This window comes from Aquila chrysaetos, chromosome 20 (genome assembly GCF_900496995.4).
Source record: "Aquila chrysaetos chrysaetos chromosome 20, bAquChr1.4, whole genome shotgun sequence".
In the NCBI taxonomy this organism is placed as follows: domain Eukaryota; kingdom Metazoa; phylum Chordata; class Aves; order Accipitriformes; family Accipitridae; genus Aquila; species Aquila chrysaetos.
In genome coordinates, this window is record NC_044023.1 from 36,900 (window position 1) to 101,773 (window position 64,874).

At 48.8% G+C, this 64,874-nt stretch overlaps 3 protein-coding genes across 5 annotated transcripts; all 3 read left to right on the forward strand.

The window, feature by feature from the left end:
- The first annotated feature begins 27,305 nt into the window (after positions 1-27,305).
- On the forward strand, positions 27,306-44,266 carry LOC115353902 (antigen-presenting glycoprotein CD1d-like). Of its 2 annotated transcripts, XM_030044007.2 has the most exons (6): positions 27,306-27,463; positions 27,785-28,042; positions 28,199-28,480; positions 28,587-28,871; positions 28,978-29,077; positions 29,246-29,846. In XM_030044007.2, exons 1-6 carry the CDS (start codon positions 27,376-27,378, stop codon positions 29,304-29,306), a joined length of 1,074 nt encoding a protein of 357 aa, XP_029899867.1. In that variant the 5' UTR covers positions 27,306-27,375; the 3' UTR covers positions 29,307-29,846. The 2 variants fall into 2 exon arrangements, with proteins under 2 accessions (XP_029899867.1, XP_040974749.1); XM_041118815.1 differs by lacking the exons at positions 28,978-29,077; positions 29,246-29,846 and adding an exon at positions 44,133-44,266 and having other exon boundaries at positions 27,308-27,463; positions 28,587-28,875.
- On the forward strand, positions 34,003-37,339 carry LOC115353711 (T-cell surface glycoprotein CD1b-3-like). 2 transcript variants are annotated; one of them, XM_030043497.2, is made up of 7 exons: positions 34,007-34,123; positions 34,744-34,814; positions 35,277-35,565; positions 36,131-36,412; positions 36,519-36,803; positions 36,926-37,022; positions 37,156-37,339. In XM_030043497.2, the coding sequence occupies exons 1-7, from the start codon at positions 34,051-34,053 to the stop codon at positions 37,199-37,201; spliced, it is 1,143 nt and encodes a 380-aa protein (XP_029899357.1). In that variant the 5' UTR covers positions 34,007-34,050; the 3' UTR covers positions 37,202-37,339. The 2 variants fall into 2 exon arrangements, with proteins under 2 accessions (XP_029899359.1, XP_029899357.1); XM_030043499.2 differs by lacking the exon at positions 34,744-34,814 and having other exon boundaries at positions 34,003-34,123; positions 35,305-35,565.
- Positions 38,966-44,575, forward strand: LOC115353712 (antigen-presenting glycoprotein CD1d-like). The gene is given in 7 exon segments (XM_030043501.2): positions 38,966-39,351; positions 39,353-39,435; positions 40,597-40,854; positions 43,456-43,737; positions 43,844-44,128; positions 44,274-44,370; positions 44,481-44,575. Coding segments are annotated over 7 exon segments (1,281 nt in total). The 5' UTR covers positions 38,966-39,082; the 3' UTR covers positions 44,488-44,575.
- Positions 44,576-64,874: the final 20,299 nt, after the last annotated feature.

Sequence of the window (64,874 nt, forward strand, 5' to 3'; positions counted from 1 at the left end):
GACCCTCGGGTCTCCATCTGGGAAAGGCGAGCTCAACAAGGTTGCTGCCAACTCAATGCTCTCCTCTTCACTGTTGCCACTGGTATGCCTAAGCCATTGTCATTCTTACCTCATTAGCATTATTAGCTGCAGCAATTAAAAATAAAGCATGAAAATGTCAACAACAATCATTACTTGGAGGCATCCAACGGCTGTAAACTTATCGGAGCTCCTCATTTATTTTCGAAAATCGTATTAGACCTGCATTTTTCAAAGGCTGCACATTATTTTTAATAACATTGAAATGTTCGTTTAATGTGCATTTCCTCACTAGCAATTTGGCTCCCTGCTATAAGCTGTTATTGCCTTACTAAAGGAAAATTCAAAGTATTTTTGAAAATGTTATTAAATATACAGATATTTTGTGGAAAACCCTGGAATGCAAGCAATAAAGCAGCATCCTCCTGGGCCTTTTTGTCTGTAAGCAATTAAAAAAAGAAAACCTGGGTTACTGAAGTGGGAATTTTGCGCTCGTCTAGCAGGTTCTGTTGAGGGAAAAGGGATTGGCTTGTTAATAGAGGGACAGCTTTGGCTGGGAAGGAACCCCAGCCTAGAGAAAATCACTAATTCAGTCTGTGTCCCACAGTGAAATCCTAATCCAGAAGGCTCCCTTGCAGACCCAGATAGGGAGAAGAAACAGCATTTACTTACCATAACACAATGGCAAAGCAACCAGGGCATAAACACAGCCTGTCTGACCGGTCCCCGAGTACCATGAGGTACAGTCTTTGCACTATCTTACACTAGCAGGAATCCGACTTGCACACACACTATCTTCTTTTCTCTTGGCATTGTTTCCAGGTAAACTGCAAAGCAAAAAGAAATTGCAACTGGGTTAAGCAGATTTTTGCTGCATATTCCCTTGAGCCCAGCTTTTGTCTGGCACAGAAGTAAAGCTCTAGATAACCCTTTAAAATGATTTCACTACCCCTTGTAAAAACATGAATTCAAGATTCTGGTTGAATTACTGAAAACGTTCAGGAAGACAATACGCCAGACAGGGGATATCTACTGGTGAGCAATACAGCACAGCAATTATGTGCCAATAAACTCAGTGCCAAACAACAATCTACTCTGGGACCCTAGGCCTGACCTGGGAAGTACAAAGGTGATGACAAAGATTTTCTTTTAAAAGACAATATTAAATTAGTTAGATGTGAGAGATGTGAAATTTTGACAAACAGATGGGATAGGTAGAAAAGCCTTTTATTTTTAGCTCTGTTACAGGCTGCCTTCCACCTTTGGGCAGGTTATTTAACCTCTCCATACTTCTTTTTCCCGTATTTAAAATGGGAAATTATGACAGGGACAAACTCACAGGCGTGATGCTTCATAACTTTGAGCTTCCGGGATGAAAGGCACTATTGAAGTCCAGAATATGCTCAGGTATCACTTTATTTCTGTGCCAAACGCTTTTCACAATCTGCTTAACGAGACACTATAGAGAAATAATACCTCAGCTTCCATCCCTGCTTAGAAATCTCTAAAACAAAGAGAAATGGGTAGCAAACGTTTAGCTATTAATTCTGCTTCTTTATGTCCCTTCCCATTTTCTGGTGAATATGGCTGTAAATCCTGAGACTACGCTGACGCTTACTTCCGTATCTGTTTGCCATATAAGAACACGTTTGTGGTTCCCAGAAAATCCCGACAGCAATTTGCAGTTCAGGGACTTCCTTAGCCAGAAGTGGTCTCATTGTATTTAGTTTCCCACAACGGGCTTTTCTTCCTGAAAGCGTCCACCCGTGTTTGGACCAAGAAAGTTTTTAATCAGACACAGCCTCCAGTTGTTCTCCAACTGTTGAACAGGTCATTCATGAATGAAAATTCACTGAATACGCTACAAAAGCTGAAGCCACAGCTTGGTTTTGCTCAGCTGCGCTCTCCGATTTACAGCCTGTGGCTAAATTAGAAGCTTTTTCCTTTACTTGTTTCATTTAGTGTGGTGACTGCTACGCGAACTAAGTAAACCAAAGGGAGGGAAATGGGATGCCTTCGGCTGTCAGGATGCTGACGGAAGCACAGAGGGAAAGAAGCCTTTGAAATCCCATGGTACTGCCTCATGCTTGTCATCCTAAAGAGAACTGCCTTGAAGAGCCACAGTGCCACGAGGAACATTCAGGAAATTCCCCGAGATGCCTGTACAGCATCAACCTTCTGCACATATCAATAGCCGGTGCCTGGGTCATTATTTCCAGTCGTGTCCTGTCTTGGAGGGGACCTGCCGCGGAGCGGATTGCTGGTGTTGAGCATCTCATTCTCACCGGTGCGGAGCACAGGCACTCCGCATCCCACAAGGCGCGCTCGCCGCTTCGAAAAGACAGGCTGAAAAATGTCTGAGCTGCAGAGTGCAGGGGGGGAAGCCTATGGCCAGGAAGACATGACAAGTGGAACTGGCTGCGTTTGAGATGCAAATGGACCTGAGCAGTCCAAGGTGTCATAGGGCTTGGCAGACGTTACGCAGCCTGGTCTGTGATCATTTGGCACTGCGCTGTGGAGAGAGAAACAAACTTAAAGCTCAGAGGAGGTGCAGTTTGTTTAAATAATAGCAACTAATTAGTCTGAAGACAAAATCAGTGATGGCATTTTATAATTACAATTAATTTAAAGGTTAATTTCCTTTGGTGTTAAAATCTTATTTAAAACATTTACCAGGAAAGGAAATTAGGATGTTACTATCTAGATGCATGGAATGCTTCTGGGAGTCTATGCCTGTTATCAGTAGAAAATTAGGTTAGACTCAAAGTGGGAATTTCAATTCATTTTAGTGTATAATAGTTGGTGGTCAGGGCCTTGAGTCAGAAGGGTTGCTTAGGGTAGACTGTACGATTTGCATTTTCTTTGTTTGTGGGATTAATTGCAAATGTTTCCAACAAAAGGGCTGGGTTTATACATGAACAAGCTTGACATGAAAAGAAAATTGGTTATGGATTGCTGCCTTCGTAACTAATGAAGTTTGATGTTCAAGGAATCCCTCAGAGACAGGGTTGTGGTATGAGGCAAATATATAAATATAATCACACGGGGGAAAATAGTGGTGTTAATGGCTCCATCTACGATAATTTCTCTTCTCCCTCACTGTCTTCCCTGCCACTCCCCTTGCATCCATCACCGCCTCCTGTGGGGATTGTCAACCTCAAGTTTAAAAAATGTCTAAATAACATAATGTAAACCTTGAAGGAAGTAACATTTCCATTCCAGCAGCTCATCACAATGGGATACTGCTTAATAAAATCAATGCATTGTAACAGCCAGGGAGATATACTTACCTTGCATCATTTTTTTTAACCATTCACCACACGTTTTATCTTTTCAAGAAAGACTTGTTGCCGAAGCGTTGGAAAAGATCTGCGCATGTGAAAAGGGAATGAACAGTTAACAACTCTTTTATGAAGAAAGATACAGTTCATACCAAAACATTTTGAAAATATTACTTGTCTTGTCATGAATTAATTGTTTCAGGGGAGGAACACAAAGAAGCCCAGATCATTAAACAATGTCCCACACAGTTGCGTCAAATGGGTAGCGGAAATGAGGTAGTAACTAGTGACAGTTCTGACAACAAAAGCTGCAGATTATTTGAAAAGATGCTCAGGTTGTTGCCGCAGCTGAGCAGGACATGGTCTTCCTGGCCAGGGAAATGTTTTGACATTGAAAAATAAACAAAACTTATATTCAGAATCAGGAAAAATTAGCAAAATCCGAGACCCTCTACAAGCTGAAAATTGCACGGAAAACGGTTTCAGGCAGACCGCCGTGTTTTGTTTCGACGCCGGCGAAAGACTCCGTTTTGACGCCGGCCGTTTATTGCTACTTTGCACCGACAGCGGAGGGCAGGCTTTGGGGGCAGGACCTCCCGCGCTGCGCCCGGGGACCGTCTCCTCCTTCGCCCCGACCCGAAGGGAGGAGGGCAGCTCAGGGGTCCACCAGAATTGCAGCCGACCCCCTTCCCAACCCCGGTTTCCCAGCCTCCGAGGGCAGCTGGCTGCCTCCTCAGGGGGTTCAACCAAAACACCGGGTCTAACGCCGCAGGTCCTGGCCAGCCAACGTCTCGGAGAGGAGCGGTGATGAGCTGCCGTGGGTGGACGAGGCTCATTAACCATTTCCAGTGGCCCTGAAAAGGACACCTGCCCACAGCATTAGTGTCTTCCCCGCTGAGACAGCCACCGTGAGCTCCTCTCAGTTTCCTACATGCCTGGGACATGGCTTTGTACTAAATTATTTTTATCAGCATGCCTTCTGTTAAAGTTTTCCTTATTACTTTTCCTTTCAAATATGTAGATAGGTCTTCATTAGCATTGGATTGTTAACTTTCATAGATTCGGGTCTTAATTCTCCACTTTGTTGCACCTACTAATGACTCTTATTCTAATTTATTAGTGTGGTGGTCACACTTGGAGGGTACTGCCCCAGGCATTTTCCTTTTCCTCCTTTTTTTCTCTCTTTATTGCTTGCCCCTAGCAGTGATCTGGCTAAGAATAATTTTTCCTAATGATTCATTTGATAACTTCTATGATAATTCAGTCTACCCCACATTTTCTTTAATTCTTAGAATGATTTGCCAGTCAAAAACTATTGCAGGGCTATATTTTTTTGCTCAGCACTCAAGCATGAAAATTTGAAAGCAAATGGCTATTATCCAGCAGTGTCCAGGTCTGTCCAGTTTAGAAAAATAATATATTCTTCAGACTATTAATGTTCTCGTAGCTGAGTGGAGGTCTTTTACAGAGTCTTTAGTGAGCACTGGACAAACCCCACTGCGAGTTTGGACAAGCCTTGCAGGGGTCAAGCGGCAGCCTCCCTGACTGCAACCCTATTTCCAGGTCTATAAGATTGACAGGTGACTTGCTGCATTTACCAGATATTAAAGGCAGCGCTGACCATTTCAGTCCAGTATTTCTCATTGCTGCAGCTACGCCCCAGCCCTTTCCTCCTGGCCTCTGCCTCTCGTTCTTGCCTGCCCTGTCCCTGATCCCTGTTCCTGCCTTCAGCTCCAGAAGCCTCCCAGCCCTTGCTTGGTTACTCCTGGCTGCTTTCTGCTCAGCCATGACCTTGGTTCCCAGCTCCTCAACATGATTCCTGCTCTTGGCCAGCCCTGCCTTGCTGACGCATTGCTCCAGAGCATGGTCTTCCTCACGTCCTCCCTGAGACTCTGCTCCTGACCAGACCCCTTCTTCACCTGGGAGTCTGAGACACATTTTGGCTTCTCTGGACCCTCAACACCATTCATCTTGGTCTTTTCTGCTGGGTACAGCCATGAGCTGGGCTCACCTTGAATGCAATATCTGCATCCTTGCTTGGCCCTAATTATAGGGAGTAACAGGCTGAGATCCCTGTCAGTACCCCCATGAGGGTAATGACACCGGGTGGTGCCTACCAGGTTTCACAAACCCACGTACCTCCTACATCTTGTCTCAGAAGGGCTGATCAAAGAATTAGCCAGGGGATCAGCTGCAACAGAGACAGAAAAAGATGCTGGAGGCCTTTATGCAACAAGAAACATGATAAGAGGGGAAGAAGCTGGAGGAAAAGCCCCTCTGAAGCAAAAAATGATGGAATAATTTTTACTATTATAAAAGTAAACAGCATGGAAATAGTGGCAGTGGGGCAGCATCTGAGCTGAGAAATTCCACTGAAATTTGTGTAGGGGCTTCCCTTTGCTCCTCCTGTGGCCATCGTAGGGCTCAGAAGTGCCATGAGGTTACGGTTTAAAAATCTGAGGTTTTAGTTTCACCTTGCAAATGGGTGAGCTAAGAGCACTCACGGGCCATTACTGGCCGTTTGGCAGAACTGCAGTTCATTGCACTGCAAGAACCGGACAGAGTGTCCAAGTCCTTACATCACTTCTGAACCCTCCTGTACCTGCAGGAAGGGCACAGCCTCACGTATTGGCAGGTGCCCTCCTTCCCCCTGCTTTCCCCGTGCTTGGCTCTATCCTGTTTTGTGAGTCTAAATCACTGTGCACTCAGCACAAAGACCAATAATGTTTGATTATCATTGTAAACAAACTTTATTGAGATGGTATTCAAGCAAACCTCCTTCTGTGCGCTAAATTGTGGAACAGCCACCGGGCCATGCTCACAGCATAAAAAGGCAGCAGCACAAAAGTGGAAGCGTCTTCACCAAACAGCGAGGCGGGTAGCGGGATACTGGCACAGCTGCAGGACCAAGGGTGTCCCCTTGTGTTCTTTTATATTTTTTCCCATATGTCATTTCCAAAGTTATTAAAATCAAGCCTAATTTCACTCCCCTCCTTTTTTTCTCAGTTTGGCCATTTTTTAGCTACCAGCATTTGTGCACAGCTCGCTCTTGCCTCATGTCTGCACCAACAGTGCCTTCAGTGATGTTATTAGCTGTAGTTGGTTTGCCATCTCTCCTCCCTCCCAGCTATGCGTGCAGTGCAGTGCCTCCCTATGCCAGTGAAGCTTAATCACGGCACTTCTGAGGCCTGAGTCCAGGGGGGCAAGTCTTTGGCCTCCAGAGCCAATTTTACCAATTACCTAAATTTAAGAGCTCACATGTCAGATGTAGCACATGTACATCACGTTCCCTCTCTGCTATACCATGCAGGAAATATATTCAGTCATGACATGCACGTGCAAGAAGCATCCATGTGCCCATGCACATACGCTTCCCTGGTCATTAGCACTTTTAAATTGCTACCGTCTTTATCATGGGTAATTGTAAATTTTTAATATTATTTTAGTGCTTTAGATTAATGAATATATTTAAGAAGTACCACGATGCCAAGCACTGTACGAACATGAATGCCACCCTTGTTTCTTGGAGCTTGCAATCTATGTATTAGACAACAGGCAACTGGTCGGTACAGCCAGAACGTGAGTGCAAAGAAATTATGAGCAAATATTATTCACTGTGGTAGACAGGAATATAAGGGCATTGGCGAGCTAATTATTGCCAACAGAGCAAAGAAGAATTTTAGGGAAAATAATGAGAGAACTGTTTGTGAAGACATTCTCACAAGGAGAGAAAATGTTTGGAAATTTTACAGGTATGGAGGTCAAGCTGGCAGCATGGGAGCAGAATTTAGCTTTTGGAACTGGAAGGAGGAGAGATTGATGTGGAGTCTCTACAAAAGGCTTTGAAAGTAAAAAGATTTAGCTTCTACTCGATGTAATATAGAAGATTAATCAGCAGCAGGATGCAGAGAAGAGTAACCTAGCCAAAAAGATAAGTCCTACAGCTTTGCCTCCTTAACTCCACATTCGGTGAGTTCAAAAAAAAAGGCACAATTCTGGTGTTTGACACTGAGAGCCCTGGGTAAATGTTATAGGTGTGTCAACAGATAGGAAAGTCTCCGTCTTCGATATGCAAAAATAATCTTTGGAAATTAAATGGTGCACAGCCCAAACCAAAGTTGACATCTAACTTACATCCTCAAGTGACAGGCAGACTTGAGGAAAAGATCTGAGGGAAAGCACAGATCCCAAGGGCTGTTGTGCCTGCGAAGAGGCTGCCAAGGGAAGGGCAAGAGCAGCAAGAGCTTTCAGGGCTGGGTCCTTCCCTTAGGTAGAAGGAGCTGGACGTTCGCCTTTTAGAAAAGAGGCTGTGCCGAGGCCGAGCACCATGAGATGTTGCGTCTCTGGGAAAGCCCAGATCACCAGTGCTGTTGTGGCTGTAGATAGGGCACCAAGGGAAGGTGAAGAGCAGCAACAGCTTTCAGGGCTGGGCCTTTCCTTGTGGGAGAAGGAGCCAGACGTTTGCCATTTTGGAAAGAGGCTGTGCCGAGAAGGAGCACCATGAGATGTTCCATCTGAGGGAAAGCACAGATCCCCAGGGCTGTTGTGCCTGCGAAGAGGCTGCCAAGGGAAGGGGAAGAGCAGCAAGAGCTTTCAGGGCTGGCACCTTCCTTGTGGGAGAAGGAGCCAGACGTTTGCCATTTAGGAAAGAGGCTGTGCCGAGAAGGAGCACCATGAGATGTTCCGTCTGAGGGAAAGCACAGATCCCCAGGGCTGTTGTGCCTGCGAAGAGGCTGCCAAGGGAAGGGGAAGAGCAGCAAGAGCTTTCAGGGCTGGCACCTTCCTTGTGGGAGAAGCAGCCAGATGTTTGCCATTTTGGAAAATCCTCAAGCGAGAATGAGCACCATGAGATGTTCCATCTCTGGGAAAGCACAGATCCCCAGTGCTCTTGTGCCTGTGAATAGGCTGCCAGGGGAAGGTGAAGAACAGCAATTGTTTTCAGTCCTGGCAGGACTTACAGGAGGTCTAGGTGGACCTTTTTTATTTGGAAATAGACTGTGTAGAGAAGGAATGTAACAATATTTTTAGGTCAGAACGCTATCTTTAGAGGAACTGCCGGGTTTAGGAACAAAACCAAAGACAGAACACCAGTGAAGGACACAATCCACCAACAGAAAATCAGAGCAAGCGTCTCCCGAGATATTCTCCCTGAGAACTGTAATTACCAGCAGCATTTGCATCCCAGTTTCTCTTAACCAGCACTGATTTTTATACTGCTGGAAACAAAGGTTACATTTACCTTTACAAAGCAGTAATAGTGTCCTGCCTGACTGCTGAAACCTTTGTGTACCAGGATGACATACAAGGAATAGAGCAGTGGTTCTCCAGCTGCTTGAGGCATGTATGCTCCAAGGTCCAAATATTCTGGATACTGCACAAGCTAAAGAGAGACCAAGAAGACTCAAAAATTATCCTGAGAATCTTTAGGAAACAGCCTGAGAAAACTTGTCACCAAACACATGCTAGAGGCTGTGTACATATGGAAACATATCTTCTGATTTCATCAAAAATAGCTTTTACCATTTCATCATTTAAGTGGCAGAAAACTGTTCTTGGCCAAACCAGCTCTTTACGAGCACAGTAGGTGCTTATCTTCACATTGGAGCTTTCCTCTTACCAGAAGGGAAAGAGCGAGGCCCAGCTATTGCATTGATTTTTCTTAGACGACTGCACACGATGGCTAACATCTTCCAAAAAAGGACCCTCCTTTAGGAAATGTCTCCTTCCAAGCAGATAAAGTTGCAGTGCACTTGTATACATATCTTGCTAATTTTCTGCCAGAGAAAGCATCAAAACTCTTCGAGCACATTGCCAGGACATTGGAGGAACTATGTATCATAAGCCTCTTTGACGTAGCAGCCAGCCATTCACACCTTGAAAACAAGCACAGACCCAATAGTTGTAATGTATCTTCTCTCCACTCCATGCCTCACATCCAAAAAAAGCATAACTCAAAACAAGTTTTCACAGCTCACACATGCCTATGCTACTTGAGCAATGTTTACCTGCATAATACCAGTCGGCTTTTCATGAATCCATGCACTGCTCGTCAGGCTTGCTAGCATGGAGAAGATAGCGGGGCAAGTGTCTGACTGTGGGTCACTGCCAGTGCCAGAAGGAAGGCTTGCCAGCAGTTCCCGACACAGCAGGGCAATGAACCTCTCGCTGGAGCACAGCTCCACAATGCAGCAGAGGGTAGCACCCCTCCAGATGCCAAAGGGGCTACTCCAAACTCATGCTCTGAAAAGCCTCTTTCAGCTTTCTGCTGCCTCAGCACTAGAAACTGCATCGGATTCCCATAAAAGTTTATTGATCAACGCTGAAAAACCGAAGAAGCAAACAGCCCTTCTCCAGGACAAAGACAAACCCTCTGTCTTCATGGACTGAGGTCTCCTGGACAGAGACACAACCATCCAAAATGCTTGGAAATGAAACCTTTCATTGCAAGTTTTATATGGTCCCCAGAAAGACAGGACATACAGGGTAACCAGGGAAATTCCACTACTATCACAAAGACAGAGCAACACTGACATACGTCACTTTACATTGTCAAGACAAATGGTGTTGATGATAGCTAGAAGTGGAAAGAATTAATCAGCCTCTTCTTCCAATCCCAATGTCCAAATGTCAGGCAGGGAATACTATGGCCATGGTGAATGCCCATGGACACGTTAAGAACCACGTGCTTTATAAAATTGTGTGAGACTTAGATACACTATTCTGAGGTGGTAATCTCCAAGGAGAAAAATTAATAGTCAGAGAAGGAAAACACCAATGAGGAAAAACTGAGCGAGACAGGATGGTTTACCAAAAGTGAAGAAGGTGCTGTACATGTGCAAGGGCTTTCTCTTCCAGCCAACTGAAAAGACAGAAACTTGCTCCTTCAGTATGACTCTGCTGGTCACATGCCACAGAGCATACTCAGGAACAGGCAGTTCAGCTGCGAGGTGCTTTGCTCATCTCCTTCTTCCTCAGCTGTCATCTCTCTGCCATCCGCATTTCGAAGACAGGGCATGTTCCTTGCAAGGATCCACAGACAAATGAGAAGCTAGCATTCATTTTTTCTAGTACCCCACTGAAACTAGCAAATCCTCATTAACATTTAGTTTTTCAGTGGTAATAAGCAGATATTTGTGCTTTATACATTCAGACACATCAGACACAAGTATTGTATGCAAATGTTTGCACTGCAGACCCTTAAGTCCATACGCTCTGACTGAAGGTAGCTTCAGTCAAGGGTGGCTCACTTTGGAGAGCAGCAGTTTACAGTCCTTACAATACAAGAACTAGGCAAGGCACTGTTCAGAGAGCCAGCAGGGGCTGCTACTGCTCCAAGGACTGAGGTCTCCTGGACAGAGACGCATCCATCCAAAAAGCCTTGGAAATGAAACTGTTGCTTTCTTGAGGAAGCTGCCGTTCTGCCTCCCATCCCAAATGACCGTCCAGAGCTCCTCCTTGCTTCGGTGCACCACTGCATAGGGGTTATGTCTTTTCCCTTCTGGCCATAGGGGTAGTTCAGGTGACAACTTCATAGCTAGGAAGGTTGACCACCTCCAGGGTAGACAATGCCAGGAATAAAATTCTTATCAAAAGTTTTCCAAATATTCAGGCAGAAGGAAAAATTACCCATCTTAGAAACAAATGCATTATTTTCCAAGTTCCGGATGATTTGGGTGTATTAGTTGTAAGGGGAAGGGAAAAAAAAAAAAGGTGTCTCATGACTGCATTTCTAAATTAAGTCAAAACATAACTTTTGCTCCCAGACATGCAATACTGTAACCCAGTATCTACTGTGAAGGTGTCATTAGCAATAATCTTACTTGCTGCATTTATAGCCATTTTTGACACCCAGCTGCTCAGTTTTGACAATGTCTTCCAGACCTCCAGTGACAGATGAGGCTGCCTGCATAAGGAAGAAAGGAGAGCACTAAGCTCCTGGAAACTCAAAATCCCAAGAAATAGCTACCTTTGTGGTACTAGCGCTGTCCCAATAAACAAGAAGACTGCTGCCACGCCATGCAAATCTTTGGAGGAAGCTGGACCCTTTGTGGCAGAGGTGTTCCCTCACTAAGGTCTTTAAGGAAATCATATGCTAAAGGACATCCTAGTCTTGTGGCTCAGCAGGTGCAGAAAGCTCCCACCCTTCTAGATTAGGAGTGTGCTTTCATACAGGAAGGCTCAAGTTAAAAAATTTAAGTAACACCCAACAGTTCTTTCTCACCTGGGAAAATCCTCTACTGAAATCAGAAACACTGCTTTGGACTGTGTTGGGTTTTAATGGGAATTTTATTGTTTCAATCAGATTTCAAGGTTTGAAGGTAAGCCTTGTGTTGATAATAGTTCTTGGTGGCTTTTGATGGCCAGCCGCAGGTGGTGGTGGTAAGCTGATTTGGAACAGCAAATGCTTCTGTCCATAAGCCCCACACTGAAACAGCCAGCAAGGAGTTAGGAAACATTTCTCCTGATGATGCCACAAGTCTTGTTTACTTTTCGTCCTCCTTTTCACCTTTGCGTATTTTTTTTCATCTTCTGATCATCGGAAACATCTTGCTTCTGTCTTTCACTGTTTCTTTTTGGTTGTGCTGTCACTCCCCTCTGCACAGGGGTGTTCTCTTTGTTTTTCATTTACCTGGCATGAGCCCACAAACTCAGAGTGAACTGGTACATGTCTGACAAGTGAGTATTTCCCAGGCTGCTGCTGACCTGATGATCCACCGAGCCACAGACCAGACGCTCTGTAGCTGCTCCAGCCAAGGCCACTTTCCCCTCCAGAGAGGTGATGGCGAAGCCTTTGGCTTCTCTGAGAATCCTTCAGAGACCTGTGGCTGTTATTTGGTCTCGATTTCCCAAAGTCCTTAGCCCAGTGCCAGAACTCTCTCTCTCCACCATCTCCTGTCACATGGGAGCAATAGTAACTGGTGGAGGAGCTGTGATTTTCCCACCTCCGTGGCTCTGCTGGAAAGGCTCCTCCTCTGCTCTGGCTTCTCTGTCTTTTGCAAGGAGGATCTTCTCCTGAGCTTCAGCCAGCACCAGGGCTCTTTTTTCTCCCTGTGGGAAGAGCAGTACAGGCTTCCACTGCCATGCACCAGCTGATAGCGACTGTGCTTCTGCCCTTCCCCACTGTGAGTGCACCTCCGCTTGGGAGACTGACAGGCTGGTTGGCTTCCGTCCAGCTTCTCCCTATCCTCAGTGTCAGAGGACACTCTCTTCCTGCTGCAGTGCTCACAAGGAGTTCTTGGAGAGTGTTGCTTTCTTCTCTTGTCTCCTGGGCATGTTTTCTTCAGGTTCTTGATTTCTCAGGCCCACCATGCTTCCAGATAATGGGCTCTTCCATGCTTTTTCCAGCTTCGTCATCAAAATGCTCTCTCTACCTTGGGGTTCAGTGCCTTATCCAGGGGTCAAATCAGGGTGGCTGGAGAAACAAGTGATCTTACTTTAGGGTTGTTCTGGCAGCCTCCTCTTGGCTTCAAGTCCATCCTGTCATTTCCTAGGAGGTATGGACAACGCCCATGGACAGGTGCTTTATAAAATTGTGTGAGACTTAGATACACAGGTGTTAATTTTTGGTGATGAAAGTTCATGTTTAAAGGCAGAATGAAAATATCAATTAGGAAAAACTGAGTGACAGGTGTGTTCTATGGCATTTATTGAAGTGTTTCTGTTTTGTATGGAATAAGGGATGCATTATACCACACACACAAAAAAAAGATGCATTAAGAACAAGGGTGATTCAATAGCCTCACCTAAGCTAGATGATTCATTAGGCTGCACACCTTGGTGGATGGGAGATCTGCATTCTTGTTACTGAAGCAATGATTAAACTATTTTCTTTGATAACTAATTTAATTTAAACCTCTGTGAGTAGTCCCGAGCTATTTTAATAAATGGGGAATGCCACATAAATCTTAGCAGAGCTAATTCTTATTGACAGTAAGTACTTCACCAGTAGAAGACTGTTTCTGAAGCAAGCAGACAATTGCAGTTATCTGTTATCAAATGTAACATCTTTTACTGTCAGAAGTAATGGCAGCAGTCACCTAACCAATTTCAAGTGAGAAATTTCAAGAGGCCCAGTCTTAGCTGTTGTCCAGTATTTAGAGTGCAAAAAGTAAGCCACCCCGCAAATAGAAAATCACCTTAAGATCTACATTTAGCTGTAATATTTATTCTTCAATGTTTTCAAGAATGTTCACATTCAGAAGGGTTTTTTTTAGTTCTTCAGAAAGTCTTGTACTTCTAATAACTATATGTGACATACAACTCTACAATATGCTGCCTTTTTTTGTTTGTTCTTTTAAAACTTATCGTTTATGAAGAATTAAAAAAAAAATCCATCAGGAAGTAGTTTGCATCCATGATGTAGCTTTTCAGTTTAAAGGCCAAACTTGCATCTTCATGGCCCAGTTCCATCAGTTCTCTATAGAGTGTCTGACAGAAGCACACACACACAAAAAAATTGCTTTTGTTGATATGAGTTTCAAACAGTACTCACAAGTAGAGATATACTGTTCTATATTCTAGTTATGTCACAGTTAAGGAAAATATTAGAATTTAAGACTTCAATCAGCTTTTGCTGAGCCATAAAAATTATTTAACCATACAAATAATAAAATGTCAAGTCTAGCGTATCTTTTTAATGCCTGAATATATCACAGTATAAACAATACTACAACCATCTAGTGAGAATTCTAATATGTATTTCACTGTTTAAATAGCTGACAATGATAGAAAAGGACACTTCAAAATCATTAGCAGCCAGGGAAGGACACTGTTTTACCTGAACTGCCATGTCTGCTTTTAACACTATAGTATTTATAGGTGGGCTGTTAAGAAGTCATACAAATGTAAACATTTTTTCTTCCCAATATATACAGATCCTAACATTAAAAATTTTCACAATGGTTTCTGTAATTTTTATGATGCATTAGTTAGGGAAATACAATTTGGTAGTTTGTGAATACAAGCTCTGTAGCAATGTATTATGCCAACTTCTAAAGTTAACGCCGAAAAGGCTTATGGTTTACTTATTTCCAATTCAACCTCAATATATTCTGAGTGCCATTTTTGTTTCCATTCAGTATTTAAGTCTATATAATAAGCTAGATTAAGAAACATCTGAAATTAGGTAAAATAAAAGTTTTGCTTGAAAACATATGATTAAAAAATTTAAGTGGAAATGGACAATGTATTCGGAATTGTGTGAAGGAAAACATGCATTAAAAAAGCATTAGTAGTAGACAAAAACAAATGCATAGCAAGGAAATATGAACAACACTGCAGACCTTATCACTAAACAGTCTATTTTGCTGCATTTTCTAGAGGCATTTTCATGTATTAAAATTTAAATTCCTTACATGTGAATTATCACTTTAGTAACTGTATCAAACTGACACCTAGGTATTCATGGGAGACCTCAGAGAAATGCATTCCACAGTTCTGTGCTATGAATTCTTCACAGCCGAACATTTTATAAAGAGAGAATTCTTCCCAAAGAGCCAGATAAATTTTTCAAAAGATGACCAGTTTTATTTGCTTTCAGCTTTTGTGGATGGTTTACTCAGCTTCAGCTAATGTAGTTTTTGTCAAAATATTAAAACAGAATCTTTCAGAAAGGCAAATTCAAGAAGATTTAGAAATTTATCGAATATCAGACTGTAGCAAGAAGAGGTGAGACTCTTATGGTATAGGAAGAGGCTGGGAACCCATAGAGAACACAGGCACAGCTTGTGCTTTTTAGATTAGCGCATTACAAGCAGATGGTTCCCTTAAGTGCACTAAAGAAAAACTTCCTTCTTTCCTTTGATTTGCTATCACACATTCTGCAAGACAAGGGAGAATTCTTTATTATTGCAACACCCCCTCTTCTCTGTAATTCACCTTGAAGGAAATACATGAAAAGTTAGCACAGCCTCTGTTTTTTAAAAGAGAAGGGGAAGGGACATTTAATAGAAAACTTCCAAGTCAAAATGAAACTCGATGGTCATCATACCTTTTAACAGCATTACCAAAGACTGACCTAACATTGTTCACTGCATGGACACTTGATAAGGTTCAAACATCTGGCATGGTGTCACCTTGCTAAAGAGAACAGAAATGCGTATCAAGCAATTCACAGTTCTGGCTGAAGTTTCAGACCTATGTTAAGCTTGACAATAACATTTCTAACAAAAATCATGTTTTGCCTCATTTTACTTAGTTATTTGTGTTCAGAAAAGTGTTAGAAAGCACATGACTACAAGCTTTGCTAGACAACACCAGACCCATTCAGGCTGATGCTCTATCTTTGAAAGTGAGGAACATAAGCACATCAATAAATATCAAGAACACCACAAAGGTACGCTACTGCAGCCTCTATCATATAGATATTAGGAACCAGACTCTCAAAAGAGGCATAAGCAGCTCATAAAGCTATGAGAATGAAACACTGGCTACATAGAAAACTCCAAACTCCTGACAAATTCCTTGACACAGCCAAAAGTACTTTTACTTTTAACCAATGTTTTCTATCCAAATTCCATCAAAGTACTCTTCAACACTTCAGTACAAGGGAAGGCTCTATACATTATACCTGTATTGCAAAAGAAACAGTACAACTTTTCTGTCACTTTCATATACGTGTGTACATAAATATATGTACTGGTTTGGGCTGGGATAGAATTAAATTTCTTCACAGTAGTTTGCACGTGGCTGTGTTTTGGATTTGTGCTGAAAACAGTGTTGATCACATAGGGATCTTTCAGTTATTGCTGAGCAGTGCTTACACAGCATCAAGGCCTTTTCTGCTCCTCAGACTGCCCTGCCAGCAAATAGGCTGGGGGTGCACAGAAAGTTGGGAGGGGACACAGCCAGTACGGCTGACCCCAGCTGGCCAAAGGGATATCCCACACCATATGACATCATGCTCAGCAATTAAACTGGGGAGGGGAAAGTTTGGCAGGGGTTGCTCTACTTAGGATGTTTTCTTTTGCATCACTTTTTTTTCTTGGGTTTTACTTTCCTCTCTCTTTGTTGTTTTCTTTTTCCACTTACATATTTTTTAATTATTAATCTGTCTTTGTCTCAGCCCACAAGTTTTCTCACTTTTACCCTTGCAATTCGCCCCCCTGCCATCCTGCTGCAGTGGGAGTGAGTGAGCGGCTGTGCAGTTCTTAGTTGCCTACTGGGGTTAAACCGTAACAGTCTTTTTTGGCACTCAACATGGGATGCCAGGCTAGAGGCAAGGGGAAGATGGTTATAGTTGTAAACACTTTACATTCTTTTTTAACTGAAAAGCTGATGTCTACATTATGGATGGCATACCTGAAAAATAAGTAAAAATAAGACAGCAGTATGTGAAAGGAAAGACTACTTTCCCTGAATGCTGAAAAGCAGCTAGTAGCGTGGGCAAAGAATTTCTTACCACACAGTAATATGATTTAAACCAAACTGAGCTTTCGTAGATTAAATAGCTATAAAACAGTTAAGTTTTCCATTCATAAATAATCTGTAACCATATGAAATTCTAGTATCCACTTTGCTTATTTCTCAGAAAAACTCTCCCTCTCCCAACTTACATAGACCTGGCTAGTTCAGTTCCACTGTGTAGGTTCAATAAGAACAGCAAAGCCTCTTCAGTATAACAGAATCAACTCTCGACTACTACGGAGAAGTATCTGAAAATCGGCCGGCTTGTGCTTCTCAACTCCCCTACCCAGAGGGTCCAGTTGTCTGATCCAAGGTTGAGTTCTGACACAGGACAGCTGTGCATCCTTGGCTCAGACTTGCAGGGAAATTCCTAAGTTATGAGAAAAAATAGAGTTCAACCTTGCAAGGTGAGAAGGGTAAAATGCAGAAAGAGGTTGGATTGTTTTAAGTGGGATGGTTAGGAACTCAGGAATTAAAGAGTAGAAAATCAACATGAAAAGATGTAAAATCCTAATGAAAAAAACCGAGCTGGAAGACAGGAGCTCAGCAACACTTCAGATCAGTCCAGTCCACAAAGCAGTGGACACCCACTCTTCACCTCCTGGCTGAAGCCTTCTAGGCCAGCAAAGACCCTGAAGTATGTCTTTCAGGGAGCATGCTAAGGCCTCTCATAATGTCCTGCTAATCTTTGCCATCTTTTGTGTTTACTGAAAGTGTAAAGCATTTTTGCATAGATCCTGCTTGCAAAGCCTCTGCATGTGACAAACAATGCAACATAGGGACCCAGTAAGGGATCGTGACATCTGGTAGCTAAAGTGATTTTTTTTTTTTTTTGGAGAAGGAAAAATTACTATTCAGCCAAATCTCAATGCTCTTGCACAGTTTGTACTTAGATTCTGCTCATGGAGAGTTCACTCATTCAAGCCTATCACCACTTTTTTTCTGCAATTCTTACTAAAAATAGTAATAGTCTGACTACACTGTTTGTTCTCTGGATTTTCTGTATCAGATTGGACAATGTTGTCGCGACCTGTGCTGGACAGACCAGGGAGGGATCGTGGTGAGTTCGGAATTCCCTTGGGCTAAATTAAGGTGAAATGACACTAAATGATCAGTTGAACATTTTATTTATGGAAGAAGCAAACTTAACTTGGCACGTTTAACAGTAGGTGGCGTGTTTTCTCCCAACAGGAATTGGCATGAAACTAACTCAGTAAACCGTGTAACCTGTTGTAATCATATACATCAATTCAGGGAATAAGGAGAACCCTCCCATTGGGTCACGACGTTCAGAGTGGACTTCCTTGTTTTCTAGACGCCTTCTCAGGTAAAAGCCTAGGGGCGCCTGGATCCACTCTTAGTCCCAGACTTGGTCAACGGTTTTATGTCTAAAGGGATGAGGTGTAGAGATTATGAAAAAGGAGAGAGAAAGAGAGTGAGGCAGAGAGAAAGAGGAAAAGAGAAAGATTTCACCGGTCCTGGGTGCAGTGTTGGTCCAGCCAGTCTAGGGGTCCAGTTCTGGTGGGCGTGCGTGCATGTTGGGCTTCAATTTGTGTCTTTTTATCATCTCCTTGCCCCTCCTTCGGGTGGGCACTTGAACTCATTAGGCTAATTGGATGTCATGCACTGGTTTGTGCTTTCAGAATCTTTGGGAAATGGGTCGGCGGGGCTTGGGGGTCATTTGGGGAGTAACTTCTCCTTCCCTGCAGGCATGACTATTGTTTGATCTTTGGCCATACATGGTGAGCTGCCCTGTTCAGCATATCAGAACAGGGAGCCCTCTGCCGTCCTGTTGCTGATGTCCTGTGCTGATCTGTGCTGAACAGCTTCTTTTCACCTGTGGTTCTTTGTTATGCAGTGTTCGTTGTTATGCAGAACTTGCCCCAGCACAGTGTTTGAGACATTAACTCTTTCAGTCTCTCACAACTGTACACTAAGACTAAAAAAACACCAAGAAACAACTAAAAACATACCACACCACCCCCATGCCAGTCCCTCTGAAAAACTCCAAAGCTCTCCACACCACTAGAAAAAATGGAGCCTCTTATTATGTGTATCTGCTATGAGCTTCCAGTATTTTTGCAAACTTTTAACTTGTATTTTTTAAAGCTTTTTCTTCTTGTATTTATATTTTTAAAAATATCATCATTCTACAGAGAAAAAGGTTATTTTTTAAAATAATTTTTAAAAATCTTCTGTCACGATATAATTCATCTAGACCCTTCTTAATAGACACTATAACATTTTCTGAGAACATTTCAGTTTATGAAGGATCAACATTTAATTTATTCCTTACCTGCTTAGGTTCACCTAACAAACCGCAGCTCTAGAGAAACGTATGTTTTCAAGTATTTTGGTAACTCATCATTTTTGTTAACAACAAAGCTCTATAAGTACTCACTTTTCAGTGAATATTACATTCCCTCTGCTCCAGATGACAATGGATTCCCTAATTATACTGTGTTTTAATGAAATTAAACAGTTGCTGTATTCAAGGTTGTTAACATCATTAAAAGAGCAACTTAAGTTGTTCAGTTTTGTTATTTACTCAACATGCAAATTATTTTTTCTGCTACAGTAAGAAAGGCAAAAATTGAAAAGTTCATCCTCTTTTTGAAGCCACATTATCATAGACATTGCTCTATGGTTGACTCATATGTCAAGCTTGGCGGGTGTATGTTCCCACTGCAAGACAAACACACACCTGGAGACTCCTGGGCCAGGCTTCCACTTTCCATCCCAGAACGTGCAACATGCACACTCCTTCCCATTCTGAGGTCCCTGCTTTTCATTACCCTAACCCTTCATCTCCTCCTGATCACATGCTAAAATCTGTAGTCAAATCATTTTGCTGAAAGACCAACAGAAGATCTGCCTATGCCACTCCTCAACTTTCCACTCTGCATTGCGCAACATGCCTCACTCCTTCCCCTGCTGAGCTAATGCTTCATAATCTTAATGCCCATCCTAATCCTAACCCACATTCAAAGCTTAGTAGATATATGTGGAAGATATGACTGAACACTACCTGCCTTATCTGCCTGGACCTTGTGGGGGACAGAAAGTCCTATGGCACCATGGTGTGCCCAGCATGCAAACACGCCTGGCTCCACAGGGGCTGCATCCAGGCAGGAGCTGTTCTCTCACCCCCGGGGGCACAGCAGGCACTCAGCAGCACCAGAGTCTCACTCATGCTCTTTATGTTTCTCCTGCAGGGACAGGCTCTGTGCACCAGCATTTCTTGCTTCCAGTGCCCCCTCTGTAGAGATAAGGAGCTATTTCTCTTGGAAATGCTCACCATGGTGTCATGGTTTAAACCCAGCTGGTAACAGAGCACCACGCAGCCACTCGCTCACTCCTACCCCCCCCCAGCCACGGTGGGATGAGCAGAAAATATAAAGAAAAGCTCGTGGGTCGAGACAAGGACAGGGAGGGATCACTCCCCACTTGCAGTCACGGGCAAAAGACAGGCTCAACTTGGGGAAGAAACAAATTCAATTTAATTTGCTACCAATCAAATCACAACAAGGATATTAGGAAGTAAAACCCAACCTGAGAACACCTTCCCGCCTCAGCCCCACTCCCGGTTCTCTCGCCTCCTCCCCCCGGCGGCGCAGGGGAGCAGGGGACGGGGGCTGGGGTCGGTTCCTCACACCTTGTCTCTGCCGCTCCTTCCTCCTCAGGGGGAGGAGGACTCCGCGCTCCGCCCCTGCTCCGCCGTGGGGTCCCTCCCGCGGGAGACAGTCCTCCACGAACTTCTCCAGCGTGAGTCCTTTCTGTGGGCTGCAGTTCCTCACAAACTTCCCTGGCGTGGGTCCTTTCCACGGGCCGATCTTCAGTCACAAACTGCTCCAGCACGGGCCTTCCCGTGGAGTCACGGCCATCTTGGGGGGCCTCCGCTCCACCGTTCACCTCCACGGGCTGGGGGGGACAGCCTGCCGCCTCACCGCGGGCTGCGGGGGCATCCACCTCCTCAGGCGCTCCTCCTCCCCCTCCTTCCTCACCGACCTCGGTATCCGCAGAGGGGTTCCTCTCACATTCCAATCCCCCTCCTCCTACTGGTTCCCCTTCTGAAATCTGTTCTCCCAGAGGCGCTGCCGTCGTCGCTGAGGGGCTCGGCCTGGGCCAGCGGCGGGTCCGGCTTGGAGCCGGGGGAGCTTCGAGCAGCTTCTCACAGGAGACACCCCCGCAGCCCCTCCCCCGCTACCAAAACCCTGCCACACAAACCCATAGTAGGCATTCCTGGAAAAGACACATCGGTGTGTGTGGATTGTCCAACTCATAGTTCACAAACAAGTTTCACTGTGTCTAGTGCACATAGGCGACTCATGGGGGGTTACAAAAGCGACCCAGCCTTGGGTTGCCTTGAGGCCCTGTCTCTCTGCAGACAGGACTCACAGGGAGCTGTGTAGACAGCTTAGCCCTGTGTTGTCTGATAAACCCTAAACTGAATAGAGCGGCGGCTGTGCCTTTCAAAGAACCAAAACCTGAACTGAGCTTTGAAATCCCTTAACAAATAGTATGCCCTCAGTCTCAATCCAACCACTATTTAGTTGCCTGAGGAAGCAAGGTAAAAAAAACCAAAACCTGGAGGGTTTCAGTGTCAGTTTCAAATGACAACCTTGTGTATTCAAACAATCACAGACCAACAAAGGAAAGATAAGAGGAAACTCCACTCAGATATACACAATCCATTTAGGCATATAACATAATCCACTCAGACATAGTCATACACACCATTCCACAAGTCAGGGGATAAAAACTCTAAGATTCAGGTTGGAAATGGGGGAGTCACTTCTCCAACTATACAGTTGGCTTGTGAAGGAAACCCTTCCCCCCCCCCTTGATCGGGACGCTGGTCAAGGTAGCTTCCCTGGGATTGAGAGCCCTTACCTGAAGGGGTAAGTGAATATTGTTTATGCTTTAAGTTTGTAAACGTGTGTGTGCTTGTGGCTGTCTGTGAATCGCTTGTGGTTGTAATAGTGTACCACACTTGCCTTAAAAAATTGCAATAGCACATTCCTCCATCGTATCTGTAAAACCTGCAATAGGGGCATGTTAAGTCAGTAAGTGAAGTTCAAATAAATCATTTGCTTGAACCTTGCAGTTAAGTCTGCGAGTGAAGTTCAAGTCATTTGCTTGAACCTTGCAGTGAAGTCTTTTTCCGTCACAAGGTGTTATTTTGCTTGTTTGAACAGATCTGTCTAGTTTGCTCAGAAATGCCCCTGGCTATCTGACGTGTCTGCCTGAGGCTGAGAGGAATGATAGAGGACCTATGGGTAACTTCAACTGCTTTGAAGCAGGAAAAAGATGCTGGATCACATAAAATGACATCAGACAACCTCTAGTCTCGGGTCACAGCTCCATTGCTAACAGATGAGACTTATGAGATCAGCCCTTCAGTAATTTCTTCACAAGCTTCTAGATGGGGTTTGAATAATTTGCCCATGCAGTGGTGCCTTGCACCACTTGAGATAACCTTTGGTGTCCAAGGTAAGTGTGTGGGACTGGCAGAAAGGACATGTGAAACTTGGCCTTCTGCAAGAATAAATCAAGGCCATGCTCATTATCATTGGGTATGTCAAATGTCACCAGATGTCGGCAATTAGGAAATTGTTTGTACCTTTACAGTTAATATTTAGAAATAGTTACTTGAGGTGATGAATCTGTTCCCCAGGCTTTGAAACCTATGCTAGTATGAGATGACTTCTGTCCTTGAAGTGAATATTTCTTCCACTAAAGGAGCTCACCTGTAATCACCCACAATAAAGACAATGTTGTTTGGATAGATAATTCACACATACCAAGGTTTCTTTGACTAGTATCAGGATTGATAAGTGCAGTCATCTAAGCTGAAATAACAGGGGGGCAGCCAGTTGCTACAGTTTATACCAAGCCTTAAACTCAGCTATCTGAAAAGCTAAGAGAAACCTTAAATTGTTTTTACACCCATAGTATAATGTAATGTGGGAGATGATGGATGTATTTGAGAAAATGAGAGTACAGGGAAGGCAAAAAATATACATTGCTCCTTGATGCTAGTTTCTACTTTGAGATGCCTTTAATAACTTGTGAAGTATCCAACTTGGAATAGTTAAGTTTCTGTGTTTGCTCAGCAAACTTTAACCAAGAAATATGAGGGAAGCAAGTAAGTGTTGTGTACTACCTAACCCATGTAAAGTTTAGTATGTGCTAATAAGAGAAACAGGGCAAGTTGTATCATTATGTGAAATGACCCACAGTAAGTTTCCCCCCACTCTCATTTTGGCACCTCATTTTGATGTCTGGATGGTTTTAGGTCTCTCCGTGTGAACAGAAGAAAGGCAACATTAAAAAGCAAAACCAGAGAGGGGTGGAAATGAAGAGGCTTATCTTCTGTACCAATAGGCACATTCACATTTTGCATGAGTCTGATCACCTAGGCTCCATCAACACTTCGTGGAGAGAGGCAGGCAGTCCTCAGTTATGATTCATCCCATTCTTAGAAAAATAATTTTGAAAGTGCAAGGCTTCTCAGCCTAAAATCTGTCAGTGGATCAAAGCCAATTTGACTAGTTGGACAGTTTACTTAATGGGATATAGAACCAGTTTATAATTTGAATCCTTAAACCACTGGGAAAAATATCTCATTTCACAAAAAGAACAAAACAACTTAGCATCACTAAGGACAAAGAATCAGGTCTTCAGATGATGTGAAACTGGTGTAGCTCCAGCAAAGACCAAGTGCCCAAGATTTACAAATAAATCACTCTCCATGTACAAAAGCTCCCTGGGCAGTCCTAGAGTAAACCCACTGTATTCCATTGACAGCTATGGTGTCAAGGACAGGCTGCTCTACAAGGGAAGGTGAGCTAGGAACTGAGGGTCACAGCAAGGGAGGAAGGTTGCTACATCACTGTCCTGGTTTCAGCTGGGATAGAGTTAACTGTCTTCCTAGTAGCTGGTACGGTGCTACGTTTTGAGTTCAATATGCGAAGAATATTGATAACACTGATGTTTTCAGTTGTTGCTAAGTAGTGTTTAGTCTAAAGTCAAGGATTTTCCAGCTTCTCATGCCCAGCCAGCGAGAAAGCTGGAGGGGCACAAGAAGTTGGCACAGGACAGAGCCAGGGCAGCTGACCCAAACTGGCCAACGGGGTATTCCATACCATGTGATGTCATATCTAGAGTATAAACTTGGAGGAGTGCAGGCGGGGGATCGCCGCTCAGGATCTAACTGGGTGTCGATCAGCAGATGGTGAGCAATTGCACTGCACATTATTTGTACATTCCAATCCTTTTATTATTACTGTTGTCATTTTATTAGTGTTATCATTATCATTATTAGTTTCTTCCTTTCTGTTCTATTAAACTGTTCTTATCTCAACCCACGGGTTTTACTTCTTTCACTGATTTTCTCCCCCATCCCACTGCGGGGCGGGGGAGTGAGTGAGCGGCTGCGTGGTGCTTAGTTGCTGGCTGGGGTTAAACCACAACAATCACAAACAAGGAGCCAGGAAGTCACATCAGCAAACTCAGGGTAAGAATCAGGTCTGGAGATTGTAACCAGCATCAGCCATGAGTCCAGTGATCACCCAGCAAACCTGAGCTGACAATTCATTTCCAGTCAAGCCAATGGGACAGGACTGGTGTCAGGAATGAGGAGATACAAGACTTGCCACAGACTGAGCTGCAACATAGCTCCTGTGTAGCACAGATGGGAGCCAAGGACAAGATTCTCAGTTAAAAGCATTTCCCAAGTGGAGGTAGGGTTATGACCAGGTTTCTTACCAGTTTCTTAATGACGGCTGTTATCAGCAAGCCATCCTTGAGCTCAATTAGAAAGGCAGAAGTGCACTGCAGTCCCTCATAAATGTAACTTTTATCCTACTATGGTGAATATGTACCAACTCCAATAAAATCTCAGCCAAACAGTCATCCAGTTCAAGCCATCGTAGCTGTACTGCAGTAAAGAATATTATTGGGCATAACTGGCAAGGTTTTGTTTGGGAAGGGAGGAGGAGGGCTACCAGGGTGACCTCTGAGGAAGGAGATCATGAAGTGCCCTGTGCTGACGATGGCTGAGTCCAGTCAGCACACCTCCTTTGAACAAGAGGAGTTTGTGGCACTTCTGTGACAACGTATTTGGAAAGAGAAGTAAACACCCAGAAAAAGGGATAGCAAGGTCAGAGCCGTAGGACGTGCTCCATGGAAGAGCAGATGCAGCCCAAAGGGACTGTGGCCTATGAATAAGACCATGCCAGAAAAGGTACTTCCCCAAAGGGACTGTGAACCATAGAGAACCCATTCTGAAGCAAAGGAAACAAGCGAGGAGAAAGAAGTAGCAGAAGAAAAGTTTAAGGAATAAGGAGTGGCCAAAAGAAATGGCTGTGCACTAAGTACAACTTCCCATGCTGCTACCACCACGTCAAAGGAAATAACTAACCTGTGATGATAACAAGGTGAGTGGAGACTGGAAAGTGGGAGGAGAGGTGTCAGTGACATCACATGCACCCACACAAGCCGGAGGCCGGCTAATGGCCTATCAGCTGCTCAGCAAGAAGTGACCAACAATCACCTTAGGGGGGACCGCGAGGACAAATGGCCACCTTATAGGACTGCGTGGATAAAAGCCCCCTGCCCCTTCCCTCACTGGCTGCCCCATGGCTGCGCTTTGCCATTCCACCAGCCAAACACTCTCCTCTGGCCCCAGCACTGGTGGCCCTGCCAGGAGGGATGTGGACATTGTGGGGGCATGGCCAGACATCCCCTGGGTGATGCTCAGGTGAGCTGCTGGGGAAGTTGGTACATTTCTGGGCCCACCAGGCCACCGCAGCGTCCCTACTTCTCTGTAGGACAGCTCCACGGAAGGGAAGGGGTTCAGTGTCCTTGCCTCCCGACGTCTGACTCAGTGTCATGGGATGCTGCAGCTCAGCCTGCAGCAGCCCCATATGGGCCTTCCCCATGACCCCACCATAGCTGGGGACACATGAGATGAAGACGTGGAGCAGGGACACCTCCCCCAGTTGCGCTTGGAGGGGTCACATGGCGCCCTGCCACACTGCAGAGGGGACACCTCGGCCCTGGTTGTGTTTGGAGGTTATCAGGGCGCCCCACCTCAAACTTCTCCTTGGCTGTGGTTTCAGTTCTGCCTTCACCCCCAGCGCGGGCACCCCCAGGAAAGGGGAACAGAAACTGCAGGGTGAGGGGAGGTGCCAGGGGACAGCTGGGGAGAAGCAGTGGGTAGGGGACATTGTGGGGGTGAGGCCAGCTCTGGTCACCCCATTGTCCCTCCAGCACTGGACACTGGTGACAATGGGGACAGAGCAGGTGGATGGCCCCCCACCATTCCTGTTCTCACGCCCAGGGGGCACTTGGGGAGGGGGACAGGGTTCCCCACCAAAGATGGTGGGAAGGAAAGGGGAATGCCAGCCTGCAGCCCAGCCCCAGGCCCTCTCCTGGGGGCATTTAGAGGAGAGTTGGAGTTCTCCAGCACTGTGGGGTGCAGGGAAGCAGAGTGGCATCTCCCAGGCCTCATGGCATGGATGGACCTCCATCGAAATGGGGAGGCTGCTCATCCACTGCAGACCCCTGGAATGGGCCTCGGGGTGGGAGGACCATGGTCCCATCCCAGTCCCAGCTTGGGGATCCTGCCTGGCCAAGTGCTGCCACACTCCAAGAGTCTGATGACTGTCAGTGGGGAACAGTCCCTTCCAGGTCCCACAGTCTGTCTCTCACACTACAGCTGCTCCAGCCCATCTACTTCCTGCGCCCCAAGAGGAGCTCCTGGAAGAGCTGCTTCCTCCAGCCCTGCCTGCACCCACCCCTGACCCTACAGCTGTGGGCCAGGCTGGAACTGCTCGTGACCTCCTCCCTGGGAAGCCCTTCCCCAGGATCAGGCCAGCAGTGCCAAGGGGTCAGGGGATATCACCAGCTCTTCTCACTCACCCCCCAGAGCCATCCATGGCCACGGTCTTCACCAGCACACTTCGCCCAGCTCTGCTCCTGCTGGTTTGCCACATCACCATCTTCTGCCCATGGGCCATCAGTGTGGTCTGGCTCTGGGACAGACAGGAGGTGACAAAGAGGCATAGGGCCAGTGAAGAGCCTGGGGGCATGGGGAGCCCAGGCATGCAGCCAGGCTGTGGGAACAGGGTTCGCCTCCTCTGCAGGAAAGACAGCCACATCAGGGTGAACCCGCCCAGTTAAGTAGGCAGCATAGAGCGGATGGAGATGTCTGTGCTACGCAGTGCCAGACATGCTGGGCACAAGTGGTAGTGAGGGACATTCCTGTCAGGGACAGTGGATACAGCCCATGGCCAGGTGGCACCTCCACCTGTAATGGGGGTAAAAAAGAGGGGTCGGGTCACCCACACCGCCCTGATTGCCAAGGTGCTGCCACAGCCATGAGGGACACCTCCTGCAGCCAGTGGGATGGCCTCGTTCCCACCCAAATTCCCCCAGCACTCACAGCCTTATTCGGGATGCCCCAGACCAGCCCACCCCAAACGGGAACCTTGGGGCCCTCCCTGAAACCTCAGTGCCAGCCCCATTGGCTGCCAGGGCCACTAGCAGCAACAGAGCTGCCCGGGCAGAGCCACCCTGAGGAGAAGTGCGCGGCCACGTCTCTCACAGCCCCTTGCTCCTGTTGTTGCACCCACTACTGCACAATCGGGGCCTTGCTGCTGGCACCATGCAGCCCCGTCGTTGCTGCCTTCTCCTCCACCTCCACCTTCTCCTCTACCTCCTCCTCCTCTCTGGGACACAGGCAGACCTGGAGGGTAAGTGGGAGCCCTGGCTCATCCACACCTGCTCCAATGCCCCCATGGGACCCCATGGGTGACAGGCTTCCTGCTCCCCACCCGCCTTGGGCACTTGCCTCCTCACCCCTCCTCGTCCCCTGGCTCCACACCTCCTCTCTGGCAGGGATGCAGCCACCCCAGGTGGGTGCAGGGGGTGAGAGCTGGGGCTGCCAAGGTTGCAGGGGGCTTATGGGGGCCTGCAGGTCCCTGCAACCCCAAGGACCCGTCCCTCAGCCCCTCCACTTTCCCCAGCCCTCTCCTCTCACTTCCATCTCCCCTGTCGACTCCTGTCTTGTGTAGGGACCTTCACTATCCGGCTGCTCCAGACCTCCATCTTCCAAAATACCTCCTTCGTGGACACGGAGGGCCTGGGCCTGCTGGAAGACATTGAGCTTGGTTCTCTTGATAAGCACACCTGGACCATACGCTTCTACCAGCCCTGGGTGCGCCCAGCCCTGCCCCGCGGTGACTGGGACACCATTGAGAACATGATCAAGATCTATTTGCAGAAGTTCAACCACCTGATCAATAAAGGTGCCATGCAGAAGGATGTGCCCTGTAAGTACCCGGTCTTCTCTGTGTCCCCTCTCTGAACAGCATCTGGGAAGTGCGGAAGGACCAGCAGTGCTGGCACTGCACAAGAGATGCTGACCACGTCCACAGGAAGGCAGTACCAGCCCCCATGCAACCTCTCTCTCCTTTCTGCCCCTCCAGACCCCTTTGTGGCCCAATGCATGGCGGGCTGTGAGGTCTACCCCAACAGGACCTCCCGGGCCTTTGCCTATGTGGGCTACAATGGCCAGGACTTCCTCAGCTTCAACATGGACAATGCCACCTGGCTCCTTTCCCAAGACACCAACCTGTCACAGTACGTCCAGGCCGTTCTCCAGAACTATACCGCCTTCAGCGAGCTGGTGGAAGTCCTCTTCAACGATACCTGCGTTGATGACATAGAGATGTTACTGCACTATGGGAAGGCAGCTCTGGAGAGACAAGGTGAGACCACCCTGACCCTGGCACAGCCACCCCAAAGCCCCACACACACTGGGGCCAAGCAGTGCCCCACCAGGACTCCCCCCCCCCCCTTGCTTTCACCCCCCAGAGCCACCTGTTGCCACGGTCTTCGCCCGCATGCCCAAACCAGACCAGCTCCTGCTGGTTTGCCGCGTCACTGGCTTCTACCCACGGCCCATCAGCGTGGCCTGGCTGCAGGATGGCCAGGAGGTGCTGCCAGGCCCAGCGCTCAACACCAGCGCCATCCTGCCCAACGCCGACCTCACCTACCAGCTCCGCAGCATCCTGGCCGTGGCCCCCCATGATGGGCACAGCTACGCTTGCCGCGTGCGCCACCGCAGCCTGGGCACCCGCAGCCTCCTCATCCCATGGGGTAGGTGCCACCCATGGGGACTGGGATGGGGCTCCTGAGCTGCCCTGCCCCATGGGATGGAGCAAAGCTGGGAAAGCTCATGGCAGCCTCTGCTCGTGTTTCTCAGGGAACTCAGAGGAGGTGGTGCTGATCGCAGGGCTCGGGGCAGGGCTGCTGGCAGCTGTTGCCCTGGCTGTCATCTCCGCACTTTGGGTATGGAGACACAGGTGAGGCCCCTTCTGCCCAGTGGAGCAGCAGTGGGAGAGGAGTGGAGGAAATGCCCCAGGGGATTACTGCACTTAGCAGTGAAGCTCCTGCTCCCTGCTAGCTGCTGTCTGCACCCCCACAAGGTCTCTTCCATGGAGTACCCATGAGCCATCCGCCTCTCATTTCAGAAAGCACCAACAGATGGAGGAATCAGAGTCCCGGAACTCCATCCTGAGCAAAGAAGCTTAGCCCAGAAGGGAGCCAACAGCCCCCATTTCCTTCCACCACCCTCACAGGGACAAAGAGTCTACCTTTCTCTGCTTCAGCAAAACTCCAGGTGCTGCTGAGTGTGAGATCAATGTGACTTGGGGATGTAAGGGGAAAACCTGGGGGGCTCCTGACCCGCTTCAGTTTGCTAAGTAGACAAGGATGCATGTCTGAGACCTCCTCACTTGTTACACACTATAACTTCTTACCTTGTGGCACTGCCCGTTGCACCCACTGAGGCTCTTTAGGGCACCCCAATGCCCAGTGGCAATTTCTCCCAGTTCTGGTACAATAACACATTTATCAGTAGGTGGTAAGTTGTGCCCTTCTACTGTTGCTTTCTAGTATTTTTTCCTAAAAGCTGCCTTTATTAACCGTATTCCAGAAATATTTGTGCTGAGACTGAACTCTTCCACCCAGACTAACAGCACCTGGCCAGAAACCGTTTTACAAAGTGCTGAGTAACACTGAAACTCTGATGTAATCTGTACAAGCTGCAGATGTGTATAAAATTAAATTAAAACATGCATGTTTTTACTAAGAATGTGCCTTTCCTTAGGATTTGGATGGCTTTGGGGAGGTTTTTGACCAGCTGTAGGTGGAAGCTGGAGCACCACTGAATTATTGATACTAATTGAAGTAAACACCAAGGCAAGGAAAAAAAGTAAAAGGGTATTTGTGCATGTACAAACACATTCTTACATATTCCATGGAAATAAGCAACTGTGCACATGGGGGTAAAGTGCCCCCAAGCCTCCCAATTAAGGAGAAAAAGTAATCTAATCTCCCATCGGAGACAGAGGAGGTCAGATAGGCATAGGAAGGAATTTAGTTTGTGCTCCCTATCAACCACACACTTGAGTGTGCAAGCTTCAAAAGGTTTGGTTTTACAGGACAACTTCCTGGCAAAGTTTCACAGCATAAGACTCTGGCAGCCATATGCAAGCCAACTATTAGCTGAGTCAGAAGAAAACCCAGCTGGCCTATGGCCATGTCCACCACAATTCCACTGGGGCTGGTTTTCCCCTGGCCAAACCCTGTGAACCACAGTGTGGTGGGCAGGACTGAATTTCCCTGACAGGCAGAGTCACCTGTTGACACTGTGGGGCTCAAGGATTTCGCTGCAGGAGGAGTGATGCTGAGTCTTTCCCAGCCCCTGCTAGCTAGGACACACAGATGAAACTTTTAGCTGCAGGCAGAGCTCACTTCAGGGCTGGGAGCCCGCAAAGTCAGCACCAGCAAGGCACACAGGGCATTTCATCCCCCGAACAGAGTGAAACACCCTGCAGGACTCACAGGATGTGGCCGGACGAAGCTCACCCACCAAACCTGGAGAGCAGATGCAGCCAGTGAGCAAACCTGGTAAGAAAAGGTGGTCATGTGCATGACCTCCCAAGAGACCCTTACAATAACACACACAAACACCCAGGCATTTCTAGAGGTCTTTTCAGGCGTTTCAGCCCAGCCCAGCTGGTGCTGGTGCCCACACACCCAGTGCAGCATCCCGAGGCACTGCAGCCCTGCCTACCCCACCCCAACTCACCCAGGCACACCTCTGGACTCAGGAGGGGTTACAGACCTCACCTGAGGGGGGACTGCAAGGACCAATGGTCATATGTGGTGGAACTGCAAAGTCCTACAGTCACCTGGGGAGGAACAGTGAGGACCAGTGGTCACCTGGGAGGACTGCAAGAACCAATGTCACCTGAGGGAACTGTGGGGACTGATGGTAACCTGGGGAGTGACTCTGAGGACCAGTGGTCACCTTAGGAGACTGTGAGGACCAATGGTCACCTGAGGGGACTGTGAGGACCAATGGTCTATGTGGATGACCAGCCCCCTGCCCCCTTTGGTCATTTGCTGACCAAAGGAAGTGACAGTATCAAGGAGAAAGAAGTTGTGATTTCTGCTACAGCAAGTAAGAAAGTGCAAAAAAACAACAAAAACATGAGGACAAGTACATTCAATAGAGATGAGGAAGAGCTAAAGCAGAACTCCTGGTCCATTGCAACAGTGGGAGACATCTGGAGAAAATGCAGAGAGGACTGAACACATCATGAGAACCTGCAAAGTCAGGTGCCTGCTCCTGTTCTATTAGCTACTCAGCCACCAGTGACAACAGATGCACCCACACAAGCCGGAGGCCGGCTAATGGCCTATCAGCTGCTCAGCAAGAAGTGACCAACAATCACCTTAGGGGGGACCGTGAGGACAAATGGCCACCTTATAGGACTGCGTGGATAAAAGCCCCCTGCCCCTTCCCTCACTGGCTGCCCCATGGCTGCGCTTTGCCATTCCACCAGCCAAACACTCTCCTCTGGCCCCAGCACTGGTGGCCCTGCCAGGAGGGATGTGGACATTGTGGGGGCATGGCCAGACATCCCCTGGGTGATGCTCAGGTGAGCTGCTGGGGAAGTTGGTACATTTCTGGGCCCACCAGGCCACCGCAGCGTCCCTACTTCTCTGTGGGTATGCTGGTTTTGGCTGTGTAAGAGACTGAATTGTTATCTTGAACTATTTGCCTCAAAGATTGTTAGGTGTGAAGGACTGGGCTGTCATCGAAAGGAACTGTGAACTGCTTATCTTGAGCCGTTTGTCTCTAAGATGGCCTGTTTAAGCAGGACACTCCTCTGTCCATAAGGATGATTACCAGGCCATTGAGGCATCCAGGGGAGGAAACTGGGCTGGAGCTGATAAGATACTGGTTTCTGGTGTCGATCACGGGAAGGTCGTGTGATAAATGAAACCTGCAGCGCATGACATCATCGAAATATGCCCTATAAAAACCCATAGAGACAAGCTGTGGGAGCTTTTCTTCCTCACCAAAGAATTGAAGATTGAGGACCAATGGGACGCCGCTGGATCCATGGTGGTGACCATCCTTGCAACTCCCACCACCGACTGCTTGCCTGAGGACCAACGGGACGCCGCTGGATCCATGGTGGTGACTATCCCTGCAACTCTATCCCGACTGCTTGCTTAATTTCTACCTTTTCTTCCATTCTATCCTATCACCACCATTTTCCACTTTTGATACTTTTGATAATAAAAACTCTTTTGACTATATGGCATTTGACCTCGTTTGTGTCTTAATCTTGCTCTTGGGATCATATCGAAACCTTCCCCGACATTGGATCGGGACAGGCTGGGATAGAGTTAATTTTCTTCATAGTAGCTTGTATGGGGCTATGTTTTGGATTTGTGCTGGAAACAGTGTTGATAGTTCAGGGATGTTTTCCTTACTGCTGAGCAGTGCTTATACAGAGTCAAGGTCTTTTCTGCTCCTCACCCCACCCCACCAGTGAGCAGGCTGGGGGAGCACAAGAAGTCGGGAGGGGACACAGCCAGGACAGCTGACCCCAACTGACCCAAGGGATATTCCAGACCATATGACGTCATGCTCAGCATATACAGCTGGGGGAAGAAGAAGGAAGCTGAAGATGTTTGGAGCGATGGTGTTTGTCTGTTACGAGTGATGGATCCCTGCTTTCCTGGAGATGGCTGAATACCTGCCTGCCGATGGGAAGCAGTGAATGAATTCCTTGTTTTGTTTTGCTTTACTTATTAAACTGTCTTTATCTCAGCCCGCAAGTTTTCTTTTTTACTCTTCCAATTCCCTCCCCCGTTCCACTGCGGGGGGGAGTGAGCAAGTGGCTGTGTGGGGCTTAGGTGCCAGCTGGGGTTAAACCATGACAGTGGGACAGCTCCACAGAAGGGAAGGGGTTCAGTGTTTGGAGGTTACTGGGGCATGCCCCACCTCAAACTTCCCCTCAGCTTTGGTTTCAGTTCTGCCTTCTCCCCCCAAGGAAAGGGGAACAGAAACTGCAGGGTGAGGGGAGGCGACAGCTGGGGAGAAGCAGTGGGTAGGGGACATTGTGGGGGTGAGGCCAGCTCTGGTCACCCCATTGTCCCTCCAGCACTGGACACTGGTGACAATGGGGACAGAGCAGGCAGATGGCCCCCACCATTCCTGTTCTCACGCCCAGGGGGCACTTGGGGAGGGGGACAGGGTTCCCCACCAAAGATGGTGGGAAGGAAAGGGGAATGCCAGCCTGCAGCCCAGCCCCAGGCCCTCTCCTGGGGGCATCTAGAGGAGAGTTGGAGCTCCCCAACACTGTTCCTGCAGCCATGGGCCAGGAGGGAACTACTCATCACCTCCTGCCTGGGGAGCCCTGTCCCTGGCGTTAGGCAGGTGGTGCAGGAGGAGCCTGAGCTGGAGGTGCTGGGGGGGACCCAAAGCAGCCCTTCTCCCTGTGCGGGGGCTGAGAGAACAGCGACTATCTTTTTCCAGTCAGGGCTGAAACCCAAAAGCCATAGTCACCTTCATGGGAGCTGATGCACCCCACAAGAACAGGGATAGGGGTGAGGTACCATTGATAGGGAAGGGAAGTCAGGGGGACCCAGCTCAGGCCCTTGAGCACCTGTTTTCTCCTAATGCCATTTCCTGGGCCTCCCTTTCCCTGCCCTCTCCTCCTGGCTGGGCTCTCCCCAGCCCCAGCCTGTCGTGGCACTTCATGCTCAAAACCTTATTTTGGCTTTCCTCCCTCCCACAGGTTCCCAGCCCCCAGCTCGGGACCTTTGGTCCCTCCCCAACACATCCGCACTGGTCCCATTGGCGGAGAGCCACAGCCATGACTGCTGGGCTGGGCGGAAGCGTGGGGACCCCACGGGCTCTTCCTCTTCCCGCAGTCACTGCTGCTGCTGCTTCAGCCTTGCTGCGTGCACCATGCAGCCCCCTCGTCTCCTCCTACTCCTCTTTCTCCCCCTCCTCCTCCCTGGGATGTGGGCAGACCCAGAGGGTAAGTGGGAGCCCTGGCTCACCCCAACCACTCTCACCCCCCTGTCAGAAGACCCCACAGGTTCCTCAGGGGAGTCATGGCCAGGCCAATGTCCCCTCCATGGGGGGATGATCCCCAGCATCGAAAGGCCACCCCCCCCCACCACGCAGCACCGAAAGGTGCCCTGTCCTTGCTCACCCTCTCTGTTCCTGCTTCCAGCTCACGGCTTCATGCCTCACCAGCTTCAGCACAGGGTCCCAGGCACCCAAGCAGAAGTGAGGCCAGGGGTCCCCCAGCCAGGCCTGCAGGGAGCCTGTGGGTGCCAGGGGGTTCTCAGCCCCATGTGATGCTGTGGGCCTCTTCCAGCAGACCCTTGTTTTTTGGGGAGCTGCACCTGCAAGAGGATGTTTTGGGTGCTGCTGTTGCACAGACCATTTCACCACAACCCCATGAGACCTCATGTTTCAGCGGGGGAGGGGGGCAGCAGACATGGGAATACGCGATTGATCTCTGGGCTGGCCTACTCTCCTGCCCCCACCAGGATTTGGTCTCCTTGAGCTACCAATGCCCGGGAGACCCTAAACCTGGACAAAATGCTCTTTCCTCTCCTCCATTCTCTATGTCGTCTGCACCATGTGCAGGTCTCTGGAAGATACAGGTCCTGGCACAGGTGCTTCTTCTGGGGGAAGCGTCGCCCCAAACAAGCACCAAGGTAACCCCCAACATCTGCTCTGCACAGCAGGCACTGGGCAGAAGGGAGACGGGGAGGGGAGAGTACGAGGTGCCTGAAATCCTGTATGGGAGAGTAACACCATATTGAAAGTAAAATAGAGAAAGAAAAAGAGCAGTGTAGGCACAGGAAGTTCAGACAGGAAAGCAACCCTGAGTGAGCTGAAGATCATAGAATCATAGGCTAGTTTGCATTGGAAGGGACCTTTAAAGGTCATCTAGTCCAACCCCCCTGCAAATGAGCAGGGCCATCTTCAACTAGATCAGGTTGCTCAGAGCCCCGTCCAACCTGACCTTGAATGTTTCCAGGGATGGGGCATCTGCCACCTCTCTGGGCAACCTGTTCCAGTGTTTCACCACTGTCATTGTAAAAATTTTGTCCTTATATCTAGTCTGAATCCCCTGTTTCCCCTCCAGCCCCCCCACTCATCTCCTCTTTCTGCAGCCCTTCCCATCCCCATCCTCTTTCCCAGCAGAGCCACAGGTTTTACAGCTGCTCCAGACCAGTTTTATCACCAACTTCAGCTCTGCTGAGATGTCCGGGGTTGCTCTGCTGGGGGACGTGCCCATCTTTGCACTGGATCCTGCCAACTGGAGCATCCACTTCCACTGGCCCTGGGCCCGCCAGGCCACAGCCGAGGGTGACGCAGAGAAGATCAAATCCCACTCAAAACTCTTTCTGCGCAATATGGTCCGATACGTGCACGAAATGGCCCAGCAGGTGCAATGCAACTGTGAGTATGGACATGGCCCCAGCCCTAGCCCCAGCCCCTTTCCCCGGGTTCTGGCTGTGCCCTCCTCTCCACCGGGGTGGCATTTGTGTGGTCTCATAGGGTGCAACAGCTCCTGAAAGGGAACGGGAAATGCTGCGGCTTCTGGGGCACATGGCTAGCAGAGGCGGGGAGGGCAGCGCACCAAAAACATCCCTCAGGGCTCCTGCCATCTGGCATGGGGGAACCCCTCTGCACACTGGAGAGCTGCCACCAAATTTACCGGGGCTGCAGGATCCACACAGCACAGATCAGGGAAAGAGAAAGTTGGGCGCAAATATTTTGGGGGACAAGATTCTGTTTGAGCAACCACCCCATGCTAACTGGCCTCATATTCACTCCAGTCTTTCAAGGAGACTGAGGGCTTGCGGGGTGTCCCAGGGCTTCCTGAAGCACGGTCCCATGCCCTGATGCCCATTGCACGCCACTGCCCATTACACCCCTGCATGCACCTCCAGCCACATCCCACCTCATGCCACCCATGTCCCATACACTCATAGGACTTCTTCACTGGCTCTGCCCTTGGCAGATCCACTGGTGGTCCAGATCCGTGCGGGCTGTGTGCTGCACCCCAATAGGACAAGCTGGGGCTTCATGGATGTCGGAGAGGGTGGCAGAGACCTCATAGCTTTTGAGATGGAGAGGCAGCGCTGGGAGCCCCGGCAGCCATCCCCACTAGCTGAGCTTGTCAGCAAGTCCCTCACCAGCAAGAAGGCCATCACAGCGGTCCTGGAGCACCTCCTCTCCATTTCCTGCCAAAGCTACATCCTCACCCTGTGCAGGTACGGGAGGGCTGATCTGGAGAGACAAGGTGAGACCACCCTGACCCTGGCACGGCCACCCCAAAGCCCCACACACACTGGGGCCAAGCGGTGCCCCACCAGGACTCTCCTCACCCCCTTGCTTTCACCCCCCAGAGCCACCTGTTGCCACGGTCTTCGCCCGCATGCCCAAACCAGACCAGCTCCTGCTGGTTTGCCGCGTCACTGGCTTCTACCCACGGCCCATCAGCGTGGCCTGGCTGCAGGATGGCCAGGAGGTGCTGCCAGGCCCAGCGCTCAACACCAGCGCCATCCTGCCCAACGCCGACCTCACCTACCAGCTCCGCAGCATCCTGGCCGTGGCCCCCCATGATGGGCACAGCTACGCTTGCCGCGTGCGCCACCGCAGCCTGGGCACCCGCAGCCTCCTCATCCCATGGGGTAGGTGCCACCCATGGGGATGGGGGCGCAGGGTGCAGATAGCAGCCACTGGCCCTGCAAGGGACAGCTCCTGCCTGGTGCTGCCACACTCACATGGCTGCTCTCTTCTCTCCCTGTTCCAGAAAACCACAGCATAGCTCCAACTGTCGGCATCGCCATCGCAGTGCTGCTCCTTGTGGCCACAGCCTCTGCTGGGGGGGTTTGGTGGTGGAAGCGCAGGTGAGGTCTTCTTCCCACGGTCTGCTCTCACATTTATGGGCAGATAGGTCAGGCCAGGGGCTGCAGCAGCAGCAGCTCTGCAGGGATGAACTCCCCAGCCCCAAATGCGGCTCACAGTTCCCCCCCATTGCAGGAAAGGTGAAGAGGCCACATGGGAGATCCAGGAATTCATCATCTGAGGCCTGACTGCCCGCCTGGCAGCAAGCTCTCTCGCTACCAGCTCTCCCTGCTCATCTCATGTCTCATCCCTGACCCATCAGCACTGACAGGGGTTTGCTGTGGAAAACCACAGCATTAAACAGCTACAAACCTCCCAAGCCGCATGTGGCTCCTGTGCCTCTCGCCCTCCTTCCCCATCATGAGGTCCCCCCAGGAAAGCCCCCCACACACTGCAGAGACCCCACATTGTGGCCAGGAAGCCTCCCTTTTCCTGGACACTGGCTGATCTCCCCTGCCATGCCAGGAGAAGCAATTCCTCTGCCAACCTCTCCCACATCTCTGCATCTCCGTGGCCAGTGTCTGTCCCTGGCAGAAGGGCATGACAACCTGGGGCCAGACCAGTGTGGGGCCGCTGAGTGGGATGGGAGTTGGAGCAGGCCACAAACCAGGAAGACATGGAGGGATATGAGCTGTTTCACTGAGGAGAAAAGGGGAGGGGGGGACCCAAGTGACAACTCCAATCCCCTGACATGCGGAGGCATTTCAAGCAGGTACAAAGCTGCTCCAGCTCCAGTGCTGATCTCACCCTCTGTCCAGGATGGTTTTGGATCTGGATCTCCTACAGTCCTTGACTCCTGCCACCATGCCTGACTCCTGCCCCTGTAAAAGCTGGAAGGATGGGGGATAGTCACCCTCCCAATATGCCTGACAGCCATGAAAGAGCTACACTGAGGCTCTGGGGGACTCTGTCTTTGAGCAACATGCCCCCAAGAAGCGTGGTGTGGTGGGTTGACCTTGGCTAGCTGCGAGGTGCCCACCAAGCCACTCTATCACTCTCCCTCCTCAACTAGACAAGGGGGAGAAAATACAACAAAAGGCTCGTGGGTCTAGATAAGGACAGGGAGATTACTCAGCAATTACCGTCATGGGCAAAACAGACTCAACTTGGGGAAATTAATTTAATTTATTGCCAAACAAAATCAGAGTAGGATAATGAGAAACAAGAACAAATCTAGAAACACCTTTCCCCTACCTGTCCCTTTTTCCTGGACTCAACTTCACTCTTGACTTTTCTACCTCCTCCACCCAAGTGGCACAGGAGGATGGGGAATGGGGTTTGCTGTCAGTTTATTATGCATTGTCTCTGTCGCTCCTTCCTCGTCACCCTGCTCCAGCATGGGGTCCTACCCACAGGACACAGTCCTTCATGAACTTCTCCAGCATGGGTCCTTCCCACGGGCTGCAGTCCTTCAGGAATGAACTGCTCGAGCACATGTCTCCTGTGGGGTCACAAGTCTTGCCAGAAGACTTGCTCCAGTGTGGGCTCCTCTCCTTCAGGCATACCCACCTGCTGTGACATGAGGTCCTCCATGGGCTGCAGGTAGATATGTGCTCCACCGTGGTCCTCCATGGGCTGCAGGGGGACAACCTGCCTCACCATGGTCTTCACCACGGGCTGTACGGGCACCATCTCTCTGCTCTGGTGCCTGGAGCATCTCCTCCTCCTCCTTCTTCACTGACTTTGGTGTCTCTATAGTTGTTTCTCTCACATATTCTCACTTCTCTCTCCCGGTTGCTGTTGCACAGCAGTTTTTACCCCTTCTTAAATATGTTATCACAGAGGCACTACCACCATTGCTGACTAGCTCAGCCTTGGCCAGCGGCAAGTCTGCCTTGGAGCTGGCTCTGTTGGACATGGGGGCAGCTTCTGGCATCTTCTCACAGAAGCCACCCTTGCAGGCCCCCTGCCACCAAAACCTTGCCACATAAACCCAATACTCTCTGCCAGGGGACTACAGAGTAAACCCCTGGAGGTTACCGTGGGGGGAGGCAAAGGCCACCATGTGCCAGGCCCAGCCTACAACTCCTTGGATGTCAGGGTGCTGCTGCAGCCAGAAGGGATGACTTTGCATCCACCCAAACTCCCCTGGTGCTCTCAGCTGCCGGCCAGAGTGCCCCAGCCCAGCCCTCTGCCAGCCACATCACTTCCCCCTGGGGAACACACCTGGGTCAGGCCCTCCCCAAAACCTCAGCACCAGCCTTATTGGCTACCGGGGCTGCCCCATGACACTGACTCCACCAGAGCTGCCCAGGCGGATCAGCCCCGGGGAGAAGTGTGCAGTCACGGCTCCTGTGGCTGCTTCTTCTTCCTGCTACACTTGCTCCTGCACACTTGCCGCTGGCACCATGCAGCACCCTCGCCTCCTCCTCTTCCTTCTCCTCCTCCTCCCTGGGATGTGGGCAGATCCAGAGGGTAAGTGGGAGCCCTGGCTCAACCCTCCCTGCTCCCATCCCTGCACTGTGGGACCCCACAGAGGTGGCAGGGGGTGGGCACAGGCAGGCCACTGTCCCCATCACCAAGGAGCCACCCCCCACCCCACAGCACCCAAAGGTGCCCCATCCCTGCCTACCTGCTCAGGGTTCCCTGCCCCACACCACCCTGCCCAGCCCAGCACCACTGGTGTTGGGGTTCAGATGCCTGAGCAGCCAAGGGGCAAGGGGTTCCTAAGCCAGGCCTGGGGTCCTGGGCTGCCCTCAAAGACACCTTCCTCCTGCAAGAAGCCTGCAGGCAGCAGGGGTTCTCAGCCCCTCATGGCACAACAGCCCTGCACTGGGCTCCAACCCCTTGAGCATGTCCTAGGCACTGCCCTCAGCCTGCAGGATCATTTCTCTTGCAATCGAAGGGCCCCGAGATCCTCTGCATTCTCCCCTGTGAAACAACGCTTGAAGGTTCCTCCTGCAGCTATAAGCCTTCATCTGCATCCCCAGCCTGTATTTCCCATTCCAGGGGCAGGCGCTCACCACGCCCTCGCCAGGGGGGCACTCACTGCTCCAAAACATGCTTCACTCTGCCCTGCTTACTACCGGAGTCCCATTCAGCGCTGCAGCATCAAACTCAGTCTCCTGTCTCCTGTTAGGATTTGGTCTCGAGCACTGCCCAAGAGCCCCTAAACTGGGGTGAAGTCCTCCTCCCTCCCAGCCCCACACACCCCCCCCCCCAGCCCCTGCACTGTGTGCAGGTCTCCGGTGGATCTGAGTCCTGTCACAGTTGTTCCTTGTTGGGGGAAGCATTGCCCCAAGCCAGCACTGAGGTCCCCCCGCCATTCCCTCCACACAGCTAAGTGACAGCTCCCAGAAGGTCACATTGGGGTGGTGGATGGCTAAAAAAAGGGAATTAGAGGAGAAGCAGGGAGAGGCTCAGAGAGGCCATGGAAGAAAACTGCAAACTGAGTGAAACCAGGGGATTTCCCCCACCCTGCCCAGCTGCCCCATCTCGCCCTGCCTGTCCCTGGGGACACTGCAAGCCACCCTTCCTCCCGGGGCCGCCCACCAGCACTGGAGCTGGCAGCCCCATGACCTCCTCCTTCATCCTCATGCACCCCAATGCCACTTCCTTTCCCACCTCTCCCCACAGGCTCTTGTAAACTCCACCTTTTCCAAACCTTCATCTTCCACAATGCCAGCTTTGTGGACATTTCAGCCTGGGCCACCCTGGAGGACATCGTCTTTGCTGCCTTGCAGAAATACACCCAGAACATCCTCTACCTCCACCCATGGGTCTACCCAGCCCTGCCTGTAGCAGAGTGGGAAAACCTGAAAAACCTATTCAGGATCTACGTGCACAACTTCGTTCTGTCCCTAGCCGGTGATGCCGAGCTGTACCAGACACCATGTGAGTACCAGGTGCTCAGCACCTCCTCTCCCAAGGCAGAGAGCTGTGAGAAGGAGCTCAGAGCCACCACCAACAGCTTTCCCAGACTGGGGCTGGCAGGAGAGAAGGGAATGGGCCTCATCTTGCACCAGCAAGACCCCCAAACCACCCTGTCCTGTGTGGTGGTCACATGGGGCCATCCTGGTCCCCAGCACAAACTTTGGCTGCATTTAGCTCCACTTATGACCTCACACCAGCCCCCCCTATTGCTCTACAGGCACCACAAATCCCACCAGAGAAGTCATCTGAGAAAGTGGAGTAGAAAGTCAAAGGGGCCTCTCTGCTCATGTCTGTGGGACAGGACACATGGAGCAAGGACCTAGCCCCACACACTGGTGCAGCACTAGTGACCCAAGGGCAGGGCGCCAAGCAGAGTTCCACTGTCCTCCTACTCGCCCACACCCCATGTCCCATCACTCCCCCAAAGCAGTGCTTCCTGCTTTGCCATGGCTCCCACCCTGCTCTGGGCAGGGGCAGCTCAAGGACAATGATCTACAGGGCTCAGGACAGGTTTCTCACCTGCAGAGTTTCCACCTGGCATAAAACAGAGCACTGACATGGGAGAAAATAGAATAGAATAGAATAGAATAGAATAGAATAGAATAGAATAGAATAGAATAGAATAGAATAGTTGGAAAGGACCTACAACAATCATCTAGTCCCACTGCCTGACCACTTCAGGGTTGACCAAAAGTTAAAGCACATTATTAAGGGCGTTGCGCAAATGCCTCTTAAACACTGACAGGCTTGGGGTATCGACCACCTCTGTAAAGAACAATTTCCTAATGTCAAGTCTGAACCTTCCTTGATGCAGCTTTGAACCATTCCCATGCGTCCTATCACTGGATCCCAGGGAGAAGAGATCAACGCTTTCTTCTCCACTTCCCCTCCTCAGAAAGCTGTAGAGAGCAATGAGGTCACCCCTCAGCCTCCTTTTCTCCAAACTAGACAAACCCAGAGTCCTCAGCTTCTCCTCATAGGACATGCCTTCCAGCCCTTTCACCAGCTTTGTTGCCCTCCACTGGACACATTTGAGTACCTTCACATCCTTCTTAAACTGTGGGGCCCAGAACTGCACACAGTACTCCAGGTGAAGCCGCACCAACGCTGAATACAGTGGGACAATTAACTCTCTTGACCAGCTGGTTATACTGTGTTTGATGCACCCCAGGATGCAGTTTGCCCTTTTGGCTGCCAGGGCACACTGCTGGCTCCTATTGAGCCTGCTGTCGACCAGCACCCCAGATACCTTTCTGCAGGGCTGCTCTCCAGCCACTCCTCTCTCAATTTATACTTCTGTCCAGTGTTACTCCATCCCAGGTGCAGAATCTGGCATTTGTTCTTGTTAAATTTCATGCCATTGATGGTTGCCAAATGCTCCAATATATCCAGATCCTTCTTCAAGGCCTCTTGTCCTTCAAGAGAGTCAACAGCACCTCCTAGTTTGGTATCATCAGCAAACTAGCTAATGGTGCATTCGACTCCTGCATCCAGATCATTGATCAAAATATTGAACAGCACTGGCCCTAGGATTGAGCCCTGAGAAAAACCACTGGTGACCAGATGCCAGCCGGATGTAGCCCCATTCACTACAACCCTTTGAGCCCTGCCATTCAGCCAGTTCTTCACCCAGTGCACAGTGAACCCACTCACCCCACAAGTTGGACAACTTGGCCAGAAAGATGCTGTGAAGGACAGTATCAAAAGCGTTACTAAAATCCAGAAAAATTACATCCACCACCTTCCCCTCACTCACTAGGTGGATGACCTTATTGTAGAAGGGTATCAAATTAGTTACAGGACTTACCCTTTGTGAACACGTTGACTGTGCCTGATTGCATTGTCCTTTAAATGCCTTTCAGTAGCACCCAGTATGATCTTCTCTATACTTTTTCCAGGTACTGAGGTTAGACTAACAGGTCTGTAGTTTCCTGGTTCTTCCCTCATACGCTTCTTGTAAATTGGAATAACATTGACTAGCTTGCAGTCAGCGGGGACCTCTCCAGACTCCCAAGACCTTTGGTAGATGATCGAGAGGTGGCTTGCCATAACATCCGCTAGCTCCTTCAATACTCTGGGATGAATCGCATCAGGTCCCATGGACTTCTGAACATTAAGCTGATAAAGGTGGTCCCTTACAATTTCAGTGTCCACAAATGGAAAGCCATGGTTCCTGCAGTCGTGGTCCTCTGACTCACAAGACTGGGCAGCCCAAGGTCTATCAGTATTATTAAAGACTGAGGCAAAAAAAGCATTGAATACCTCCACTTTTTCTTCATCCCTATTAGTCAGGTGACCATCTTCAACAAGGATCAGTCCAATGTTTTCTTTAGATCTCCTCTTGCTATTAACATACTTCAAAAAGGCTTTCTTGTTGTCTGACACAACACTGGCCAGTTCCAACTGTAATTGAGCTTTGGCCTTTCGTGTTTTCTCCCTGGGGAGAATGAATTGGCGTGCAGAGGGAAGGGGGAAAGGGATGTCCCCAAAGAAGCAGGTGCCAGGCTGCAATTTTGGGCTCCAGCTCGAGCTGCACTCGTGATGCCCATTGTTCCCCTGCAGACCCCTTTGTATTCCAGTGCGCGACTGGCTGTGACTTGTATCCCAATGGCTCCTACACCAAATTCTACCATCTTGCCTACAACGCCCACAACTTCCTCAGCTTCGATGTGGACAACAGCCACTGGGAGAGGCGAGAGGAGAGTGCACTGGCGGCACAAGTTGAGAGGCAGTTCAACAACTTCACCGGCTTCTCTGTGACCCTGCAGCACCTTCTCAATGCCACCTGTGTTGACCACATGAAGAAATTCATTGAGTATGGGAAGGCATCTCTGGAGAGACTAGGTGAGACCACCCTGACCTTGGCATGGCCACCCCAAAACCCCACACACATTGGGGCCAAGCGGTGCCTCACCAGGACTCCCCTCACCCCCTTGCTTTCACCCCCCAGAGCCACCTGTTGCCACGGTCTTTGCCCGCATGCCCAGACCAGACCAGCTCCTGCTGTTTTGCCGCGTCACTGGCTTCTACCCACGGCCCATCAGCGTGGCCTGGCTGCAGGATGGCCAGGAGGTGCTGCCAGGCCCAGCGCTCAACACCAGCGCCATCCTGCCCAACGCCGACCTCACCTACCAGCTCCGCAGCATCCTGGCCGTGGCCCCCCATGATGGGCACAGCTACGCTTGCCGCGTGCGCCACCGCAGCCTGGGCACCCGCAGCCTCCTCATCCCATGGGGTAGGTGCCACCCATGGGGATGGGGTGCAGGGTGCAGGTAGAGGCCTCTGGCCCCACGCAGGTGCCTGGAGGATGGTGGGCCAGGCTCCAATGGCAGCCCCGGCCATGGCCTCCTGTGCGCCCGCAACCCCTCTCTCTTCTCCAGGCAGCTCCAAGGTAGCTCTCGGTGGCGGCATCACCATCGCAGTCCTGCTGACTGTGGCTGCAGCCCTTGCTGGTGCCATCTGGTGCTACAGACGCAGGTGAGGTCTCCTCCTCGCCCAGCTGCACCAGCCCATGGCAGGTGGGAGCTGCCTGGCCAGGACTGCCTGCCCTTGTCCAGCCTCACTCACCTCCTCCTCCTCTCCTGCAGGAGCTGAGAGCACGGGACACACCACGCCAGGGATGCCCCAGGGCCACACTGGCCCCCTGCATCTCCCTGATAATAAACCACTAATTAACACCCCACACACATGTGGGAACTCCTGGTGTGTCACGCCCAATGCCCATAAGCTCATGGCATCAGGTGGCTCCTGCCCACCCCAGCACAGATGGGAAGAGCTCTGATGCAGTGCAGGGGCATGCCCACTCATCCCAGGGTGAAACACCAGGACAGCTCCCCAACACCAACAGGGTGTCCCTGGCCCAGGCCCTAGTCCTGGGGAGCACTGGGCTCTGCACAAAGTAGCACTCAGGACTCAGCCAGTGCCAAAGCAGGCTGGGGCAGTGATGCAGCAGGGAGAGGGAGGACCATCTTCCCCTCACCCACCCTTCTGGGGGCACATCAGCACCTCTGCACCAGTTCCCGGTCCCTGGGACCAGGGGATGGTGACAAACAGGCATGGGGCCAGCACATAGCTTGGGGGCATGGGGAGCCCAGGCATGTGGCCAGCTGTGGGAATGGGATTTCCCTCCTCCATGGGAAATTCAGCCACACTGGCAAACCCACACACTTCAGTGCGGGGGGCAGCAGCACAGAGGGGACAGAGATGACTGTGCCACTCAGGGCCGGGTGCTCTGGGCACAAGTGGTGGCAAAGGACATTCCCATCAGGGCCAGGCAGCACACCCACCTGCACTGGGGGTAGAAAAGAGGGGTTCGGACACCTACACCACCCCAGGTGTCAGGGTGCTGCTGTGGCCATGGGGGACCCCACCTGCAGCCAGGGGGATGGCCTTGCTCCCACCTGAATTCCCTCAACGCTTGTGGCCACAGGCAAGGGTGCCCCAGCCCAGACTTCTCATCCTCCTGTGTGGCCCCATGGGCAAGGGGCTCCCCATTACCTGCCCACCCAGGCACTCGCCCTCGCACCCCTCCTCATCCCCCTTCCCACTGTGTCCATACCCCATCCTTGTCCCCTTCCCCTACTCCCAGCGTCCCTCCCTCTCCCCACACATCCCCAGCCCTGGCACTGGCCCTGGCCCCCTTCTTCATCCCAAACTGCCCGTTCCCTGCTCCCCTTCCCCAGCCCCACCTGTCCCTCCTCTGTCCCCACGGGCCCCTTCCTCCTCCCCACACATCCCCGTGCCCCTACCCTATGGCGCAAGGGCGAGATGGGGTCCTGGGGATGTTGCCTCGCCCAAGTGCCCCACTAATGGCGACCCGTACTGAACCTGACGTCACTGGGAGCCAGGCAGATCCCTGAACCTGGGCCTCCCCACCGCCAGGCACAACAGCCCAGCTGACACACCTGGGCCAGACGGCCCTCATGGTGCCCCTGCCCCCACCCTCCCCATACTGCCATTGACCGTGCCACCACCCATTCAACAACGGTGATCCATGCTGCTATTAGTGTCACTGGGTGCCAGGCTGATGTGGGGTGAGCATGGCTGGGGATGGGGGGGGATGGCTGCCTCGTACCAGCCCCGGCCTGCGGGGATGCCCCAAGGCTGCCCCAGACCCCCCCCGGGACCCCTTCCAGCGGACCCCAGCTCCGTCCAAACCACAGCCCCCCATGCCAAGCACCCCCCAAGGCTTCCCCCAGTCCCCCCGACCCCCCAGCCCCCCAGATGGAGCCCTCAGCCACCCCCAGAACCCAGGGGGACCTGAATGATCCAAGGGGGTTTCCTGTCCCAGTGTTCGCCAGGACCATCCTCCCAGGCAGAGCCCATCAGCTGCCCGCTCCAAAGGCCCCTTTCTGGCCCATCCCCTGCCCCATGTCGCCCTGCTGCCACAGCATCACCCCATGATGCCTGGGGCTCAGGGTGGCCCTGGCTCTCAGCGCTGGGGGTCCCCAAGCCAGGGCCTGTGAGGCTGTGACACCCCATCCATCTGCGGGGCCACTCTCCATGTGTTGCCTCCATCCCGTACCCCACCGTCCTCTGCCAGACAGGGCTGAAGGCAGCAGACATGTACTGCGCTGCCTTTGGATCTGCAGGGAGGCCCTCCCTTCCCAAGGAGTCCCTGCTCCTGCATGGGGCCGCTTTCCTTCGCTGAGCAGGACAAGGAGGCCAGCCCACTCTGCCTGACCGAGGGGTTCTCTGGCCATTGAGGACAAGCGCTGTAGGCACCACATGGGAGATCCCAGGGGACACAGAGGAACCATGACAACAGTCCCTGAAACAGGTGCGCAGAGCAACAGCAAGAGAAGGTCCATTCAATTCCTCAACCTGGCAGGCAATATCAGCAACATCTGGTCCCTAGTGCTTGCACGTGTGCTCAGCAATCTTGACTGCATCACTGGCTTCTTCAAGCAAACCTCTGGACAGGTTGCATGTGCTTTCATAATCAATATGTGATAATTTAAACTTAAGCTTCTTGAAAATGCCCAGCACAAGGTTCTCCAGTGCTTCCAAAAGGATGTCCCAGGAATTCACCTCTCCTGCTGTCACATGATGAAAAAAATACACTGGAGACTTTAAATTCTCTCCCAAGACCACAGTGCTTCTTTGAACCTTTTCCTGCAGCCCCTGCCACAGTCAAAGGTCTGATGTATGGAGTCAGGCTGTGATGGAGCCGCAGCAGCACCCCAACATGCCACACGTACAAACCAGAGAGAAGGAGCCATGAAGCACCCAGGGAACCTTTGGGCCCTCCTGCAGGAACAGTCACTGTGGCAGGGCTGGGGTTGTACCCTCCACATGTCTGGAGGCCATGCTTAGCTCAGGAGTAACAGCGAGTCTCTAGGACCCTTACATACAGCATCTTTCCCAGCCCAAGAGCGGCAGCAGGGCTCGGGGACCCTTGTACACAGCAGTGTGCCAAATCAGCCAGGAGAGCAGTGGGGATCAAGGACATGTGCCCATAGCACCGTGCTTAGCAGTGGTGCTCCACTCGAGCTGCAGCATTCCCACTGACAGTATACCAGCAAGGCGCTAGGATGCAGGCACACAGCTGTGTGCTCAACCAGAGCACTGGTGGAGCTCCACGGAGCAGTGGCTCCATCCTCAGGAGACTGAAACCCTCACACAAAGCAATATTCCTATCTCTGGGGTAGCACTGGGGACGCTGGCTCACAGCAGTGTGCCCAGACACAGTGCACCAGAGGGGCTTGGGGATGCATGCCCTTAGCAGCATTCGTTTCCATCATGGGTGCACCAGCAGAATTCGGAGCCCTTGTACACAGAAGCTCTCCCATCCCTGCCACACAAGATGGTTTGGGGACCCTGCACAGTATTTTTCTCAACAACACTGCAATGGCAGGTCTCAGGAAGCCTCGTACATAGCAGTGATTCCATCAGCATGAGACTGGTGGTGACCAAGGACCTGGGGACTGGCTTGTGCAGGTGATTGTGATGTCACTTGTGGCTGAGTAGCTCATAGGGCAGGAGCAGAACCTGGCTTGTGCTGCTACTTATGATGTCATTGGTGGGTGAGGAGCTAACAGGGCAGGAGCAGGCCCCTGGCTTGTGTCATGCTTATGAGGTCACTGATGGCTGAGTAGCTGTTAGAGCAGGAGCAGGCATTCGGCTTTTGTAGGTGCCTGTGAGTTCACTGGTGGCTGAGTAGATGATAAGGAAGAGCAAGCCCATGGCTTGTGCTGTTTCTTGTAAGCTCACTGGTGCCAGAGTAGCTGATGGGGCAGGAGCAGGCACCTGGCTTGTGCAGGTGCTTGTGAGGTCACTGGTGGCTGAGTAGCTTTGCAGGCTGGGAGAATTGTTGCATCTCTGGTTCCAGTCTGGCCACTTCTGCAGGTGCAGCAGTGGTGCAGGAATCCCACTTCTGATAGCAATGTTCAGGGAATTTTTTATTGTACCACTTGCAGTGAATTAAACATACTTTTGTGCTTAAGTTTAGAAAGATTTAATGAACAATGCATTGGACAGAGTCCTACCACCTTAAGCTGTTCTGTAAGGAACAACTCTGCATTAAAGGTACTTGTGTGCATGTCTCAGCACATATCATAAGAGAAAGGCCTAATGAATGCAAAAAATACACTGCCTAGGAGGTTCCTGGAGTGTGTGAAAGGTAACTTCCTGACACAGCTGGTGAGTGAGCCAACTAGGGAAGGCGCCCCACTGGACCTCTCTGCAAACAGAGAAGGACTTGTAGATCATGTGATGGTTAGAGGCCATCTTGGGCATAGCGATCACAAAATGATAGAGTTTTCAATTCTCGGAGAAGTAAGGAAGGGGGGTCAGCAGAACTGCTACCTTGGACTTCTGGAGGGCAGACTTTGGCTTGTTTAGGAGACTGGTTGACAGAGTCCCTTGCAAGGCAGTCCTGAAGGACAAAGGAGACCAGGAAGTCTGGACATTCTTCAAGAAGAAAATCCTAAAGATGCAGGAGCGGGCCATCCCTATGTGCTGAAAGATAAGCTGGCAGGGAAGAAGACCGGCCTGGCTGAACAGAGAGCTTTGGCTGGCACTCAGGAAAAAGAAGAGAGTTTATGACCTTTGGAAGAAGGGGCAGGCAACTCAGGAGGACTACAAAGATTTTGTGAGGTTATGCAGGGAGAAAATTAGAAGGGCCAAAGCCCAACTAGAACTTAATTTGGCTACTGCAGTAAAAGACAGTAAAAAATGTTTCTACAAATACATTAACAACAAAAGGAGGGCTAAGAAGAATCTCCATCCTTTACTGGATGTGGGGGGAAACATAGTGACAAAGGGTGAGGATAAGGCTGAGGTACTTAATGCCTTCTTTGCCTTAGTCTTTAATAGTAAGACCAGTTATTCTCGGGATACCCAGCCCCCTAAGATGGAAGACCAAGATGGGGAGCAGAATGAAGCCCCCATAATCCAAGGGGAAATGGTTAGCGACCTGCTACACCACCTACACATACACAAGTCTATGGGGCCAGATGGGATCCACCCAAAGGTACTGAGGGAGCTGGTAGAAGTGCTCACCAACCCACTTGCAATCACTTATTAGCAGTCCTGGCTAACTGGGGAGGTCCCAGTTGACTGGAGGTTAGCAAATGTGATGCCCATCTACAAGAAGGACTGGAAGGAGGATCTGGGAACTACAGGCCTATTGTTCTGACTTCAGTGCTAGGGAAGGTTATGGACTAGATCATCTTGAGTGCCATCACACAGCACGTACAGAACAACCAGGTGATCAGGCCCAGTCAGCATGGGTTTATGAAAGGCAGGTCCTGCTTGACCAACCTGATCTCCTTCTATGACCAGGTGACCCACCTAGTGGATGAGGGAAAGGCTGTGGATATTGTTTACTTGGACTTCAGTTAAGCCTTTGACACTGTTTCCCACAGCACTCTCCTGGAGAAACTGGCTGCTTATGGCTTGAACAGGCATACTCTTTGCTGGGTAAAAAAACTGGCTGGATGGCTGGGCCCAAAGGGTTGTGGTGAATGCAGTTAAATCCAGCTGGCGACCAGTCACAAGTGGTGTTCCCCAGGGCTCAGTATTGGGGCCAGTTTTGTTTAATAACTTTATCAGTGATCTCGATGAGGGGGTTGAGTGCACCCTCAGTAAGTTTGCAGATGACACCAAGTTGGGCGGGAGTGTTGATCTGCTTGAGGGTAGGAAGGCTCTACAGACGGATCTGGACAGGCTGGATTGACAGGCCAAGGCCAATTGTATGAGGTTCAACAAGGCTCAGCGCTGGGTCTTGCACTTGGGTCACAGCAACCCCATGCAACGCTACAGGCTTGGGGAAGAGCGGCTGGAAAGCTGCACGGCACAAAAGGACCTGGGGGTGTTGGTCAACAGCCAGCAGAACATGAGCTGGCAGTGTGCTCAGGTGGCCAAGAAGGTCAAGAGCATCCTGGCTTGTGTCAGAAATAGAGTGGCCAGCAGGACTAGGGCAGGGATTGTCCCCCCGTACTCAGCACTGGTGAGACCGCACCTTGAATACTGTGTTCAATTTTGGGCCCTTCACTACAAGAAAGACATTGAGGTGCTGGAGTGTGTCCAAAGAACAGCAAGGAAGCTGGTGAAGGACCTAGAGAACAAGTCCTGTGAGGAGCAGCTGAGGGAACTGGGGTTGTTCAGCCTGGAGAAAAGGAGGCTGAGGGGAGACCTTATCGCTCTCTACAACTACCTGAAAGGAGATTGTAGCGAGGTGGGTATCAGTCTCTTCTCCCAAGTAACAAGTGATAGGATGAGAGAAAATGGCCTCAAGTTGCACCAGGGGAGGTTTAGATTAGATATTAGGAAAAATTTCTTCACTGAAAGGATTGTCAAAGCATTGGAACAGGCTGCCCAGGCAAGTGGTTGAGTCACCACCCCTGGAGGTATTTCAAAGATGTGTAGACATGGTGCTTAGGGACATGGTTTAGTGGTGAACTTGGCAGTGTTGGGTTTACGGTTGGACTCGATGATCTTAAGGGTCTTTTCCAACCTAAATGATTCTATGATTCTATGTCAGTCTCGAAATGAGAGCAAGATTCCCTCCTGTAGGCAGCTTCCAGGCTGGAGCCCAATTAGGAGCCTTGGGGGACCCCAGAGCTAACAAGTCTTTTTTCTGCGGGAAAGATGAAGCCTTTACTTTTCAATTTCTCCTTCACATGAAATTGAACAGAATGCTTTCCATCAAGGTCCTCAAAGAGCAAAGTCAACCTATAAAGCAGAAAAAATATTCTGTTCAATTAGTTGTCAGGCAAAAGGAAACCGCGAGAGAGCACACAGTGGGTATATTACACTCTGCGGTAACTGTGAGAATGGGCAACCAGAGGTTTTATATGTCTGGACACACAGTAACCTGCCTAGCAGGAAGGGATCAATCGGAGCCTCACTGTAGCAGCGCTGTGTTTCATGCCATGTGTCATGGTTACTGCATCGCAGCAACCTCTTGTGGTAATTTTAATATTTCTAGCTCCATAGCCAATGGAGCTGTGGTGGGTTGACCCTGGCTGGGTGCCAGGTGCCCACCAAAGCCATTCTATCACTCCCCTCCTCAGCTGGACAGGGGAGAGAAAATATAACATATAACAAAGGGCTTGTGGGTGGAGATAAGGACAGGAGAGATCACTCACCAATTACCATCATGGCCAAAACAGACTCAACTTGGGGAAAATTAACTCAATTTATTAACAATCAAACAGAGTAGGGTAATGAGAAATAAAACCAAATCTCAAAACACCTTCCCTCCACCCCTCCCTTCTTCCCGGGCACAACTTCACTCCCGGATTCTCTACCTAACCCCCCCCCAGCAGCGCAGGGGAGCAGGGAATGGGGTTTATGGTCAGTTCATCACAGGTTATTTCTGCCACTTCATCCTCCTCAGGGGCAGGACTCATCACACTCTTCCCCAGCTCCAGCGTGGGGTCCCTCCCACAGGAGACAGTCCTCCACAAACTTCTCCAACGTGGGTCTTTCCCACAGGCTGCAGTTCTTCATGAACTGCTCCAGCATTGTTACCGAAAAGCTCGGAATGAAGAACTTATCAACACCAATTTAGTGTAGATAAGCAGACACTTCTTTATTGACGGCCAGGTGCGCGGGCGAGTCCTCTCACAAACCACGCACACCTGTCACCAAAACAAAACACCTTATATTAAGACTTATTGATGCATATTCATTAGATTTCCAAGAAAAGTTATACATATTCATTAGACTTCCAGGAAATCATTAGCATATATAAATGTCCTTTACACAGGCGCAGTGAAGGTCTCTGGTGGTCCTCAGGAGTCCTCTGGTGGTCTTTCATAGTCTTCCTCACTCGTCCGCTTCTTGACCTCTCAGGTGTCTCCAAGCAGCAAACTGGTGTCCATAACGGTTTCCTTAGTTTTCAAAACAAACACTACAAGACTACCAATCTTTGTCAAAACTTCTGTGGTTAAATGATTTTGAACAATACTTATGGTTACACATGATACATTTTCTAAGCTCCTAAGTTCCTAAGGCTACATTTCAAACTTAACACTCCCATACTTATGCTTCACAATTTTCTACTTTTTAGTCAAACCAAACTCTTTTATAATCAGATTTTAATTTCTTTATCTTGTTATCTAAGTTCTAAATGTTCCTACTAGATGATTTTAGCCAATTTTTCCGGTCTTGGTACGGGGCTATACAGGGGATTTCACAGCAGACACTGGTTGGTGGTTAAATGTATAAAATACAACATACATATGATTTTGCTAAAATATTAAAATTAAATATAATTAATTCTAACTAATAATAAATCAATGACAAGTCAGTAACAGCATGGGTCCTTTCCACAGTGTGCAGTCATTCAGGAGCACACTGCTCCAGCGTGGGTCCCCCACGGGGTCACAAGTTCTGCCAGAAACCTGCTCCATGGGCTCCTCCCTCCATGGGGCCACAGGTCCTGTCAGGATCCTGCTCCAGCGTGGACTTCCCACGGGGTCACAGCCTCCTTCAGGCACCTACCTGCTCCAGCGTGGGGTCCTCCACGGGCTGCAGGTGGATATCTGCTCCACCGTGGACCTCCCTGAGCTGCAAGGCAACAGCCTGCCTCACCATGGTCTTCTCCACAGGCTGCAGGGGAATCCCCGCTCCGGCACCTGGAGCATCTCCTCTGCCTCCTTCTTCACTGACCTTGGTGTCTGCAGGGTTGTTTCTCTTACATGTTCTCACTCTTCTCTCCGGCTGCCGTTTCTGTGCCTCCCGCAACTTTTTTCCTTCTCTAAATATGTTATCACAGAGGCGCTACCACTATCACTGATTGGCTTGGCCTTGGCCGGTGGTGGGTCCGTCTTAGAGCCGGCTGGTATTGGCTCTGTCGGACATAGGGGAAGCTTCCAGCAGCTTCTCACAGAAGCCACCCCTGTAACCCGCCCCCCTGCTACCAAAAACCTTGCCACACAAAGCCAATACAGGAACGTGAGGAATGGTAGAACTGTGTTTAAAACCTCATCGTAAGCGAGTTAATGTAAAGAGGAGTCCCTGCCAGGTGAAGGCAAATCTCTCCCTCTCTGTTCCCGATATTGGGATCCTAAAAAACGTAACCTTCACTTCTAATGTTGCCATCTGTGTAAAGACTTGCTCATTAAGAAAACAGACTGTATCAGTTATACTGGCAGCAGCCACAGTGAGCAGTTCATTGGCAGTGTGCAGGGCTCTGTCATCTATTGCTAGTCATTCCTTGCCGTTAGGTTTCTTTACCAGCCATGCAGGAGAATTGTAGCAGGAATGAGACTTGAGCATGCTTCCCTGTTCTTCCAGCTCTTTTATCAATTCAGGAACAGGATGAATGGCATCAGAAGGTGACTTGTATTGTGGGGTAAAGGGGCAGGACCTGGACCTCATGCCAATGACCTGTTTGCAACAGATTAACAGTCAGGGATGTGTTGATGCGAGGTAAACTGTGAGGCAGAACATGTGGAGCCCCTATTTCCCATTTTCCTATGAGTCCACCCATGACTGACCCTTCTATACATCCATACCTAACCTGTTGTGGGGACCTAGAAGTAAGGCCAGACTGTCCATTAGATAGAATTAATTTAGCCCTGACCAGTGGGTGGGTAGTGATTTGCCATGATGTCCTGGGTTCGGTTGGGCTAGAGTTAATTTTCACAGGAAGCTGGGAGGGGCACAGCCGGGACAGCTGACCTGAACTAGCCAAGGGGATATTCCATACCATGTGACACCATCCTCAGCATATAACTGAGGAGCAAGCTGGAGGGTGGTATCTCAGCAGGGGAAGAGGCAGACTGTCTGGTTCCGGGTGGTGAGCAGTTGCACTGTGCATCACTCGTTTTTTATATTCTTTTATTAGTACTATTGTTGTTGTAATTTCTCTCCTTGTGTTGTCACTGTAAACTGTCCTTATCTCAACCCACGAGGTTCTATTTTTTTTTTTCTTTCTCCTTTCTGATTCTCCTCCCCATCCCAGCAGAGGGGGCAGGGAGGAGTGAGCCAGCAGCCTCCTAGTGCTTTGTTGCCGGCTGGGCTGAAACCACAACACATGACCACCTATAAGAGAAACAAATTGCTTGTGAAGTGGAGGCTGTCCTTTGTTACATGTCCTTATCTACCATCAATATTTGGGCTTCTGTGTCAATGAGGAATGTTGTAAATTAACAATAACTAACTGCAACCATCAGCTCAGGTCTGGGAGCATCAGCAGTGGGAGCAGCAGCCCCGAGGATGTCCACTGGATCAAGCCCTGACCCCAGTTTTCCACCTATTAGCAGTCTAGATTCATTGCATGTTGGGGTCCACTTCTGCCTTGGTGAACTGCAAGAACTGGAAGAGGAACCATGCAATGACATGGGACACATAGGCACGTCTAGGTTCCCACAGCTGAAGAGGGACATGCGTGACCTTTTTGCCGAGACCTGGCAGCTCTCCATGTACAGAAGGATTCATAATTCATCTGGGCAACCTCCCCAGGGCACAAAAACACTTGGAAGACCTTAGGAGGACCTTAAGTAAAATTGCACATGGATAAACTCTTGCCACATTGTCAATGTTTATTCCTTCAAGGAAACAGACATCAAGAACTTACCTCCAGGATGCCCCCAGGGCTCAGAACCAGCATCCAGCCAAGAAGCTGGATAAGCACTGCCACACCAATCATCTAGAAGCAAGCACAGATAAGAAGTGTTTCCACTGCATGTTGGGCTCCACGTTCACCTTAGTGAACTGTAGGTACTGGAAGGGAGTCAGGTAACAACATGGGAGCCAGACATAGGTACAGCTTATCAGCCTTTTAGCTGCTTGTGAACAGAGACAGCGGTATCTTTTGGTGTGTGTGTACCCACGCAGTAGGAACAGAAATGTAAGGCTCCCCATGTGAAGCAAGAAAGGTACTTTGAGCCAAAATTACTTTTATGATCATTTACATCTCTTGGTTAGACTCTTTCTGTTTGTTCCAGGCAGCAGGTAAGCACTAAAACTTGCTTGAAAGCTTGCACTAAAGGGCCCAATGGTGTTATAATTTAAATAGATACTAAGAAACTAATTAGTGCTAGTAAGGGCTGCTGATTTAACAGTGGTGAAGATGAAGACTCAGTGCATAAGTTTATTACAAAGTACCCCAAAGTTTTAAACAGCCTTGCTGGAGCACTCTGAGGCCAAGGCCCTGTTTCCTCTTTGCAGTATCTCCACCTTCACAAATCTCATAACTCGTAATAGTGCCTGGGGTACACTGTTATGCTGGGGTGTATCACCAGTGTCAAGATGGTGAATGTTCATGTAAAAGTTTGTTGGGTTTTTTTTCAACTTCATCAACAGCCCTGCAGAGAGGAGAAACAGCCAACAGGGTGTAGGGAAACCAAGTAACTCTTAGCCCCTGCCCCTCTTGCCCTTGTGTTTGCATTGATTCTGCAACAAGGCAGGAGGCATTTTAGGAAAAGTGCAGTGAAAACAGAGCTGGCAGTGCTAATTTCACCCAAGAATGGGACATTCTTGAAGTGGTAAAATGCCTGCTGTTTTATTTTATCCATGGGAGGATTTTAAGAGTCCATTTTTGCTCTTAGCTGACTGCCTTGTTCCCTGACATGGATTTACTGGGATGCTTTGGAGTTGGAGCCTCCCTTCTGGCATGCCAAGCCTTAGGGTGGGAGAGAAGCAGCACAACACCCAGTTAACAAACACACAGTGCACTAAAGGAGTTGCAGTGCTGTGCTCTAGGACTTGGGTTATTTCCAGAGAAATTAACAAGTCAAATCAAAAGAAAAAAAGGGAAAGGGATGCTCTCAGGGTATTTGAGATAAAGTTCATCAGACCCATTTCATTAAAGATGAACCAGAGTAAGACCAAGTGTGAATTGGCATGATGATTCAATATAATTTATTTCTGGTTTTGAAAACTCCAAAAAGACATCTAAGCAGTATGTTTCTCTTTCCATATTTCTAAGTAGATGCAAGGTAAGAATAAGTCACTGACTAAAAATAAAAACAAGCCTCTTACCTTTTTGTACGCTTAAGTAGAAAGTGGGATGTGCTGCATTAATCAAGCCTTGGCTGGAAGTCCTGTGTAGGTTGGGTGTACTGAACAGGGACACCTGATAAAGCCCTCCTTTCTCAGGCAATTTTCCCTCTCAGGAATTCTTCATCAAGAAACAGAAACCTTTGATAAGAAACTGTCACGGGGAATATCTTTGATGGGCTCTTACTTTCTATGTACACAGGAATCAAATTGTGATTTGCCAAGGCTTGCTTGAGACAGTTCCTAACTTTGTGGGTACCTAGTGCACCGTAGTAGAACAACGAAGTTTTATGGCCCCTAAATATTTTCTACTGTTGTCTGCATTACACCATGCACGTGCTCAGATCATGTATCTAAGTTTTGTCCCATTAGAGTTAGACAAGTCTATTTTTCAGCCCTATTGGTCATAGCCTGCTGTCAAGAGCTGTTAGAGTTAATAGAAATTGCAAAGGAGCAGAGGAGTTGCCAGACTATATGTCATCTGCCTCACAACCTGCAAAGCACTGCACTTGTACACCATCCGCCAAGTCAGCTCAGGGGTCCTGATGCCTGGATTTGCCTATGCCACAGTAAATCACAGCAAGCCTTCTAATTATTTGAGGAAACCAAGTATGAACCCTGATTATCTGTTGTCTTTTTCTCCCCCCTTCCCTTCATGCTGTGGCACTATCAACCACGCATACAAAGCATCAAGATTAATCCAGTTTTGGGGCGAATCCTTCCTCAGTGCCTATGACCCGCCTTGCATGGGGTTATACAAAGGGGTTGTTTGTGCACTGGGAACCATTCAGCTGCATGCAGTGGTTTGTCTGTCATCTAGTGTCCAATAAAAGATGCTGGTGAGATTAGTCTATTACAGCTGCCAAGTGACATTCAGGGGTTTGGCTTTTTTAAAATGCTTCCTGCATTTGACTTTACCAGCTTATACAATGGGACCAGTATGAGTTGCTTGTTTAACATGGACCCTATGACTTAGTAGGATGTTCTAATATCACCTGACTTTGTAATTTTGAAAGTATCACAGCATTACATGGCCTTGTTTGGAGATATTGTAACCTATTATGCTCCTTGTGGCCTAATCAGTAATAGGTCCTTAAGGTACAGAGCCTCTGCCATTGGAGTTGTAATTAATCAATCACATTTTTTAGGTGTGGAGGTCAGTAATTCATTTTTTAAAAGGGTAGAAAGGAGGACCCTGGGAACTACTGACCTGTCAGCTTCACCTCTGTGCCTGGGAAGATCATGGAACAGATCCTCCTAGAAGTTATGCTAAGGCACATGGAGGTGAGTCAAGACAGCCAGCATGGCTTCACAAAAGGCATGTCTTGCCTGACCAACCTAGTAGCCTTCTATGATGGAGTGACTACATCAGTAGAGAAGAGAAGAGCTATAGATGTCATCTATCTGGACTTCTGTAAGGTCTTCGACATGGTCCCCCACAACATCCTTCTCTCTAAATTATAGAGATATGGATTTGATGGGTGGACTATTTGGTGGATGAGGAATTGGTTGGATGGCCACATCCAGAGGATAGTGGTCAACGGCTCAATGTCCGGATGGAGATCAGTGATGAGTGGTGTCCCTCAGGGGTCCATATTGGGACCAGTGCTGTCTAATATCTTCATCAATGACACAGGCAGTGGGATCAAGTGCATCCTCAGCAAGTTTGCAGATGACATCAAGCTGAGTGGTGCGGTTGACACGCCTGAGGGACAGGATGCCATTCAGAAGGACTTTGGAGGACGTGGGCCCATGTGAACCTCATGAGGTTCAACAAGGCCAAGTGCAAGGTCCTGCACCTGAATCAGGGCAACCCCCATTATCAATACAGGCTGGGGGATGAAGGGATTGAGAGCAGCCCTGGCCAGAAGGACTTGGGGGTACTGGTGGATGAAAAGCTGGACATGAGATGGCAATGTGCGCTCACCGCCCAGAAAGCCAACCATATCCTGGGCTGCATCAAAAGAAGTGTGGCCAGCAGGTCGAGGGAGGGGATTCTGCCCCTCTCTCTGCTCTGGTGAGACCCCACCTGGAGTACTGTGCCCAGTTCTGGAGCCCTCAGCACAGGAAAGACAGGGACCTGTTGGAGCGGGTCCAGAGGGGGGCCTTGAAGATGACCAGAGGAATGGAACACCTCTCCTGTGAGGAAAGGCTGTGAGAGAGTTGGGGTTGTTCAGCCTGGAGAAGAAAAGGCTCTGGGGAGACATTATTGCGGCCTTTCAATACTTAAAGGGGGCTTATGAGAAAGATTGGGAAAGACTTTTTAGTAGGGCCTGTTGCGATAGGACAAGGGGTATGGTTTTAAACTGAAAGAGGGTAGATTCAGACTAGATGGAAGGAAGACATTTTTTACGACGAGGGTGGTGAAACACTGCAACAGGTTGTCCAGAGAGGTGGCAGATGCCCCATCCCTGGAAACATTCAAGGTCAGGTTGGACGGGGCTCTGGGCAACCTGATCTAGTTGAAGATGACCCTGCTCATTGCAGGGGGGTTGGACTAGATGACCTTTAAAGGTCCCTTCCAACCCAAACCATTCTATGATTCTATGATTCCATGTGTTTCTGTCTGTCTCTTTACACAGCACGGTAGCAAGGCTGTTTAACCTAGCCTCAGGCAAACCACTGATGTCAGTGGTTCTAGTGGAGACCTGAGAAAAGAGCCTGAGACTGCTGGCGTTTCAAAGCACTGTACACAGCTGTGAATCCTTATTCAAATATCTGAGATAATTTATTAAAAATGGGATGATAATAGCGACTGCAGAAAGCTATTTTTCCTTCAGCACAGACTTCCATTTTTTCAACTACTATAATGCAAATCAGTGTGACTGAAATAGGAGCCCAAATAATCTGTACCTTGTTCTGTTTTTCTAAGTGTCTGTGATTTCTAGTTAGGTTTTTTGTGCACCACTGCATCTTAGGGTTGGAAAAGGTCAAAGTGATCAAATTGCAGCTGAGTCGGGAGAAACATGAGCTTTAAGAGGGCCTAAATGACACACTTCATGGGGCTAGAGTTGGGTCCTGATCTCCTCCCTCTGCAATAATTTCATACCAAAGATAGAAACCTAAATCAGCATGTGCAAGAGTTCACCTCTTCTGCTACTTAAAAGCATACAGGCAAGCAAATGCAGCACAGATCCTGCAGTGGAGATCCGCAGCAGAGAAATAGCTTGTTCTTCGCCTCCTTATGCTTCAGGAGAAAGGTCCGAGATACACAAGGGGAAAGAGTAATGCATGTGCATTATATAAGAACTGAATGAAGGGCCATAGTTAAAGTGTGCTATTGGGTAGACACTAGCCAATTTTTGCCAAAATTGTGGTTTTGTCAGATAGGTGATACTAGACATACTGCTAGATGTTTCAGTTCCTTGCTTACCTGTCCTTGATAAGATGATCTCTCTTAAAATAACAAATCCTTAATATAAACCCAGCAAATGTAATGGATAGGCATTTTTATGATCCATAAAAGGGGTGACTATTTTGCTATCCATGTTTATGCATGCATGCCTTTGAAAAACAGAACCTATGGCCAGCTAGATAAAGAAAGGTGCATGCCACATGATAATTACAAAGAGAATATTCTGCACTACGTAGTTAAATCACTGATGCTTCCCTTTGACCACAGTTCCTGAATTACTAACCTCAACAAAATTTAATTAGAACAACACAACAGCCACAGAATAAGCTTGTCAAAGGGCACGTGGGCATTATAAAGTGCTGTTCCCCTTCGTGAGTCATAGTCCCTTATAAAACTTGCAAATAACCTTGCAAAGGAACAGTGGTGCTTAAAGATCAGCTTTGCATATCCTAAAAAAAGGAGTGGTTTATATTATTCAAGCTCTTGTGGCTAATCATGTTAATTCAAGCAATGGTTAAGGGCCATTGAGTTAATAATGATGGGTAATCTGCAATTACCATCTTGAATATTCCTCCTTAGAAAGACCTCAATTATGTCTGGTCAACTTCAGAATAACTAACTGAACAAACCTAAACTAAGGACTTGAACTGCTTCATTCTGTGCCCTTACATAGCAGCATGTCTGCTCTGTAACTAGTGCTGCACTATTTAGGATTAGTCCAGCCCTTCTCCCATTTGGAGCAATTGCATTTGTCACAAATTAATCTGATTGATTGCTCTAAACAGACAGTGCAATTTAGGATGTTACAGGCAAACAGGGCCCTCTGGAAAGCATGTAGGCTGGCAAGGATGACCAAGACCTTGACATAATAGACAAGATATAAAGAGACAAGGTATAATATCTTTTTTTCTGTCAGGATCTGAGAAATATGTGTTAGCTATGTTAGCTTATGTTCTTAAAACAAATCTATTTCTTGATTTTATTAAAAAGAGACAGAATGAAATTAAATATCAGGCATTCAAAAGGAGTCAGAATTTGCTGTAGTTTTCTATGCTTAGGTGAATAGTTACAATTTAATTCAGCCCATAAAGACTAAGGCTGGAAAAGTGTCTGCTTGAAACAATGGGAATTTTTGATGTGTGTTTCATCAGGGCCAGGATGCCTCCCTGGGGAGGAGGGATGGGGAGATGTTTTGGTTATTTGTATTGCTGTTTGCCCTTTCTCCTTTCTGTTTTTACTCCTAAAGACCTTTAGCAAACAATCAAAATTTAAATGAGAAAAGCTTTAAATAATATAATATTGGAAATAATAATTTATTTGGTTTAACAGTTTTGTAATTGATAATACAGCAATGCTCTGCGTTCAGCAGCCTCACAGAGAATTGGGGCATAAGCATGTAGGGTTTTGGTTAAGCTTTTAAGGGGTTTAGGACATACACTGTACAATAAAGGAGACGATACTTAAATGGCCCTATGGACATATGCCAAACACTCAGATTATCTGATAACAAAAACTTGTTACCAGTGAAAGGTACTAGTCCCCACCCCCTGAGCATGGCCTGCCTGCACATGGGCTTATCAGACACTGGGAATTACTGTGCAGAAGACAGTTGTGTTCAACAGTATTTTCAGTAGCCGGGATATACTGGAAGGTCCTGGGTTTTAAACACTTGAAGTCATTTATTTTTGCTGAGTAATCATAAAAGAATTTTTCAATGTCTGAACGAATGCTGGTGAGCAAGGGAAGAGCCAGAGTGAATACTGATAGAGCAGGATGCTAGCTGAATGTATTGCTTGGGCTTAAGACCAGAGTTGTCTGTACCTAGAGGTTGAAGCCAAATAATGGGCAAATACACACTTTGCTAAAGTCTGGAGCTATTTAAAACTCAATTGATCAGTTCTGCCGGGAAAAAAAGAATAGGTTTGGGGGGGGTTGCTTTTGATTTGAACCATTATCTCTCAAACCACTACTGCTTCTGATCAAGCAGAAATGGGGTCTAAATATGTCACACTACCCAGCTGCTTATAACTTGAGCAAAAGTAAGTTAAAAATTGGGGGGAGCCTTATTATTCACTTTGCTCAGCCGTGCTGTCATCAATGGTATGGAAAATGGGTTTGTTCAATTTACACATGCAATTTTTGACAGGCGTAGCAGATGGGAGTTAATGGGGTTTAACTGCTGACAATCCTCTTGGCAACTGTCAAGTTCCTTACCCCCAGTTCAGGACTTCTTACTGGTTCAGGACTCTACTGTGCAGTGTGGATGGCAGTGCCCAATAGTGGCCCTGCCTGTGGGGAGGGCAAGGTGAAACACTTCTGAAATAAAATTCTGAATGACAAAATAGAATATAAAGGGCAAAAGAATAAAAAAAACAATTACGTATTCTGATTTAAAAAAAAAAACTTGGAAAATTGCCTGACTGGAAGCAATTGAGGGACATAAAGTAGTCAAGTAAAAAGTAATCTCTGGAGAGTCCTGCTGGGATGAACTAATTCGGTGTCTCAGTTAATGCAGCAAGCAATGAACAGAGACAGCTGAAAAGCCAGAGCATGTTCATTTCAGCTAATTCTATTATAGAAAGGGGAACATGTAGCCTAATCTCCAGCAGGACCGGAAGAGCAGCTGAGGGAACTCATCTGCCCCCATAAGCACCTCCAGAACTTTTCTGGGGTACCGTAATGAAGTAGAGGAGCCCAGGACCAGAGGGAAAGCATCAGCAGCTTTGCACTATGTGTCTGTATGCTTGTCCTCTCACACAAGGCAGTCAAGAACTGACGATGGAGACACAAAATGACATAAGACTGAGATTAGTAAAGAATGGAAGAGATACAGAGCTATATTAACCAGGTACTTGATGGCAGATGACTTCCATTTGGTGAATAGTTCTCATTGTAAGTTGGAAGGACAATACTGACATGTACATGTTAGGATTTTCTATGCCAACAGGCACATGGGAAAAGACCTGGGCCTCAGCTTATGTAGCCCCATGAAACCTTTTCCTTCCTACTGCCAAATGTATAGAAGACCTCCAGACATGGAGGCAAAATGATTTAAAGGTAAGTTTAGAAATACATGCATGAGAGAGAGTAAGAAGTAATACTAACTTCAGAAAGGAAGTGGTGGAATTTTGTTTTCCTTGATTCAAATTTCAAGATAAGGCAAGGAAACAGGAAGATGTTTGTAATTGTCAAGCCTATTTGAAAACACAGAGCCATGCTGCATCACCTTTCTTGGGAAGCCATGGAGACATGATAACATAATCTAACCATTTTGTAAGGTACAGAATGATCAGACCTCTGTGGACCTCATCATCATCACATTATTTCTCTCTTCCTCTCTCTTTCTGTATGCATATATGTATGTGTATATATAAAAAGAGTGTGTATAAAAATACCCAATTTCATACCAAAGCAAGAAAATCTTCCCATTTGGGTGGGTTATCCTGCAATTCCCACTTTTTTTGTGAAACATCTCTTGCTGGCCGGTACGGCAGGCAGAACTCTGAGACGCCACGGTACTGGCATATTTGGGGACTGACACCAGCAAAATAGCTGCTTATGAGCTCAAGGGAAAAAACCTTTATTGTAAAACAAATTAACTGATGGATATTATAAACTGAAAAGATTAAAACATACCTGATCTGTGAACCTTTTACCCCTCATTCAAACAATGGTCTCCGAATGCTTTTGAAACTTTCTCACCAGTATCAGTTTATCAGCAGCTGGCTGCAAACCACAAGCCACAGAGCCAGGCACAAGCTCCTTAGAGTTGGAGGGGGCATTTGCATGGGCATTTGAACTCTGATCCAGCCATATCCTGCAGCTGTACTAATGACCTTGAGAAAGGACAAGCCCTAAACACTAATAATTAGGGTTTCCAAGGCCATTGGTTTCTCCCAGATGGTCATTAATCCCCAGAAAATGCGTGCTGTGTGTCAGTTGTTAATGCCTAATTAACCCCATAATGGCAATACCTCTGCCATAGCTACAGATTTTCTGTTCCCCCTTAAATGTATAGAAGACCCTGATACTTCTCAGTCGAGGCATATGCTTTACAAGAGGCACAGCAGACTGTAGCCTATCAATTATACTCCAATTACTGGGAAAAAAGATCCCCGTGGAGTATAGATATGTCAGATGACACCTTGTACAGCTGCAGGAAATGCATTAGTCGTTTGTCGTGGTTTAACCCCAGCCAGCAACTAAGCACCACGCAGCCGCTCACTCACTCCCCCCCCACCCAGTGGGATGGGGGACTGTCCTGGGTTCAGTTGAGATATAGAGTTAATTTTCACAGAAACATGGGAGGGGGCACAGCCAGGACAGCTGACCTGAACTAGCCAAGGAGCTATTCCAGACCATGTGCCATCACGCTCAGTATATAAATGGGGAGCGGGCTGGAGGGGGCTCTCAGCTTTTGGTGGGGGAAGGTGGCGGAGCGTCAGGTTCTGGGTGGTGAGCAGTTGCACTGCGCATCACTCGTTTTGTATATTCTTTTATTAATACCGTTGTTGTTGTTGTTAACTTCTTTTTTTGTGTGTGTTATCCCTGTAAATTGTCCTTATCTCAACCCACGAGGTTCTGTTTTTTTCTTTTCTCCTTTCCAATTCTCCTCCGAATCCCACCGGAGGGGGGCGGGGAGGAGTGAGCAGGCGGCTGCGTGGTCCTTTGTTACCGGCTGGGCTGAAACCACGACAGGGACAGAATCAGAAGGAAAAAGGTAAAACTTGTGGGTTGAGATAAGATCAGTTTAATAGAACAGAGAGGAAGAAACTAGTAATGATAATAATAACAATAATAAAATTACAATAATAATAAAGTATTGGAATATACAAAACAAGTGATGCACAATGCAATTGCTCACCACTTGCTGATCAGTGCCCAGTTAGTTCCTGAGCAGCTATTCCCTCAGTTTATATGCTGAGCATGACGTCACATGGTCTGGAATACCTCTTTGGCCAGTTTGGGTCAGCTGCCCTGGCTGTGTCCCCTCCCAACTTCTTGTGCCCCTCCAGCCTTCTTGCTGGCTGGGCAGCAGAAGCTGAAAAATCCTTGACTTTAGTCTAAACATTACTTAGCAACAACTGAAAACGTCAGTGTGTTATCAACATTCTTCTCATACCTAGCTCAAAAACATAGCACTACACCACCTACTAGGAAGACAATTAAC

Excerpts from the sequence above, each read along its gene's own strand:
- LOC115353902 (XM_030044007.2), top strand. The coding sequence starts at position 27,376 with ATGCAGCCCCGTCGTTGCTGCCTTCTCCTCCACCTCCACCTTCTCCTC. Across the intron at positions 28,043-28,198 it reads CATGCAGAAGGATGTGCCCT|ACCCCTTTGTGGCCCAATGC; the intron begins GTAAGTACCCGG and ends CTGCCCCTCCAG. Across the intron at positions 29,078-29,245 it reads CTTTGGGTATGGAGACACAG|AAAGCACCAACAGATGGAGG; the intron begins GTGAGGCCCCTT and ends CTCTCATTTCAG.
- LOC115353711 (XM_030043497.2), top strand. The coding sequence starts at position 34,051 with ATGCAGCCCCCTCGTCTCCTCCTACTCCTCTTTCTCCCCCTCCTCCTC. Across the intron at positions 34,124-34,743 it reads GATGTGGGCAGACCCAGAGG|GTCTCTGGAAGATACAGGTC; the intron begins GTAAGTGGGAGC and ends CACCATGTGCAG. Across the intron at positions 34,815-35,276 it reads CGCCCCAAACAAGCACCAAG|CCCTTCCCATCCCCATCCTC; the intron begins GTAACCCCCAAC and ends CTCTTTCTGCAG.